This window comes from Coptis chinensis, chromosome 8 (genome assembly GCF_015680905.1).
Source record: "Coptis chinensis isolate HL-2020 chromosome 8, ASM1568090v1, whole genome shotgun sequence".
Classification (NCBI taxonomy): domain Eukaryota; kingdom Viridiplantae; phylum Streptophyta; class Magnoliopsida; order Ranunculales; family Ranunculaceae; genus Coptis; species Coptis chinensis.
In genome coordinates this window covers 28966469-29038557 of record NC_141463.1, presented here as the reverse complement: position 1 = coordinate 29038557, position 72089 = coordinate 28966469, and the positions used below count along the sequence as shown (strand labels likewise).

General features: G+C 39.4%; 1 protein-coding gene, 1 long non-coding RNA gene and 2 pseudogenes across 8 annotated transcripts; all 4 read left to right on the top strand.

Annotated features, from left to right (window-relative positions):
* The first annotated feature begins 17208 nt into the window (after positions 1 to 17208).
* Positions 17209 to 18712, top strand: LOC147480968 (protein WHAT'S THIS FACTOR 9, mitochondrial pseudogene; annotated as a pseudogene). The gene is made up of 3 exons (XR_015205452.1): positions 17209 to 17355; positions 17759 to 18523; positions 18643 to 18712. The product of XR_015205452.1 is annotated as a protein WHAT'S THIS FACTOR 9, mitochondrial pseudogene (transcript).
* A 336-nt stretch (positions 18713 to 19048) lies between these two features.
* Positions 19049 to 26464, top strand: LOC147480967 (uncharacterized). Of its 6 annotated transcripts, none has more exons than XR_015206664.1 (9): positions 19049 to 19997; positions 20511 to 20644; positions 21012 to 21125; positions 22045 to 22075; positions 23501 to 23684; positions 23775 to 23872; positions 24218 to 24323; positions 24463 to 24543; positions 26214 to 26464. It is a non-coding gene; the product is annotated as an uncharacterized LOC147480967 (long non-coding RNA). The 6 variants fall into 6 exon arrangements; XR_015206665.1 differs by lacking the exon at positions 26214 to 26464 and adding an exon at positions 24636 to 25269; XR_015206663.1 differs by lacking the exon at positions 26214 to 26464 and having other exon boundaries at positions 19050 to 19997; positions 24463 to 25269.
* A 15157-nt stretch (positions 26465 to 41621) lies between these two features.
* On the top strand, positions 41622 to 42068 carry LOC147480966 (uncharacterized). Its single transcript, XM_086578794.1, has one exon. It carries the CDS (start codon positions 41622 to 41624, stop codon positions 42066 to 42068), a length of 447 nt encoding a protein of 148 aa, XP_086434920.1.
* Positions 42069 to 57760: 15692 nt separating this feature from the next.
* Positions 57761 to 58429, top strand: LOC147480965 (general transcription and DNA repair factor IIH subunit TFB1-1 pseudogene; annotated as a pseudogene).
* Positions 58430 to 72089: the final 13660 nt, after the last annotated feature.

Below are 72089 nucleotides of genomic sequence, written 5' to 3'. Positions count from 1 at the left end.
TTGTATTGAGAATTAAAAATAAAAGAAATTGTATTGTGCAAAGACTACATTTCACTTGGCAAATTCATTTACGAACTGGGATAATGCAGTACAATTTGAAGTACCCTTTCAACCAGCTGTTGGTTCCTACATTGTTATGGGTAATTTAAATGGACTGTTATTGTTGAAATTAGCCAATGTAGACGACAATGTATACCTATGGAACCCTCTCACTAAGGACTACATTGATATCCCATGCCCACCTACTCCAACAATTTTTCCTGGCCGTGAGAAGGTTACCCGATTTGGGTTTGGTTTTCTTCAAACTAGTAATGAGTACGTATAAGGTGATAAGATTTGTTTGTGAATTTGAAATCAGCCCAAACTTTCTGTTTCAGTCTCGTGTCAGCGTGTTTACTCTAGGCAGAGATTTTTCATGGAGAACTCTAGAACAGGATATCCATTACAGTGCCTGTTTTATTATACTGCGCCACTTGTTAATGGAGCTCTACATTGGCTTGTATTTAAGTCTGGGACAGATATCTCCTTCTAGAGCAATAATTTCCTTTGATCTGACACGAGGTTTTTCATGAGATACCATCTCCGAAGGATGTCGACCCGATTCTTAGAGGTAAAGTTGGGTAATTTGGTGGATTACTGTGTATGTTCTGCGATCAATTGGATGTGGATATCCAGATTTGGATCATGGAAGAGTATGGTGTGATCGGTTCTTGGGTAAAACAATTTAAAATTGGACGACCTGAAGTGAGTGCGTGGGTCATTTGTGTCCTTGGATCCACTTGGCTTTGCAAACGGCGGAGAAATTATAGTAATGAAAATGCCTGAGGAAAGTCCTACAGGATTACTTCTGTATACCCCGAAAACCAACTCAGTCCGGAATCTTAACAAACTTGGGTATGAGTTATGAAGCACACACTTACGTAGGAAGCCTCGTCTCGCCTAAAGTTATCAGTGGAGTAGCTCTCGGCATGACATAGTGGAAGCTGGACGAAACAGCAAAGGTAATAACTAATTAGTACCTGCCATAATGTTCCACTTTTCATTTTTTTTTTTTTTTTCTCTATTTCATCAAGATTTGGAGTTTTGGACTCCTTTCCGTTCTCTTTCAGGATTGAAACCGTACAGATTTTCTAGACTCTAATTTACACCTCGTTTTAAGGAGGTTTTGGTTGTTCTCAGTTGACTCTTCTAGTAGCTTTATTACATATGGTCCAATCACTTGCAGGCTTTTTTTGCCATTAGGCCTGATGTGTGTGCTTTTTTGCTACAAATGTGAGCATGACATTATGGTTTTTAATGACATTTTAATCTTATTTGAATTCTGTAATGGCGATTGTATTGATACATGCTTAGGTTGTTTGTTGTATACTTTATAATTAAATTAATAACTTGACCATATCCCCATGATTGCGTGCTTTGGCCTTTTCCTTGTTGACACAACACAGAGAGTTGAATACTTGTCTTTCGTCGTTGGTTGCTTATTCTTGGAGAGAAGAAAATTAACAATCGTTAATGACGGGTGACCGAACAACCTTTCATGCCAAAATGAAGCACACTCACGCTCTCCGACAAGAGCTTGAGAAGTTGAGATGTTGCTTGTTTTTTTTTAATTGCTAAAACATAGAGTCCATTTTCAAGTGTGCCCAGCAGATGTATGCTCCTGGTTGCTGAACCCTTAACAAAACAAACATTAATTCAGGTGAAATTCAAACATAACATATCTCTTGTAAATTGAGTAACAGATAATGAGATTTTTGTGATGATATGCTGGACATGCCACATAGTTTTGAGAATCAAATTAGCTTTGGGAACTTGCATATATAAGCTTAAGATGTGCCAATGGATTTTATAGGCAAACCTGTTCCATGGGTGATCAGTCCCGTTTTACTCAGAATGGGTTTTGAGATTAGCCATCGAGAGATCAGCCATATCTGCATTCAAATGATGTGTCGCTCTACAGTCGAAATACCAGGTTGCATTAAAAGCAGATGAAGGAGATCGAATGAAAAGTGATTTTTGGAATAGATGTTTCAACCTTATAGGTGTTATGATAATGACAAAGGAGATACTAGCTGAATGACCACCAAAGTTTCATAGTTGACACGTAATATTGCATTGGAGCAGGCCCCTAGTGCGCCAAATTTAGCGGTGGGGGAGGGACCACGACGGTGCTCCCTTCCTTTGTAGCCTCTGTTGCGATTGTAGTTACTTTGTTGTTTGAACTTGCGCTACCCTCTTGTTGCAACATGAACTTCAGGTCAGCACCATTAGATGGAAGAGTTTTATTCTCATTTGAAGATAATCTTATCTTGTGAGTGAAATGGTTTATTCTAGTGAGAGAGGCTATGACATTCTCTCTCTAAAAGTGAGTGAAGTGACGTATTCTTATCTCTTTGGGCCTTTGTTAGTAAGCGCTTTCTAGGGCTTCAAGCTTTCTCAACCCTGGTTTACACTTTTCCTTTCTCTTTCTATAACAAAATTTGGAGAGAGCCACCATTTATGGTTTGGATTCTTCTAGACATGGCGAATGTTCCCTTTTGACTTGGTAAGGGTAGGCATCGAATCGTTTACTCGCGTCCAAACAATGGTGCAGAGACTATTCGATCGGCACAGTTGGGCTATTCAGAGACCTCTTAATGTCCCCTTCAAATTTAATGCTGCTTGGTTAGTGGTTACTACATAAAGATTTTTATGCAACAATGAGAATTAGTTGGATGCCGCCACCTATGGAGGGGTGCACCACCAATATTCAGATTTCAGCAAAAAGTTATAAAAACTGAAGTTGGTCCTTGAAGGTTGGAGTGAGGTGGTCTTTGGTGATTTGGAAAGAAATGTTAAGGTGGTTGAGCAAGAACTACTTGACTGGCAGCTCCTAGCTGAAGAAGATGTTGAACACACGCATTGGGTTGTAACACAAAAGCAAAAAGCTCTGAACCTCACACTGGAAGAAGAAGAGTGGTTCTAACTGGCCTAACAGTGGGCAAAGGAATACCAGTTACTTTATGTGGAATTCAAACTTTAAAGCAGTCAGAGAGTTATAGTGGAAATCAAGAACGAGATTATAACTGAAACAGAGGAGATCAAGCATTGTCTCCTACTTTCAAAACTAGTTTGTTTACCATTTCTGGCCAAGAATTGATTGAGGTGGCACCACAGCTTGTAGAAGAAGAAGAAGATAATATTATTCTTACTGTGATGCCCAAGGATGATGAGATTACAGCTGCAGTGACCTATATACAGATAGCTCACCAGGGCCTGATGGTTTCCATGGTGGCTTTTACCAGAAAAGTTGGTCAGTTATTAGAGTAGATGTTTGCCTAGCAGTGAAGGCCTTTGCTGATATTGTTTTGCCTAATGGGATTAATGCTAGCTAATTTCCTAGCACTGATAGGGTTAACGAGTATTACCCCCTAGATGAGCCAATTAGGATTTCTCCCCACTAGATGGGAAATTAGGGTCTCCCCCCACCGCACTAATACCTAAAGTAGACAGCTTAGTAATATTGGCCTATATACATGAGTAATTTTTTCCTTAAGAAAATCACTAAAGTATTCAAAGAGGTTGAATTTAGTTGCATCTAAGATTATTTCTAAGCAGCTGCCTTCATCAGTGGCAAGTCTACTCAAACTTGCATTGCCCATTGTGTTATGAAATGGTGAATGATTGAGGGTCAAGAGATATGGTGGAAATTTGGGAATGATAATTGATGTAAGACAAGCTAATGACACACTTTCATATATGTAAGTACCCTCCACTCTCAACCACTCATGGCAGACCACGTGTTCAGATTCCAATCACAGGTCGGCACCACGACCTACAAGCACTACGCTCTCAGGTCAGGTCGTCCAGACGACCTAGGAAATGTAACCGCTGCGTGCCACAGTCAACAACAGCATTAATGAGATACTTTACTCTGTAACGGTCTCCAAGTCTTTACTTCATAACAGACGCATCTAGAAAGGGAGGAGACAGCTTGACACCTATAAAAAGGAAGCTCCATCTTCTCCACAGGGGCTCAATCCTCAATCTCTAAGGAACTACGATTGGCTTTATTCGAGTCTAACCAAAGACTCAATATATAGGCAACTCTTCTCCAAAGGAAGAGTGCAGCCACTTCTCCATCAAACCCGATCTCAGGTTGAAGGTATAATTCCATACCTAAACAATATATGAAATTTTTTACTTAAAGTCTATGTTACATGGACACGTGTCAGATATGTATCCATGTGTCTGTGTCGAACACAACACGGACAAGTATTGTATGTGATCTCAATTGCCATGTCAGACACTTTGTATCTTTTTCCAATACTGACACACATATTGGTGTCAATGTTACATAGCTTAAAGTCCTTAAGAAATTTGGTTTTAATGACAAATTTTGTACATGGGTTATGACTTATATTAGTAGTGCAAACATTTTAATTAGTGATGAATAATGGGGTTCCATGTGGATACTTCAAACTTGGTTGTATGTACTACTATATTCGTACCCCTACAAACATAATTCGGCGGGTACCACTATAGAGATACTCACTAGTGTGGCCTACTTGTGTGCCCAGGCCACTAGTGTGGCATATGGTTTGCCCATTAGTATGGCACATGTGTTGCCACTAGTCTACCACATGCTTTACTCATTAGTATGGCACATGCACTGCCCACTAGTCTGGCACATGTGTTGCCCACTAAAATGACATCCAGTTATATATAGCATATTCTGACTATTAAGGAAAATATATTCCTTAGGCAATAAGGAATTATTCACATATAAATATCTTTTCACTCATCTCAACAAAGAACTACGCACATGAAGACTTGATTCCATAAAATACTCTGGATATGTAGGCAACCATCGACATGGTTCAATCTCTCCTCTACCACAATCAACACCCCTTACGATTTCATTAGTGTGTTTAGGTGAATCATTGCCCAAACATAATTGGCGCCATCTGTGGTTCTTCTCAACGAGCCATCTTCCACGTTTTTTCTTCAAGTTCCATTAATGGCGACAACTACAAGATCACAAGTAAACAACTAGGCAAGAACACAACAGTCCGATGAAAATAACTTAGCAATTCTTGAAGATCCAATCAATCAAGTTCCACCATACTAAAAGGTTTCACATTTGCAGCTTCAAATACCACTAAAGCCCATATCTAAACTTCCACAGTCTCACTAGCTAGTATATTCTCCTCATAATGACACAATTTCGCGAGATGCAAATCTAGAAAATATGGAGACATATAATGAAAACCTGACCCGAGAAGTGCTGCATCAAAGTCTTGATAAAAACAAATAAACTTAATGACAAACAACTTACAATAAAAGCAACTAAACAAAGGGAAGCTAGTACAACTATCAACAATGGTGAAAACGCAAGAGAATTTTCACAAGTGCACCAAGATGTCATCAGATCTCACACCCTTATAAAGAAGAACACCGAAGTCAACTATCACGGAGAGTGGAATGAAGAAGTTAAACAAGTATTCAAATTTCAACTATCAACCGAAATATATCTACTACTTTTAAGTTCCATCAACGGTTATTACTCGATATCAGACAAGCAGAAAAACACAAGTTCATCAATCTAACACAACAACTTGCTGGATCAAGAGAATATATAAGCCAAAAGGCTCAAATTTGCATCCTCTATTGCCTTCATTAATGACCACCACAATGCAAATCTAGACTTTTACACTCTAAAGTTTCAATTTTTTTTCTTTTCACTTTTCTTCGTTTTATTTTTTGTTACTATTTATTTTTGTTCCTTAGGCTTCAATGATGGAAAACATAACTGCACACAAGACAATACCATCGTTACAAAAGAGACACTACAATATTGTCAGCGTAAAGCAAAAGGAAACAATCACAAGATAGACAATGACAATTGTCGGGGCAAAAAGTTAACCCGACGTTCCTGTTGTAATGGTGCTTCTGAAAGCTTAAAATAGATGGGATTAGGTATTTTGGAAGAAGAGAGACTGCACCAACGTTCTGGTTGCCTACGTACCCAGTAAGGAATCTGGGATCAAGTCTCTTCAAAACGTAGTTCTAGAGGCTGCAGAAGCCTCCGTATATATAGCAATCTCCTACCTTGGCGGCCAAGAAAGTGATTCTCGGAGATTGCCTTCCTTCATGAATCCTAATATACTCCTATCTAAAATAAGATAATTCCCCAGGATTTCATTCTATCCTTGTGCAAGATCTTATCGGATTGCACTAGGATTTCTTGCCTCTGCGGATCGGGATAGGATCATTCCCCAAGATTTCATTCTATCATTATACAAGATCTTATCGGATTGCACTAGGATTCCTCACCTCTGCGGATCGGGTTACTGGATCAGACTCATCCGGATGGACTGGATCCATAAACTTAGGTCACCCGGATGGGCCCTGGACCTATTGTGAACTTTGACAGATTAGAGGACCGGATGATCCAAAAGTGTTTATTTGACAACCACCCGACTAATCCTTCGCTGGTCCAACTCCCGGTCCATGGTCCGAGTATGTTCTAGACCAAAAATATAATGTAGGGTATACACATTGCCCCCTCTTCAACAGAGGAGCAAACGAAGATGAAGGTGGTATGTTGAAGAATTAAGGAAACATGAAAAAGGGATTTAAGTGAAAAAGTGCGACAATGAGGGACCAAGTTAAAAATATAAAAATAAAAAGAGTTGGTGGAGTGGTGAAAAATGTGTAATAATTTGGTAGGGACGAGTGATATGGTCATGGAAGGGTTTACCCGGCGTAAAAATTTTGGACCCGGTAAGAAAACATGCTAAACTGGTGATAAAAATGCTGACCCGGTGAGTTAACTGCTGACCCGGCAAGAACAAACTGCTGACCGGACCTGAAAACCGCATGGAAAAGCTGGCCAACGCCTAAACAGGCATGAAAACCACCTGAACCGGTTGGAAATAACTGGGACCGGATAGAAGCCGCCTAAACCGTGTGCCTGAACCGGCCAAAAAAAATGCTTGAACCAGTTGAAAAAATGCTGAACCAGCTAAAAATGTCGGTGATGGTGCCGGTGGTGGAGGGTCAACATAAGACCTGATGGGCCTCTTGGATGGGCCGCTTGGTTTTTTTTTTTTCAACCGGCTAGAATGAAAATTGGACCAAGTACTTGCGCTGTACCAGCGCATGGGCTTTGTGGGCTATCGCAGGAGGTGCTTTTGTTTGGTTGTTTTTTTTTTTTTTTTCTTTTTTTCAAACAAAATATGATACCAAACTCGGATTTCCATAATATGATATCGATACTCTGACAGTTCGGATGGGCCACATTTTCAGTATATGTCGACACTTAGAGTGATACCAAAATATTTTCGTATCCACACCTGGAACTAAAAATTGGTCGATTCATAGAACTTTCAAAGATATTGGCATAGAACCTTCGAAAGCGTACGTAACACGAATAGGATATGTGTAATATCTAACTATCCTTAGAAATTGTTAGACGGTGGTCTACCATTGTCGCGACTATGTCAATGCAACTAAGTCACTTGAAGAGCAAGCGTAGTTCCATTGCGAAGATTCTCCACAGACGATCCTTGTGGAGACCAAAAGACAACCAAGAAGTGCCTCATTAGTTGGGTTTAAATCTGAGTGTAGTTCAGACTCCGCCACCAAGGGTATACGCTTGATGTAATCTAAACAATAGCACCCAGACCAAAAACGATACAATATCGTTCTTGAGTTTGCATTGTTGAATCATGATACCAATCATAGGCCCACTGCACTACGCAAGCCAAAACTGAAGTGCAGGATGTCCTTTGCCACCCAGGTTTAATAAGTGTAAAAATGAGTGACCTATTTGAAATTAAAACGCAACGTAAATGGAAATGAATTTTATTGATGAAAAATGGAAGGAAAGTACAATGTATGTGAAACTTATTGGTGGAACTAATGATAAGTATATTACTTGTGAAATAAACGCAAATGATACGCGTTCCAGGGTTTGGTTAGGACATCGCCTATCAAGTTCTTGAAGAAATAAGAACCTTTGGATGTGAGCTTTTCAATGATAAAAGGGCCCTCCCAGTTCTCACCGAGTTTCCCGCTGTTGGGTTCTTCGTTGCTCCTTTGCCTTATACGTAAGACCCAATCGCCTGGTTTGAAAGCTAGTGCGCACAACTTCTTATCATAACTGCGCTTCATAGAGTCCTAGTAAGTCACGAGATTCTGCAGGGTTTCATCTCTAAGCTCCTCCACCATGGATTTGTCACAAGCCAAGATGTCAGCATTAATCTCTGTGGAGATGGCCTGTGTTCGTGCTGTTGGAGCAATTATTTCAGTTGGGAGTACTGCTTCCATTCCATATGCCAATGAAAAGGGTGACATTCCTGTTGAACGACGGGGGGTTGTCCTGTAAACCCAAAGCACCCCTGGTAATTGTTTTGATCAGTTTCCTTTGGCTGATTCAAGCTTTTTCTTCAACGTGTCAAGAATGACACGGATTGTTGCTTCCACCTGTCCATTACCCTGGGGATAGTAGGGTGCAGAGAAGTTATGACGTATCTTTAGGGATTTGCAGAAGATGTGGATCTTAGTAGAATCAAACTGTCGTCCATTGTCAGATACCATTTCAGCTGGGCCGCCGAATCGGCACACAATATCGTGCCAGATGAACCATTTGACATCTGAAGACTGAATCTGACTCAAAGATACGGCTTCAACCAACTTCGTGAAGTAATCAGTTGTAACCAAGAGAAACCTTACGTTACCACGCCTTAGGTAAAGGACCCACAATGTCAAGTCCCTACTTAGCAAATGGCCAAGGGCTAAGTATGGGATGAAGCTCATTCGCAGGAAGCTTAATGATCCGAGCATGTTTCTGGCATGGTACACAGATCTGGACAAACCGTTTGGCATCCTTCTGCATATATGGCCACCAATAGCCTTGGGTGAGGGCTTTGTGAGCGAGACTCCGACCACCCGAATGATTTCCACAGATGCCTTCATGAATTTCTTTTAAAATCTGTTGTCCCTGTTCAGGAGTAAAGCACCAGAGGAGTGGGCTCGAACCCATGGGTTTTCTGTAAAGGCAGGATCTCTCCTCTGAGGTAGGTAACAACATAAACTACCACGCATCCCGTTTGACTTTGTCCAATAAAGCCTTGTCTACAGGAAGTTCTCTAGTATGTAAGAATTCAACCAGATTCCAACGCCAATCGGGAAGTAGAAGGTCCATTGACTCAATGTCGAAAAACTGATCGTCTGGTATTTCAGGAGTATTGTCAACAAGATCTGTTCTGGAATCAGCTGTAGAGTCTTCCTCCTGTACAACCTCAATTTCCGCCACTGCCGAGTTAGTATCCATCGTGGGGGAGATGTCAGTGTCCTGCTCATGGCTGCGAGGAGAATCCTGAATGGGAAGCTCTTGGTGCTCGTCCCGCATTTTGCTGCGCGTCATGACTGCGTGAATGCCTTGCATTCGGCAGCATAGACGTCAGCCATATCTGGCAATGGGAGGTCGATGCTAGGCCTTAACTGGACTTCTACCCTGATATTTTGCAGTTCAATTGAATCAACTGCTGCAGAAAGATAGGCTAATGCATCAGCGTGCCGAACATCATTCCTTGGTCTTTACAAAATTGAGATGCACTCAAACTTTCCAGCGAGATCGCGTATAACATCTAAATAAGCCGCCATTCATTCATCTCGTGCTTGATATGACCCTCCAAACTGACAAGCAACTAGCTTAGAATCCGTTACCATATTGATTTTCTTAGCCCCCATGTCGAGCGCCGCTCTCATTCCAAATATTGCGGCTTCATATTCGGCTTCATTGTTGGAAGTAGGAAAGCAAAGTTAGACGGACCGTTCGATTCAGCTACCGTTTGGGTTGACTATCACACAACCGATCCCAGACCCCTTCCTATTACTAGAACCATTGGTATACACAACCCATGCCTCACCTCCGGTGACATTCTCTTCAACGGAGTCAGGTTGGTGGTTGGGAAAATCTTGTATCTGTTCTTCCTCGAATAACTCGGGAGAAACCGTGATATCTTCTACTGGGAAATCCACCATCAGAGAAGCTAATGCATGACATTTTTCTGCAGTGCGAGGCTCATATAAGATGTGGTAAGCACTTAGATAACTAGACCAATCAGCGAGGCGGCCAGACTCTTCTGCTCATCCGAGTGCCTTGTGAAGGGGATATTCTGTATATACTTTAACAATACGTCCCTGAAAATATGGCTTTAGCCTGCGTGCTGCATGCACTAGGGCAAGCGCCATTTTCTCAATTTTAGAATATCTACTCTCGGATCTAGTTAACATTTTGCTAATGAAGTATATTGGGCGCTCCTCCAGGTTTTCCACGAATAATATTGTGCTTACTGCGATCTCAAAAGCTGCCAAATAAATTCCAATGTCTTGGCTAGTTTGCGGACTGACCAGGACAGGGGGTGATACCAAGTAAGCTTTAATTTCTTTAAAGGCCCTATCACAGTCCTCGTTCCAAACTAAGGCACCTTTCAATGTTTGAAAGAATGGCTTGCATCAATCAAAATACTTTGATATGAATCTATTCAGGGCTGCCAAATTACCAGCGAGCCGTTAAATTTCTTTTTTATTCAATGGTCCTAATCTGTTCAGGGTTTGCCTCGATACCCTGTCGAGTCATCAGAAATCCTAAGAACTTTCCAGACGTTAACCCAAAGGAACATTTCCAAGGGTTCAACTTCAGTTTGTATCTTACGAGCTTATCGAAAACCTCTTGTAAATGCTTAAGGTGGTCGGGTGTTTCTTTGGATTTGACTACCATGTCATCTATGTAAACTTCCATGATACGCCCAATCAGGTCGGCAAACATTGTATTCATCATCCTCTGATAGGTGGCGCCTGCATTTTTCAAACCAAATGGCATGACTGTAAATCAATACAAGCATTGGTCCGTGATGAATGTCGTGTGCTCCTGGTCTTTCTCAAGCAAAGGTATCTGGTTATAACCAGACGAGAGTCCATGAATGACAGATGCTCAAATCCCGAGGTTGCATTGACTAGATCTAAGATGCGAGGTAATGGGTATGGATGCATGGGGCAAGCTTTGTTTAGGTTGATAAAGTCGATGCAAACCCTGAGCTTCCCATTTTTCTTTGGAACCGTGACGATATTGGATACCCATGTAGGGTATTCGATGGGGTTAATGAACCCTGCTCCAAGTAGTTTACCAATCTCGTCATTGACATTCAGTTTTCGTTCTGGAGCCATCCTCCTTGGTCTTTGTCGAACTGGTTTGAATCTCGGGTCAATATCAAGCCTATGGCAAGCAACATCTGTGTCAATTCTGGGCATTTGGTTGATATTCCAGGCAAATATTTCTTGATAATCCCATAATAGGTGAATTAGAGCTCATTTTTAGGCTGGGGGTAAACCGGCAGTGATGAAAGTAGTTTCGTGGCTCTTGCCCCCTATCTGAATTTCTTCCAACTTATCGATTGAAGGACCTTCTACAGAGCGTCGGGCATTTCGTACCTAATAAGCCCAACGTTTCTATAATTGCTATTTGGCATGATCAACCTGGAAGATCATGTTGCCCCGACTTCGGATTTCCTAGTATCTTCCAGTGCCAAATTGTGACACTGATGTGACATCATCTGGTCGCTGCGGATTTTACAGACTCCCATTGGCGTCAGGAATTTCAATGCCTGGTGGAAGGTGGATACAACAACCTGATTGGCATGGATCCAATTCCTACCGAAAATTGCATTATAACAAGAACCACAATCCACCAGAAGAAAATATATCCCGATAGATTGATGCCTAACTGTGACAGGGAGATGAACATTTTCAATAGCATGGGCTGGTTCTCCGTTGAACCCAATGATTGGATTACGGTCTTCTATGATCAGGTCCTCTGACAGTTTCATCCTAGAGTAAGCCCTTGTGAATAACACGCTAGCTGAGCTTCCTGTGTCGATAAGAACCTTCTGCACCCTAAAGATTCCTATCCATGCAGTAATGACAACAACGTCATTGTGAGGGTAATCAACCCCCTTTTCGTCGCTCTCAGTGAACTTCAATTCATGCCCTTCATAGATCTCAGTATTGATACTTTGGTCAAAATTGAAACTGTTGACCTGGTAATGATCTTGTATATGACGAAGTTTCAAGCGTGTTTCTATCTTTCACTGATGGGGGGAGATGCTATCGACACGTGCGTGGCATACATCGATAACGTTGTGTTCAGCCAAGTTGATATGGGCTGACCGAGTTTTGTTTTGAAAAAACTCAGTAAGTTGTCCATCGTCAATAAGGCATTGAACTTCTTTCTTTAAAGCTCTGCAGTAATCTATTTCATGCCTAATACCATTGTGATATCTGCATTTTTGATTTTTATCCCGCCTACCTGTAGGATCTTCTGGTAGCGGCCGAGCTAGCAGTAACATTTTCTTAGTTCTGATTTTTTTCGTACAGGTTTGCAAGGCCAAGAGTCAATGGGGTGAATACCTTTTCATCTAGATCTGGGGACTTTGTATTATTCTGAGTACTCCTCTTGTTACCTTGATTGGTAAGCTTATCCTTTTTGGAGTCCTTGGAAGCGGGATCTGCGCCATCTTTTCTCTGCCGAGACTTTTGATCATCTTCCACTCGAACGTACCCTTCCACTCGGGTTAATAAATCAGAGAGGGTGGTAGGCGGCTTTCAAGTAAGAGAGTTGTAAAGTCCATCTCTGTCGAAATGCAACGCTTGATGGAATGCTTGTATTGCGAAAGCATCACTCACATCCTGAACTTCGACATGAAGCTTCCTGAACCGTCGTACCAAACTTTTAATTGTTTCACCTTTCTCCATAGCGAGATTGAACAGTGTGCTCGGACTCTTCTCTTGATCCGAACACCTCCATGGATGCTGCCGTTTCTGAACTGGAACTTCACTGCAGTTGCTGGCGTTCTAGATTGTTGTGACTGGTGTGTCCGAGGATTTGTGCCCAAACAATCCCAGACATTGTTTGACTGTGAATGAGTGAGGACAGCACGATAGGGTGGATTGTTCAGCTTTGGCTTGGATCTCTAACGCGACCATTATTGTGAATAAGGTTTTGGCCATTGTTAGGATCTTCGCGCTGTCCAGGTTCGGCCCTTTGCCTTTGCCTACGTTCAGACAAAAGGGACTCGACCGATTGGTGCTCTTCAGGGTCTCTGGGCTGTTTGCCTAGTTGATTTCTCAAACTCTCATTTTTCGCAAATATTCTTGTCAAAAGAGAGATAAGAGCTGGATCCGATTGGTATTGTGGGTTCCTGATGGAGGTGCGTGGGTTACCATGTTGGCCTCCCTGACCCCTTCCAGGACGTCGCGCAGTAGCATTGCGTGTGGGTTTAGCAGAACCATCCCTGACGTGTATTCTGGCAGCTCTTGTGCTCCACACAACGTTGCAGCGAGGGACACGAGGATTAGATTCCCGAGTTCCTAGTGGCTCCAGAGTGTGTGGAACTGCTTTAGACAGTATATTTCCTCCATTCTGAGAGAAAGATCTACGATGGCTCGACTGCCCACCTCTGTGGTGGACACTGGAACAGTCTCCATGTTCTGCCGAGTCGCTACATGCCGATTGGCAGCTTCTGTGTTACTCATCTCAATTTGTTCAACCATGGTAATAAGGACGTATGAAAAATAAGGCCGAGGATATCACGTTTCAATGGAAGACCACGTAGACGTGGGTTTTGTCTCCACAGACGGCGCCAAAAAATGTCGGGGCAAAAAGTTAACCCGACGTTCCTGTTGTAATGGTGCTTCCGAAAGCTTGAAAGAGATGGGATTAGATATTTTAGAAGAAGAGAGACTGCACCAACGTTCTGGTTGCCTACGTACCCAGTAAGGAATCCAGGATCAAGTCTCTTCAAAACGTAGTTCTGGAGGCTGCAGAAGCCTCCGTATATATAGCAATCTCCTGCCTTGGCGGCCAAGAAAGTGATTCTCAGAGATTGCCTTCCTTCATAAATCCTAGTATAATCCTATCTAAAATAGGATAATTCCCTAGGATTTCATTCTATCCTTGTGCAAGATCTTATCGGATTGCACTAGGATTTCTCGCCTCTATGGATCGGGATAGGATCATTCCTCAAGATTTCATTCTATCCTTGTGCAAGATCTTATCGGATTGCACTAGGATTCCTCGCCTCTGCGGATTGGGTTACTGGATTAGACTCATCCGGACGGACTGGATCCATGAACTTGGGTCACCCAGATGGGCCCTGGACCTGTTCTGAACTTTGACAGATTAGAGGACCGGATGATCCAAAAGTGTTTATTTGATAGCCACCCGACTAATCCGCCGCTGGTCCCACTCCCTGTCCATGGTCCGAGTACGTTCTAGACCAAAAAATATAATGTAAGGTACACACAACAACAACGTTGTCACTTCCACAACACAATCAAATGTAATGTAAAGATGAATGGAGGAAGACGACACCATCTCGTAGGCACTAATAAAAGTGGGCAGGCACTAGCGAGCAACACTTCTGGTTCTGACCAAAAGTGGGAAGCACTAGTGAGCAATACTTTTGGGCACCAAAAGTGGGTAGCACTAGTAAGCAACAGAAGTGGGGAAACACTAGTAAATAGCATCAGAAGGGAAATCAAGGACACCTTCTACGCCCTATGCTAACATGGAGTAAGAATGCAAGAACACGACAAGAAGAAGAAAACAACTTACCAAATCCTAAAGTTCTGATTAATCAGACCGCGATGGATTAACTAGCCGCACTCGTATATGACCATATCGTACTTATGCAGTGCACCAATAAGGCAATAACAACATCCAAAATATCTGGCTCCCAATTTTAGTTTTAAAGTACTATAAGATTTTTTTATTATATGTTGTCACATAAGAATATACGTTAAAAATAAGAATATTCTTTATTTGATTGCAAAAGAAAATTCAAATGTATCAAATCAATTATTCAGAAAGTCCAAACAGTAGTATTAACTACATAAAAAATATATCACAACTTCACGAAAATTGTAAGATAAAAGAAACATTACCTTTCTAAATAAACCTATAAATAACATGCTGCGAATACTGAATTTTCTTAATTTGACGTCAAAAGAAAAGTCATACGTGTCTAATTAGCTATTCGGAAAGACCACAGAGAACTCTTATCTATATCTAAGAACATCCCCCCTCCCCCCTGTAAGATCCAAAGAAAATTTGTCGTCACAAAATTTCAAAATATAGTAATATACAAAAGCAGTAAAACACTTTGGAACTTCAAAAAAACTAGACTTTAAGTAAGGGAACTAACAAAAGCCTAATATATATCATGAGCTAAAAGGCTTTAGAGCAAGTCCAATGGAGGGCTGCTAAAAGGTGCCACATAGGCCTTTTAGCTGGCCCAGCCAAATTTGGCAACCCAAACTCCAAAAACCATTCCAATCACACTTTTTAACAGCTTGTTAAGTTCGGGAGACGGACGGTTGAAACTCTGTCGTCCGTATGTTAAGTTGTAATGCACGGCATAAACTCTGTTGTCTGTCTAGTTCAGACATCCCAACGGCTAGAAACAACTAATTTTTCTGAAATTGCAAATTTATAGCAACTACTTCACACAACTCTCTCACCATTTGCTCCCAATTCTCATAAAATTTCTATCTACTCCAACTACAACAATCATTACTCCAAGTACAACAATGGATCAAAATGAACATGCAACCACATCAAAAGGAAATAAATCTACAAGGTCTGCCAATTTTTCAATTCAAGAAGACGAGACTCTTTGTAAAGCGTGGATATATTAATGAAGATCCAATTGTTGGTGCGGGGCAATGAGTCACACACTATTAGGAGAGAATATTAGAGAAATTTCAAGAGAGAGAGTTGGCAAAAATAACAAGATAAGCAAGGATTTTGTGTCCACTCGATTTGGACACATCCAATGAGCTTGCAACCGGTGGGCGGGAATTATCTCCTCTTCGGAGAGGACCGCAAGAAGTGGTGCAACGATCCAAAATCGGTTGGTCGAGGCAAAAACAACATATATGTTGGCTCATAATACACATTTTCAACCACCTTTTGCACCACAACCATATGCATGCAACCACCTTTTGCATACCCGTCAAACATGGCTTTCCAATGCCATCAACCTTGTATGTGAAGTATTTGTCATGGTCAGAGATGGCTTTCAAGATTTGGAGGAAGAGATGGCGTTGCATCCAAAACCTCCTACGGAAGACATCAAGGGGACACTTTGGGTTTTGCATGAGGTAATCCCTCATAATCCTATTGTGAGCGTCGATTCAATCACGATAAATGTACTTTCTACTGGGGACCGAGCCTCGATGATCACTAGTATCTTCGTGCATGTCTTGCAACAATGAGAAAATAGGTATGAACATATTCTCATCGTCATTCACCATGTTCTCATCTTCAAATGAGGAGTTTGATTCAACATAGCGAGAAGAAGAAGCCATTTTGAATGTGAGAAGAAAAGTTGCAAGAAATGGAGTTAGAACAATAGATGGTTATGATTGAAATGGTATAAATGAAGTTGGTTGAGGAGTTGATGGTTGAGGCTTTGATGACAAGTAAATGTATGTGAGTGAAAAATTGGTTGAATTTGGCTAAGTCAAAATCGTGTTGAGTGTCTGGAAGGTACAGACGGCACAATATCTGCCGTCCATCCATTTAATTAAAATGGGAGACAAACGGCATAGTTTTTGCTGTCTGTCTACAAATTACCAACATACAGCAGAAACTATGTCGTCCGTCTCCTGACAACTTATTATGGCAGCTGCTAGCGAAGGTGTTAACTTTGGCTTGGTTTTTTACTCCTTCCAAATTTAAGACCCTTTCCCATTGGAATGACATTTTTGTGGTTAGGGTGTTATATGACCCTTTAGTAGCCCATATAGCCCCCCATTGGACTTGCTTTTACATGTTACAAACCATGACTACTTTACATGTTACAAACCAAGACTTTATATGTCAGGAGCTAGCCTTTACATGTTACAAACCAAGACTTCACATGTCAGGAGCTAGGTTATGTTGTTTGTTTTAGTTTTGGAAGTACAAAAACTAGAAAATGAATGAACGGTGGGGATCTAATCAAGTGGACAGTGGAGATTTATTAGTCTATAAGTACATATTTTTGAAATAAATCGGCAATAATATCAGAAATTTCGGATCGACTATATATCGAAACTTTTGGAACGGATTGGTTTTTAGAGTTATATCCGAATCCGATCCAATTTTTTTCCAATCAAAGACAAAGTAAAATCAAAATGAAGATCCCTCCACTCCTCTTCAGGCACTTTTCTAATCTATTGGAATCAATCAAAATCATTTTGGGTTAAAGGGAAGTAGGTTGCCACACTTGCTAGACCGGCTGAAAGATGTATGAACGAGTCAAGGTCAGTTTCCTAAAACCAACCCTTTACATTTCTAATCTCAAACCATGTTCATAACTAAACCCAATCTTAAATCACAAAAAAATTTAATACGAACCCAATTATCCCAACAACTTATTATTCCCAACTACACACAGAAAGCAACTTATGTAGATGTGAAAATGAAATGGAAGAAAGATTCATTTTATGATAACATTGAAACTATTTATAAATCCCAAGAATTAAAACCAATCATTGCTTTAAAAACTGCATTGTTCAAGAATCAGATAAATGTATACCCATTTCTACCGTTTCGAAACGAGGGCTAGAGTTAGATGTACTTATAAAAGTGGCCAAGTTTTTAAGACAATACCCTTCGATTTTTCGAAGAGTTTGTAGGACGTGAGTATAATTTGCCTTGGTTTAGATTGACTAAAGAAGTTGTTAAGCTTCATAATGAGGAGGAACTTGTTTATAGAGAGCGGAGAGAGGATATAGTTGATGGACTGAAGAGGTTGATATTGATGTCTGAAGGGAGGAAGCTTCCTTTGAAGATTGTTAAAGGAATGCAATGGTATTTAGGATTACCAGATGAATATTTGAAAGACCCGGAAGAGTATTTGGACTCGTCTTTTAGTTTAGTTGATATGGGAGACGGGTTAAGAGGATTGAGTGTTGATAGTTGTGAGAAGGTGTTGTCTACATTGCAGAGAAATGTTGTGAAGAGAGGAGTGTGTTTGGATGATTTGTTGATGCCACTTGTGTTTCTTCTTTATCCATCAAAGGGGTTGAGATTGAAAGTGAAGATTTCAAACTGGTTAGATGAGTTTCAAAAGCTTCCTTATGTATCGCCGTATGAAGACTGTTTGAATTTGAATCGAAGTTGTGATGTTTTTGAGAAACGGGTTTTAGGCGTTCTTCATGAATTGCTTGGTCTCTTCGTTGATCATTCTGCAGAGAGGAAGAAAATTTTGTGTCTTCGTACTTATTTGGATTTGCCTCAGAAGTTCTACAAGGCATTTGATCGCCACCCACACATATTTTATCTTTCATTGAGGAACAAGACCTGCACTACAATTCTTAAAGAAGCATATGATCATGATTCAGCAATTGAAGCCCATCCGGTTTTGAATGAGAGGGAAAAGTACATTAGATTGATGAAGAAATCAGATGCTTTACTTCTGAGAACAAGGCAAGAAAAGAATTCCTGTCGGTTTGAACTTGGTAAATTAAATACGATGAGATATGGATATGGTGTCTTTGAAAAAGCGAAGGTGAAGCTCTTATATTTGCTTTGTAATTATAACACAGATATGAAATTATTTTTGCCGTTTCTCATCAAGTTGGAACATACCGTAGTGCAATTCTTCGTATTCTATAACATCTAATGAAACTGTTGAACTCATCGCTAAACTTTAGCAACTTCTAGTACTATGTACTTGTTTAATCTATTGTGAGATCTTGTTTAACAATAAGAACAATCTTAAGGTTAGGACAGATGAGTGTATGAGGCATAACTGATATTTTTCCTTTTTTTTTTTTGTTTATTAATACGTTTATATCATTTTCAGAATTGTTTCTATCAAAGACCATTAATACTGAGTAGTTGAGAATACTCCCAAGAAGCCACCTCATCCCCTTTTTTCTCTCATCCCCTTTTTTCTCTAAGGTGGACACATCAGCTTTTTGCAATCAATGCAAAACAAAAGAAAAAACACGCCATTTTCTCCTATTTTCAATTGTTCGCCCAGTTGAATACTTAAATGCCAAGAGTCCAAAAAAACAAGGAAGCCGAGAAAAACCATCGTCACCCTCTCTCTAACCTAGCTAAAAACAATAAAACATACAACCAAAACCAAAAGAGAAAAAAAGCTTTGCGCCGAAAAGCTAAACTTAGGTGATGTTTTAGTTCCTTACTACTTTCGTTATATCATCTGTAACCCTTTAACCAAGGAATGGATGTATTTACCCGAACCAGCTCACTCGCATTCCATTAGACAAATTGTTTTGTATTGTTACGACGTTGAAACAGAGTTTCGTTTCAGAAGAATCAAGTTTAAGGTGTTTTGTTTCATTACATGGGAAGTAAATGAATTAGTAGTGGATATATATTGTTCAAAATTAGTACAATGGAAGAAGTCTGCAATGGCTCATTGTCTAAATGGGTCCTGTCCGCAAAATCGTAAAACTTTGTTAAATGGATCTGTCTACCTCTGGAACCAGTCGCATTTGTGCCGTTGTGATTTGGAAACAGAAGACATACATGTTATGGAACTGCCCCCAATTTCCGGTTATTGGCGGAGTGGATGCATAGGAGTATCATCTGGAGCACCGTGTTTTTTTGAAACAAATCGGACTCAATTCAGAATATGGATCCTTAGCGACAAAGTTGGTTGGTCTTTGAAGCATTTTATTGATGATGAAATCTTGAGAAAAGAGTTTCCAGGGATATTAAAATGTGGAGATTTGTTTCGTGCACTGGCTTTTCATCCACAAAATGACGAGTTTGCTATGGGGATTATAGGAGGTGTCAAGGTTTTCATCTATCGAATGAACTCAAGAAGGGTAGAACTCCTAAATTAATCTATATCCAATAAGGAGCAATTATCTTCCCCTTTCATCCCTTATTCTCTTCCAGCATGGCTTCCTTGCTTAAAGATCACTTAGTAAGTTGTATTTATACCCTTTACATTTTTTATTACCGTTTATTCTAGGACACGCATCGTGTATGCTATGGATCTTCATTACACCGTGTTACATTTATAATTTCCCCATTTATTCTAGGACATCTCTTATGCTATACTTTATCACCGTCATGTTTTGCTTTACGCGTTGGGTGCAACATCTGCTTTGTAATTATATTTTTTGCTCTAGCATGAGACAAGGTTTCTTTTTTTTTGAATGATGTCTTTGTGGTTTCTTTAAGTCTTCTATTGCCTAGATCTTAATGTTGCAAAACTCGCGGCCTGAAGTCCATTGAATCCTCAATCTCCAATAAATCCACTCTTCATCACCATACCACTTCTTATTCTCCACCATTACCACCACACTTGGTACACATTAGCCTCAAGCCATGGCCATCACCACAGCGGCTGCAACTTCGCTTTTCTTGGGCACCCATTTACAAGAAGCCACTATCTGAAACTCTGGTAGGAATTGAAGTGTATTCTTTATGGCAGTAACGAGTTCCAAAAGCATGCGCGCAACTGACTAATGAATTTTTCAAGGAGAATACACACCTGTTGCGCCTTTTAATCGTTTTCCTTCCAAATCTGAAATTGGCATTGACAGTGGCGTTGCTTATCCTATTAAGGTACTTTCCTCAAAGTCCAGATCTCTATTGTAGATTTTTTTTTTTTTTTTTTTTTAATAGGGTGAGCTTTTGTTTTTGAATCATTGAAACGAGTGGGATTTGTGTGATTTACAATAACACCATAAATTAGTTGTTAAGTTGTGCTTCAGTAAGTGATTGCTGCATAACTCTATGTTTCTGTAGCACCGTTTTGTGTGTCCTCACCCTGCGTCTATCTTTGTGACTATTGCTTTTTTTAATCTGACCTCGGGCTTTGCATATCAAACTTCACAAGTAGCATGTCCCGTGTATCCATTGTTGTATTTTCATCCTATTTTTGGATTGATCTATTATGTGATATTGACTCTGATAATGATATTTTGTTCAGGTTGATGCAGGGAAAGACGAATTTTTAACAATTGGAGAACTTCTGAACCCCTCCAATTTCCCATTTTTATTTGTTGCTTTCATTTCCTCTATTCTCACTCCTTCCTCAGCAACGGTAAATTTTTCTCTTCCTTTTTTTCTTTTTCTCATTATAAATTTTCTTGGAGGGATTCTGTCAATTAGAATTATAGCAACTTAAGATCGCTGTTTGAGGTCAGTTCAATAACTTGATTTCTCTCTCTGTTCGAACTTTATCGATTTTCAGTGTTGCTCTATTTTGTTTTGTTCAAATGGTATTGTATATGTCTTGATTTGGAGTTTTGGGGAGCTTTAACTTCTTATTTAGCGTCCTTTGCTTCTGTTATGTTTTGCATGCGTGTGTAATGACTAATGAGAGTAAATGAGTAGTGGTACACTACTTAGTAGTTTGAAACAAGATTCAAATGATATTGCGTAGGAATTTTGAACTAGCAGGATTTGAGTCAATTAATAACTATTTATGGTATTTGTGTTAATGGACAAATGTGTTTTTTTTTTTGTTCGATAATTAGCATTTCCATTTTTATCAGGTATTTGATGATTTTGAAAAACCAATAATTCTCAAGTTTGGCATGGAACTAGCTTGGTGTTTGATACTGTTGAGAGCGGTAGATTCAGTCAGTCTTTGTATTGTAGAAATATAACAGGCACGTTAAATATTTGTTTCCAAAAGATTTTGATTGGCTTTTATTACTCATTTTGCTCTTGATTGGATTCTATTTACTGATTGGGTTTTATGTTTTATTTTTTAGTTTTGAATATTGAATCCAATAACAGGCAAATCATTGTGAAGCTTCTGTGGTAGTGTTTACAAATGTTTACAACATATTTCCTTCTTTTACAAAACATATTAGTTGCCCAACAATCAAGCTTTGAATCTGTTCACTTCACTCCTCTGATTAAATTCGAGTCAGTTTAACATACTTTCATGATTATTTTTTTTCTTCTCAATTCTTTTTTATGCACTAAATTGGTATCTTCTCCACTAATTGCAGGATTTGAGGATGAATTCTTTGTCCATAATAGGTATTGCTTTTGTTTACACAAATCGTCAAAATACTCCTTTCCTTGAAGATCGTTATTGGAGAATTTTTTTTCATTCTTAACAACTTGATCAGGTCTTTTCTATTTGATGAAATGTTTCACTACTCTAATATCTTTTTTCCGTTAGAACTTTATTGTACGACCAAAAATTATTTTCAAAAACTATTGGTGTAAGTTTTAATTACTACTCATCATTTTTACCTCTAAAAAAGCATATTTTCTCTCATTTTGGCAAATTGCAACACTTATGTAACAGTTTCTTTGGTTTCTCATGTTGTTACTAATGAATTCATTGGGCTGTAAGATTAGAATGGTTTCATTAATTTTTTTTTTGTGATACAGTAGTTGTGAAAACATTCATAGTTTTTTTTTTTTTTTTCATCTTTCTTTCACTTTCACTCCAAGTTGTACATATTGATGTCTTCCCATACTTAATCTTTCCTTAACAATAGTTTCTTCGAATTCCACCAACAAATTATTCAAATTTAATAAATGGTGAAAAGAATAAATTTTAGCATTGGGAATGTCTTATTAAATAGTTTTCTTTGTTCTATGTTAGATGTGGATGTCTTAACCGTTGAAGACTTGAAGTAGATGTAAAAGTGCACATGAACACGAGTTAATGGGATTTACGTATTCGAATTCCCCTTCTTTTGCTTATTGCAGTAATTTTAATTGAGAGGTTAAAGAATCTCTCATGTCTATGTCTTTTAAACTGACTTCTGTTTCAGGTCCTGATGTCAAAGTTGGAACTATAACGAAAAAATAAGTTGAAAAGGTTTATCAAACACTCCTTAGACAGCCTTGGAATTTCGTGTTCAGAAGTTATTATGTTTCAAATTACATACAAAAGATTATCTTCCTTAATGTTATGACAATCGGATAGTCACTCACTAGGCACATTTGAATTTATATATGATAGAAAATATTTTGCTACCTCCTTTACCTATTTTAAAATCATGGGTCAAGGTATAGTGTTTGTAAGTTTATGGAATCCATGTTGTAAACCAGAAGAACTGCCCAAATTGACTTGACTATCTATTAGAATAATTAATTTTGTTTTCTATCATATATCTTTTCATGACCAAATAATTTCCCTGTTCAATTTACTATCAGATGTCACCAGTCTTGTTGTTCTGATATTTGGCCAAATTTACTCTTCATGTTTAATGAAAATCACAACTCATGTTCAATAGGCAAGTCTTCTAGAACCACTATGTTGACCTGCCACTCCCTCCCCCCCCTCTTTATTCGTTTAATACATTCTTTTATATTTGGGTTTTTATTAATTTAGATTATTACTTTACTATTATATATTGTTTTATATGGGATAGCATATAATAGGTTTTTTACATCTCAACAATTTCCTTGAACTATCAATCTTTTTCTCAAGGTGTTTGTAAACAGGTGTGAATGTTCGAGACATGTCGAGGGATTTGTCTTGAATTTGGAAAAAGAGTATTGGCAATGGAAATATCCTCTCCTTTCTTTTCCACTCAAGTGACTAGCTCTCCAAACTATGGGAATGATCGGTTCAAAAGCATTCTACACTGGCCATGCATGGATCCATGCCCCTATGGTGGAAAGCAAGGTACCACTTATTTTCATCCCCAGACTTGACATATACTAAAGTCATCAGCCCAAAAAATGTCTCTGATATTTTTCCATCTTTTGTTTGCAGGGAAGAAAAAAATATGTTTGTACTGAGTCCATAGTCAGATGATTTGTTTGCTGATGTTGTAGATTGAGCAAACAATCTCCACTTCCAAAGAACACAAGGTTACATATCTATCTCTTCGCTCAATTTTTTTTCTTTAAGATGCAGTTATTATATCATCCTTATCAATGTTTAAGTCATTATATTTAGTGATTGCATATTATTGTCAATTGGTTGATAGATCTTCTACAGTACCTTAATTCTCAATCAATTTCTTAGTCATTGCGTAGTAAAAGATCAATTAGTGAGTGTATAAGTTACTACACTGTCGTTTCTTCATTTCAGTTTTGGTTATTGATTGTTGTCATTTGTTAAATGATGTACTATCACCAGTGATGACTAGAGACCTTGAATATGTTCCTTACATGAAATGGTCTCTTACATATATCACTTTCTTAATATTTCAGACAGTTACCTTTATGGTCAGAGGTGATGGGAAATTTGGCAAGGGACCTTTTTATGAATTCAAAAGATGCCATTTCAATGAAGATGAAATTAAGTTGGAGACTTTAGGTGATATGCTCAATTTTATTAAGCGGTGTTATATATATTTGGTTATACCTCCAGTCCTCGATCAATTGCTACTTGGATTACGTTAATGTAAAAGTGTTTTTGATTTTAAATCTAAGTTACGTTGTTGGTTTCTACACAGAGTATCACATGGGTTATGGAACCTTATGGTGTTGATGTAAGTTAGCATGAATGACCGAAGAAAGTCTAGGTGCTTTGAAAGGTAACTGAGTTTACAATCATATTATGTATGTGTTGTATTACAATATTTAGTGAAAGGTTTAATTGAAACTTGGAACCACTCTACTATTTCAGTGGTTGAATCATAATTCATCACTTGGAAATGGAAACCAGCTTAGGAAGTGTTTGATGAATTCCAAGTTGGTATTCTCTTATTCGAATGTACACATTGGTAAAAGTAATAAGATGTCATTGGTAGCTGTAGGCCTGTAGCTTATTGGTCACTCATCATCTTGCTTGATTATTATTTATTACCAAGAAGGCTTAATTTGTTTTATACTTTTGACAGTGGCAGGCTACTAATAGGTCCTGCAAGTGATTCTCACATCTCCTTATCAATTTTCTAGGTGTACAGGGAGGATAAATTGAAATTTTAAAAATTATAAAAACCAAATAATTCCGAAATTCATTGAGATCATATACTGCGTTGATTTTCAATATGCCTCCTCTGCATGTTCATCTAGCTTAGCATATCTATAACACTGAAGTTATTCCTTGAGTCTGTCCTTGGTTAGCTTTATTTATTTTTTAAACGAATGAGAGATTGGTGGCAAACCAATGGGTTCTTTTGCCAGTGAATCTGCCCAATTTGAAGTTGTGGAGGAATTGTAGGTCTAATTCATATGGAGACCTTTCCTTGGTTGAATTTTCATGAGATATAAATTATTATAGTTAAACCTTATAGCCTTTTCCCAATCTAACTAACACATTCACATTCACATTCACATTCATATATATATATATATATATATATATATATATTTGGAAGGAATGACAAGTATTATGCTTAATTATTGTAATGATCATTGTATAGGTATTGTTATTAGTTAACTTAGAGAAGTTCCTTTTAATGATTGTGTTGATTTCTTTGTCAAAACTCATCGTATTGTCATATATGAAGTAATTTGTGATTGAACGATTCCAATAATGAGGAGTATTTTTAACTGGGGTGATGGCTTCACTTTCCTTTATCCATTCCTTTTTCGAAAGACAAAATTCTCAATGGGTTGTTGAAAATGCATGAGTGTATTGTTGTTGCAAACGAACTCAAATTAGTGATTTAATTTGTGGTATAATGTAGTATTCTCAAAAATGACCTAGGCTCGGCGCTAGGCAATGCCTAGACGACTTGCCTAGGCCTAAGACATGGTTCAAAAAACGGTGGCTGGTTATTCAGCTTCTAGGTGGACTAATCTTTCTCCCTTCTTATCGCAATTTGTTTACCAATTAGTTGATTGCAACCCCTTTGCGTTTTGCATCAATCCTCTCCAACGTTGTATGTTGGAGAGAACATACGTGATTGTAATCTTTGTAAAACAGGTCGTCCCAAAAAAAATTATTTCTTTGTGAAAATGTTTTCTCTTTGTATGTTGGAGAAAACCTACGTGATTGCAAGTATCAATTAGTAGTTCTACTTATTATTATTTTCTATTGAAAATTTATACTATTGCAAGGAATTGGTTGGTGGGTATTTTTCAAAATGGGAAAAAAGTTGAAATGAAAGCATTGTAGGTATGTACAATGATTTTGATCTTCTTCTTTTAATTTCCTTTTAATTTGTGGTGAACTTCTTATATTTTCTTCGTTTCAAGTGGCAAAATATAGTTCAATTTAGCAATTTTGATAGATGGTTATTCATTTTTTTTGGGACAGAAAACAAAAAGACTATACCGGTGACTCTTTCACATATGAACTACATGGTTGCGGGAAACATCAATCTCTGCGAATTCACTCTCAATTTGTGGGACGACAATGTTGAATCTAAAACCATTGTTAGTTTTTATCTTCAGACTATATTATTTTTCATTTTTTAGGTTTAAATATCAAGATTACAGGCGACTTAGTTTCCATTAAGTTTATTTATCTTTAAGCCGATATAGGATATGTATGTTGAGTTATGGTTATTTATTGCTTGAATGGGTGACTTACAAAATCAGGATATAACACAAAACAACTTTCGTTTGCATGTCACAGTTGGTACTTACTTTGTGGGAGAGTGGGCAACTTTGGTAAGTAGACTTGAACTTAATTGCCAAACTACTATTTTTCTTTCAATTCTATACATTACTAATAAACATTAGATTTTGATTGCGAGATATTAATACTTGTAAAATACGGGTACAAGGCAAGCCAATCCAATTTTTCCTACAACTTTAGCATGTTAGTAGATGGTAGCTCCTTGATATTGAATTATGAATGGACTCAATAAGGACAAAAGCGGAAACCTAATTAAATGGAAATTCCTTTCATCCTTTTTCCAATATCTTTTTCTCTTTTTTCTTAACAATTATTTACTCTTTCACATACCATGTGTAGAACAGGGTTTAAAGCTTTTACATTCGTGTATGGAATCAAATATGTTACTACAATTTCTATGAATATCATGATTACCAAAGAGGATATGCTTTTTTGATCTGGACTTGCTAAAGTGATTACTGTAGTGGGAGAGTCTGCGACATCATGGGCCAAGGGTAGAATGGGGCCGAGTCCGGCCAACCGCGATAGTAGGAACCAGGAGTAGCAGATCCCCTTGAAGGAATGGCCCGGAGCAAGATAAGCAACAAACGCAGGAGTATACTATTGGATCGCGGCATGTAGGTGTATGGAGGCAACCCTACACGTGGAAGGCAAAGAAGCGATGGATGAAGGGACAGGTGGACGAGTGCGATGGAGGAGAAAGGGGTATTGATAAAATAAAATGAATAGCTTTACCTACGAAATAAAGCGATGAACTCTAAACGCAAGTAAAACTAAACTTTTCCTATCAGTCTATATTTATCAAAGATTCTACTCTCAAGTCTATGAGATATAGTGGAGTAGAGTGATTCGTTCCACTCCTAGTCCTTCCGCATGCTATGTTCTCACGTGTTTGTACTCTCTACTTAAAGTCTAATGAGAGATTTACGAAAAAGGCAACTAGACTACGATGCAACTACCCACGAAATGCAACTAGTCGACGATGGGAATAACTAAGGGAATGCTACGTTGATTCGATGATAAGGAGTTAGAGGGAATTGATTCCACCTTTAACTTCGGCTTAATCCTATTAACTACAAATCGTCGTAATCCCGAATAACTTTACGAGAACAATTGGTTCTTCCTAATCCCTAATTACACATGGCATTTCTACCAATTAATAACTAGCATGTGAACGATTAAACCCATTCTCATGGTGAACTAAACGTTTCTAGAGTGGAAAGGAAATTACGACGAATCTACGTTAATCGGAATCAAGCTTTCATCAAGGCTTCTCAACCCCCTCTAATGGAAGTTTAGTCGAGAATCATTACGCAATCATTTCCGATTAAAGTTAAACTAAACATGATATAAAGAATTGAAATTTACTTAATTAAACAATAATAAAATCTAATTTAATGACTCAAATGAAATAAGGACAGGAATTGAAATTAGATCTAGAAATGGAAATGACAAAATTGAAATTGATAAAAATACTACTTTATTGATCTAATCAAAATGAAGAACAAGATTCAAAGGTTTAATCTAATACAATAATTGAAATGGAACTAAACTTAATTAATCTACATGAAAAACTAGATTTAGAATTCATTAATGGAGGCTACTAATCTAATCTATTTCTAGGTCTAACTATCTACCATTAACTATCTACCATTAACTATCTACCCTTAACAAAGAATTAAACTTTTGTTTTTATACTTTCAGATCCAAAAATCGTGCATGGGCTTGGAGCTATGTTTTGGGCCTGAGAATCAGGCCCAAAACCCAATTCTTTCAGTCCAAAAAGGCCTCTTCAGCTGCAGTTGGCTTTAATAGACTTTTCATCCACTTCTGCTCCTCTGATTGGGTCAAGGCTTAGACCATTGGAAAGCTCTTTCCGAGCCGGTCGTTTTGACATAAGGTAGGCCCCATTCCGAGGTCTGAGTCCAAAGATATCTCCTTCGGAAGTTCTCACGACTTTGTGTCTTTGTTTTACGCCGTCGACTTTTCAGCTTTTGATCGGGCTTTAGAAAGGCTTTGTCTTCTCGAAACTTGGCCTCTAATCACGGAACTCCTTAGTAACTGACCTTTGCTCATTTATCTCGCTAAAGTGGCACATTTATGCACATAATGGACTTTGAAGCCTGAAATGCATAAAAACACGTGATCAGTGTTAACTCTTAATTATTACTCACATAATTGGTCTAAAAGTATGATCATAAAAGGGTTAAAACTACAGTTTTGGGCTCTTTTCAAACCACCCCAAACAGCATTTTGCTTGTCCTCAAGCAAAGATGAGAAATTAACATAAGTGACCAAAATGGAGTTATATCTACTTTCGTTTAAATTGAGTCGGATTGCATTGACCATATCGCAACAAGGCCTTAAACCACTAGGAATTCCCTAGTGGACGAGTTATAGCCTTCGTGAGAGTTTTCGATGAAGGCACTCACAAACTTCATATATACTACAACGACTAAGAAATAAAACTATTGTTTCCTTATTCATGCTCCAAACTATCTATACATCTCACTAGCTATGAACAAGAATAACCAAGTCAAAACCTAAACTAATATATGCATAATAATCAATCATCTATAATAAATATATATACAATGAGTAATACTATGAAATGTCTAGCGGTCCGTTTCTCAAACTTCGAATAAGCGTCCCTAAGTAGGTTCTCACAATAATAGTCAAGATACAACACTCGATTTTTCCACTCAAGTTTAAAGCTACTCTAGTCTTGCTTGATGGGCACACTTTACCTTACAATCTCAATGACAACAAGGAAGCCGAGTCGATCAAACACATCTGCCACTTACTATCACACTAACCTAATCCTAATTGAGCTAGAGGTCTTTATTAGGTGTTGCGCAGGATTAGGAGATAGTTTAAGAAGGAAGGAAATGGATATTCAAAAGGACAAGTCCGAGATAATAGAGTCTTCATATTATGTAACTAGAGAAAACCTTGTTATTTACTTTTGCTTCTACACTTTGTTTCCATCCTTAGCCATATTTTTTTCTTTTTTTCTTTTTTTTTTTTTTTTTTTTTTTTTTTTTTTTTTTTTTTTTTTTTTTTTTTCTTTGGCTTTTGACTCCCTTTTATTCTATTTTTGGAGTTTTTTTTTATTTCTATTTTTATTTTTCTTTTCCTTGGATGGAAACTTCTTTTCTTTATTTTTTCTCAAGCAATTAACTAACTTTTTGTTTACAGGTTTTTCTCTTCTTCTTTCATCCTCATTCTATTCTCGGACTTATTCTAAATTGGGTGGGTTGAATTTTTTTTATTTTGTTTTGTTTTTTTATAACAGGGTAAAGGATTTGTGGTTTATGGAAGGCTAAAGAAAGGCTCGAGGGGCTTACTAGCGGAAAAATAATTCATAGGTTTGAATTTCGGCTATATCGATCCAAAAAGGCCTAAATTCTCGCTTAGGATATGGCATAGTGATCAAGCAAGTGGACATGTGATTTCTCTATCCGGATTTTACTTCTCCCTTGTGTCATTTCTCAAATGTTTAGGCTTCATATAAGGCTTTAGGCTATATTCTCACAAGATTTGTAGAATAAGTACTCTAGCCTAGATTTCATAAACTTACTGCTAACAATCATAGATACTCATGTAATATATTTATAGATAGATGCAAAGATTATTACCTACATATTAACCTAAGTTTCTAACAATTATTCTAATACAAAAGCTACGTGAGACTTCTAGATTGTTAAGAGCATAGAGAAGGAAAACAATACCAATATTCCTAAGTGTATAGCATGAACTTATTTATTTATATTTTTGAATTTTTTTAAAATTTTAACTAGAAAACAAATGCATATTAACTCTATCTATATCCTAACAGATGCCTTAATTACACGTGTTTCTATGCCCCCAAACAAAAGCATGCTTTGTCCTCAAAGCAATTAAATAAAGAGGGTAGGAAAAATACCATTGAAGCGTGTGAAATTCGGGAACATCGTAAAAACAAGGTTAGAACGTACTAATATAGGAAATAAAAGCGACACAACTCTATACGAAGTTCTACCCATTATGGGGTTAACAAGAATGAAATTGCTTGGGACATAAGCGGACACTAACTAGAATGAAACTTACCTTATCCCCTCGTTACTTTCGTCATCTTCCTCATTCTCTTCTTCCATAAAGAAGTGAGGTTCCTTCGGCGTCTGCCATGCCATGATAATTTGCCGGGCTTCCCGCCATTTATCATCTATTATTGCTAACCTATTAAGAGCCACTTGGTCTGACGGGGTGTAGGGTGCAACCAAATGAGGTTGTATCCTCCACCCTTGCCAAGTCATTGCACGGAAAGATCGAATAATACTATTGGTGGGTCGTACAGTGTCGACAGTAATCTAATCCGTGAAGCGTGTACAAAAAATAGGAAAGAAACATAGCATAATACGAGAAACTAGAACGGGCATAAGAAGGTACTTATGCCTCATGCTATGGGATCGAGCTAAACTAGACATCAAGGTTCGGGAAGGTCATGACACATACGTCCCCATGGTTAGAGCAAGGAAGACGCCGCAAAGTGGCATCATTCACGTAAGAAAACGCCATTCCCCTAAAATGTTTAGCATGATCCAAAACATAACAGTTCCTATGTTCATGGACAGGGCTACCAAAGCGACGTTATATTCCCTTTGGTCCTCGATCACGGAAAATGCCCGCCATACGACTCATGCAAAACTTCGTAAAGTGTAGACATACATATTGTCTACCCAATAGCACCATGGGTCTTGTATTTCAGCGGGCATAGCAAGTCCAAGAACAAATGCTAGCAAGAACACGGTAATTTCCATTGATTCAGAACAATTTGTTCTCCATTCTCCATCCGTCTTTTCAAAGAAAATGCAGTTATTGTAAAAATAAGATGCTAGTGTTGGAGAATAAAGTGCATCCGGTCTTACCATAAGCGGCTCCCACCAACGAATGTGATAAACCCGAAAACCAAACACCATAAGTAGTGCTTTGGAACAAATCTTCAAAGATTGTTCCGGTATCAATGTTGGAGATGTCATCTCAAAATTACGCCTGGAATAGCTGCGAATGATCCGGATACTATCGCGAAAAACTGGAAATTTCACGGTCCACGAAGTCGTAGCGCCGAGCGCTCGATAGAAGCGGTCGGCTCTGAAGAAATTGAAATTTCCGGTGTTTGGCGCAGTCGCTCGCTTCAGCTTGAAGCCGAAAGCCTTCGACAAAAACTCAGAAAAATATATCAGAGCGAAAGTCGCGCTGTGAAAGCGCGAAAGTCTTTCGGAGTTCTGTAAACTTCGGAAAATGAGTCGAAAAGAGGGAATCGCGGGAGTGAAAGGTGAGTGATGGAGTTTAGGTGTAGTGTGAGTTGTGAGGATAGATTGTATCAAGTTTATATAGGTTTAAAGTTGCTAAAATGGATCGAAAGTTGCCAAAACTAATTACGGCAGTTTCCTAAATCCTAAAATTTCCAAACCCGCGGAAACAACTCATTTTCTTGATTCTAATTCAAACCCGTTATCTTTTAGGTTGATTTTATGATAGAATGTACCTATTTAATCTAGATTTCATCCTACCATGATACTTATTCATATATATGCCTAAACAGCCATATTTTCACCTTGACTCCATAATAAATTCTAACACGAGGGTTATATAAAAATCATCTTTGAATAGATAAAACCACCCCCAAACAAGTTGGGAAGGTGGGGTCAATATTAAACAACCACGATAATGAAAATAACCCATTATATTAAAAATAATTCATCGGAGTACATTTCACTACAAAATTCAACTTACGGAAATAAACTTACATAAAAATAAATGACAAATAATGAAACTACAAATAAAACATAAAACATCAAACTATACTATCCCTAGCTACTCGGAATCGGGTGGCGGAAGGCACACGCCTCGAGATCGCTGCCCCGAAGCTCTGATGGACCAGCACCATTAGATCTTTTCGGCGACGGCCAGGTGTCTCGAGGGGGTATCCTCGAAGGAGAGTCCCCGCGGCGTGGGAATCGTGTCGACATCTCGCCCCTCGAATCGGGCGGCCGAAGCTTCTAGCTCGACCATCATCTGTTCCCACCTCTCGCCCCTCTCTCGGGTACGAGCTCGAAGTTATGATGCATCGTTGCTGTCGAGTCCGGAGGTCTTCACAGATAGTGTTGAGCGAGCGCGTACGATGGATCCACGCCATGCGTTACAGATCGACCAAAGACCTCTCCAAGGCATCCGCGTCAAAACACGTCAAGTCCTCCTCATCCTCCGAGGCATCCTAATTTCCCCCAGCCTCCTCTTCATTCTCAGCTCCACCATCCTCTTCTTCTTCTTCTCTATCCTCAGCCAATCTCCAAACCCGTTGGACACACTCCTTATAGATCGCGAGGGTTACGGTGGAGGTGATGTATGTCCGATCGATCGCTGAGTCGCTTCTCAACTTCAAAGATGATCTTTGTTCTCAACACGGGGAGAGGGCAATAGACCTCCCTACTCCCCTAATCATGCTCAGAAAAACTCTAAGAAAGTCATACTTCTCTAAGATCCATAAGATGTAGAGGCATTCTTCGATGTCTTCCCTTCCCCGACATTCCGACCAATCCACCGGGTCAGAGCCCGACTAGTTGGTCCTAAGGAAGTTCAATTAACACAATCGCGATCTCGCATTGTAGTAAATCTCCAATAACATCCACGTGCATCAATGGCTCTACCCCATTATGTTGGGACTCCTGCGGGTGACATCGGATGGATTCTAGGCGAATGCCTAGAATCTTAGCCAACAACCCGTCGTCACTTCCTTCCGCCTCTTACGCCCTGAACTACAAAAATCCTCGTCCCTTCCAACTCCCTCGTATCGTAGAACCATCGGACTAAGTCCTCGTGGTAATAGGCTTCAGTCGAGTACCACAAGCTACTCCAGTCTCAACTGATCATCTGGTCACCGTAAAATGGCGCGAAGTGGTCGGCAGTAAAAGCTTGCTCCGGTAAAATTCGGCGTTGTTGAGCCATTGGAAGTTTGGAATGTAGTGGGGGTTTAAATGTGATGTGGTGGTGGGATTTTAATAGACCGGTTGAAGCAAACAGTGGTGGTGGTGGAGTAGTGGCGCGGCAGCACCAAAATTTGTTATTTTGGTGGATTTTTGGTGATGTAATTTGGTGGTAGTGGTGGTCGGTGGTGTTTGGAGTCGATTTGGGTTGGGTTTTGATTTTGGACGTGGGTTAATTTTCGTTTTCTTTTTATTTTGATTTTGTTTTTTAGGTTTTTGGAGCTTGGGCGTTAATGGCGGATGGAGAAGAAGATCGAACTGTTGGTTAAGGTAAGGGCGCGGTCACGCTGTCGGTGGGCGCGGGTTAGGCCCAAGCCCAAAATCGAAATTTGTGATTTTTTTCCGATTTTTTGCGAAACTTCAAATCAAAATTGCCGCTTCGTTACCGGTCCGATTTTTGTGAATGAGATATGGAAATGATCAGGAGAGAATTTCCAATCCAATGATCCATAAAACACTCTATTCCGACCGTGGATGACATATAAGATAGTGGAAAATGCCTCGAAGTGCGTGCATGACGTACGTTATGCGAACAATTGAACTCTAAATTCATGGATTATGTCAACCCAAATCGTAATACAATAAAATGTCCTAAGAAACTCTAATGGGACATAAATATTTAGTATGCGAAACACGAACACCCCCCCCAAACAAATTTTACAACGAAGCTTAGAAAATTTGTTTTAGCGATGGGGTCTTTTAAAGTCGATTCCCAAGACTTCCTAGGTTACTATGCTTATTCTTTAATATATATATATATATATATATATTTATTTATTTTATATTTTAAAAAAGAAAACAATAAACAAGAAGGACATAATTCACCCCATAGAGAAACATGACTCAAAATCCGAGAAAACATGCAAGAGTGGAAAACGTGAATTATGTTTAAACGTGGACTTAGGTTCCGGTACTTACAGCCACACACTCCATAGAGAGGGCCCGGTTATCTTAATGGTGCACTCACCAATATATGGAAATGAAAGGAAATGCACCAAACACAAAAAGTTGAGTCATTTATAGTCGATACTTTCGAGACTTTATCTAGGCGTATGTATGAACATGCAGTTTATCATATATCAACAACCAAAATAATTGTGGATTATTCCATAAATAAATATCACAGAAAACATATCCAAACAGAATCAAGCACCAAGATTTCCTATGACTCAACCTAGTGAAATGAAAGCGAAGTCGGATAACCCTATTATGTAACCTATCATGCACCTTATTTTTCATTTTTGAATGAGTGGGTGTTCTAGTAAATAAGTGTGGAAAAGTGAATGGTTGTGGAGAATATGGTGGATATGGATAAGTTGTAGAAAGACAGCCTGTAAACAATGAGGATGTGGTTTTAGCACAAAACTCATTCATTGTGTGTGTAGGGATTGTCTCAATTCTGAAAATGAAGGTGTCAAATGGTTTGTCCTTCTGAAGTAGTTGCTTACTAGGTGGATTTAAAAAATTATGGAGCACGGGAGAAACAAAAGGGTCGAGTGCAAACTCGGGATTCCTTTGAAAGGGTGGGAGGAGGGGAATCGAGGTGGATGTTGTGCAAAGTAGTTCTTGATAGGGTGATTCATCACCTGCTCGAAGAAACTCATCGAATTGCTCATCTATATTGGTCATATCCTCGTTACTATGATAGTCCTCTACATCTTTGAGAAAGTCATCTATCTCATCCTCATCCGTAATATGTGTATCGACTAGTGTAGGGATGGAAATGTTGGAGTCTGAACTTCCAAAGGAAAGAAATTTGGGCATATGATTATCGTGGAACGTGTTGTTGAAATAATCTCGAAAGCAACGCCTCGATCATGCTAACCTCTCCATCCATAGGCGAATCGGGTAACGTGGTCTTTGTTTTAAAAACATTGACTTTAACGTAAAAGATGGCCAAAAGACATGGACATTGAACCATCACGGCAATTAATGAGCGTTGGCGGTTGCCGTAAAAGGGCGCCCTAAGATGCTCGACGGAGTCGTTAATCGACTTCGCGGTCGAGGATGACAAAATCGGCCGGATAGTAAAAAATCCTGAATTTTTACGAGAACATTTTCGATGACACCCTTAGAATACTTAATAGACCGATCAGCTAATTGCAACGTCATTCTAGTGGGTTGCATCTCATCTAGACCTATTTGTCTATACAAATAAAACGGGAGTAAGTTTACACTAGCCCCCAAGTCTAATAACGCGGTCGTCGTATAGGAATCTCCTAAGGTGCATTGTACAGTAGGACGACCAGGGTCCTTGTACTTAACAATTCCATTATGTTCGGAATAGAGTTGGGAATTGTTCGTTAAAAGGCGTCTTTTGGTATATTAGTCTTACGCCTAGTAGTACACAATTCCTTAAGAAACTTAGCATGGTGTGGTAGCTTTTTTGTAGCTTCGAGGAAGGTTTATAGTTAGATTCTTAAAAACATCCCTAATCTCCTCGTAATTTGTATCCCTAGTTAACATGGCTAATTTTTGTGGAAACGGTGGTTTCTGTCTATATTTAGCAATGGTATTACTTGGGTGTTTAACCGTGGCTTCCTGTTTCTTAGGTTGTGTTGTAACTGGTACCTCTACAGTGGTAGGCTCTTCAGTTTCTATTTCGGTATCTAGTAATATAGCAGGTGTAGGGGCTACTGGTGGGGTAACTATAGGCATAGTTACTTTGTTATCAACCACTCTACCAGAACGGAGAGTGGTGATGGCCTTTAGCTCACCTATATTTTCATACTCGTTACTAGTATTATTGGTTACCTCAAAGGCTGTATTTGTTGTTTTAGGATTAGGTATTTCGTGACCTGGCAACACACCTTTGGGTTGGGCTTTATCTTGAGCCAACTGTTTGGTTAAATTATTAACTGATTGTAGAAGCTGTTGGTTAGATTGAGCCATGGTTTGGAAAAGTTTTGGCTCACTTGTATGAAGGTGTCAAGACGATCCGGTTGTGTGGGTGTAGTAGTCACGGGTGGTGTGGACCGGAACTAGTTCACGGAATTATTTATGGGTGGATTTTGATAGTTATTATTTACCTAACGATACCTCTATTAGCATTATAATTATTATAACTACCTTGACTTTGTGCTTGACATTGTCGAGGTTGCACTTGGTTGTTATAATTATTAAAATTCCCCGAACCGCCCTTGTCGTAGTGTGGGGCTTGGTTAAAGCCGTATGTAGGCCTAACATATTGATTATTGTACCCTTGAGGTGTGACGTTTGGGTTATTTCTCCAACCGAAGTTAGGATTTTGTCTCCAAGGGGCTTAGGTTCACTATTAATGGAACAAGTCGTTCATAAGCTATAGGGACGCTGGGAGTCGGGATGCTTTCGGGCTCCAAATGAAAACTACATGGATTTGAATTTACATTCATGACGGGAATAGGATTTTGTTGAACCGAAATGGCCTCTACCTTTTAGTGAGTGATTCGATTAGAGTTTTTAGTTCGGGATCGTGTTTAATTTCAAACATACCGCGCCTTAATCGTATTAGAAGAACTAGCGGAGCGTGGATATCGTCACTACCCCGGTTGTTATTTCGCTTAGTTTGGTCCTCTAAAAATTTATAAGCCTCCAAAGCTCCTTTGCTTAAGAAACTACCCCCATTCATTATGTCAAGGACTTCTTTATGGTGGTGTAGAAGTCCTTTGAAAAAGGCATGAACTAACGTGTCTTTCGCTAAGTTATGATGTGGACACTCTATAAGGAGATCGGTGAAACGATTCCAAGCCTCTGAAAATGATTCATGAGGATTTTGTCGAAAGAAATGGATCTTGGAAAGCATCTCATCCGTCTTTAGGGGTAGGTAAAAATGTTCTATAAATAGCTGAACAAGTTTAGCCCACGAGTCCACGTAATTAGGCCAAGGGCAGTTAACCAAGACGCAAGCCTTTATCGGCTAAGGTGAAAGGGAATACCCTTAATTTAATTTGTTCCGCACTCCAACCGTAGGATGGTGGAATGTTGTTAGGACTTGTTCAATCCTACGCGTAATGCCGATAAGATTTTTCATGGTCTAATCCATGAAAAACGGGTAACAAATTAAAAATATTTGGAGGGATTCGAAATCCCCACCGGTCCGCTAGAACGATGCAAGATTTGGGGCTATCGCTCAAGGCTTTGTAGAAGTTAGAGAGGCCTCTTCTTCGTCGGGCATTGTGTCGGTGATGTGTGTGAAATAGTAGCTAGAGGTGTAGTGGGTGGTATACTAGATAGACTTGTTTGTTGGCGTTGTTTTGTAATTACGTTCGGTGTTTTGTTCGCCGGACCTTAATCTCATACAAGGCTAAAACCAAACTTAGCTAAACACATCAACACTCCAAACAATTCTGATATACTAGTATAAACCTCTAACAGAGAGCGAGGTGTGGAAGAAAGGAATACCTGATTGGCCCCTTGCTTCTTTATGAATAAGCGTCTTGTTTACGCTTGTTCGGTGTATATAACGAGTTAGAACACCGAAAAATATGAAAGATCAAAGTTCGAATCAAAACCGCCGAAATCCGACAAAATTTGCTAAGCAGGCGTCGCTCTAATAGAAGCCGTCGCTCGCCGGTGTATCTTAAATTCCAGAGTTTAAGGGCTGGTCGCTCGAGGTCCGATGAAGTTAGGGCGGTCGCTCAAAAGCGTAGCGTCTTCTTCCGTGTAATTTCGCCCGAATTTTTCAACTCAAATGGACAACCACAAGATGAATCAAACATGGGTGGGTGGGTGAAATGGGACTTTAAGAACAGTACTAACACTACGAAAACAATACGAAAGTGAAACTAAGATGGCAGCGGCACCATTTGATAGAATAAAATGAATAGCTTTACCTACGAAATAAAGCGATGAACTCTAAACGCAAGTAAAACTAAACTTTTCTTATCAGTCTATATTTATCAAAGATTCTACTCTCAAGTCTATGAGATATAGTGGAGTAGAGTGATTCGTTCCACTCCTAGTCCTTCCGCATGCTATGTTCTCACGTGTTTGTACTCTCTACTTAAAGTCTAATGAGAGATTTATGAAAAAGGCAACTAGACTACGATGCAACTACCCACGAAATGCAACTAGTCGACGATGGGAATAACTAAGGGAATGCTACGTTGATTCGATGATAAGGAGTTAAAGGGGAATTGATTCCACCTTAACTCGACTTAATCCTATTAACTACAAATCGTCGTAATCCGAATAACTTTACGCAAACAATTGGTTCTTCCTAATCCCTAATTACACATGGCATTTCTACCAATTAATAACTAGCATGTGAACGATTAAACCCATTCTCATGGTGAACTAAACGTTTCTAGAGTGGAAAGGAAATTACGACGAATCTACGTTAATCGGAATCAAGCTTTCATCAAGGCTTCTCAACCCCCTCTAATGGAAGTTTAGTCGAGAATCATTACGCAATCATTTCCGATTAAAGTTAAACTAAACATGATATAAAGAATTGAAATTTACTTAATTAAACAATAATGAAATCTAATTTAATGACTCAAATGAAATAAGGACAGGAATTGAAATTAGATCTAGAAATGGAAATGACAAAATCGAAATTGATAAAAATACTACTTTATTGATCTAATCAAAATGAAGAACAAGATTCAAAGGTTTAATCTAATACAATAATTGAAATGGAACTAAACTTAATTAATCTACATGAAAAACTAGATCTAGAATTCATTAATGGAGACTACTAATCTAATCTATTTCTAGGTCTAACTATCTACCATTAACTATTTACCATTAACTATCTACCCTTAACAAAGAATTAAGCTTTTGTTTTTATACTTTCAGATCCAAAAATCGTGCATGGGCTTGGAGCCATGTTTTGGGCCAGAGAATCAGGCCCAAAACCCAATTCTTTCAGTCCAAAAAGGCCTCTTCAGCTACAGTTGGCTTCAACAAACTTTTCGTCCACTTCTGTTCCTCTGATTTGGTCAAGGCTTAGACCATTGGAAAGCTCTTTCCGAGCCGGTCGTTTTGACATAAGGTATGCCCCATTCCGAGGTCTGAGTCCAAAGATATCTCCTTCGGAAGTTCTGCTGACTTTGTGTGTTGTTTCTGCCCGCGTCGACTTTTCAGCTTTTGACCGGGCTTTAGAAAGGCTTTGTCTTCTCGAAACTTGGCCTTTAATCACGGAACTCCTTAGTAACCGACCTTTGCTCCTTTATCTCACTAAAGTGGCACATTTCTGCACATAATGGACTTTGAAGCTTGAAATGCATAAAAACACGTGATCAGTGTTAACTCTTAATTATTACTCACATAATTGGTCTAAAAGTATGACTGTTAAAGGGTTAAAACTACAGTTTTGGGCTCTTATCAGGTATAAAAAGAACAGTGAGAGAGAGAGAAAGGGGAGGAAAGATCATTCAAAGGGGCGAGACCTAGAAAAGAAGAGACAGGAGAGTGTAATAGTAAAGTAGCTACAACATTTGGCGCCGTCTGTGGGGACCGAGATCTGAACAACTTGAGAAATGGCAGTAAGAGTGAAGAGAGGGGTAGAAAGGCCAAGGAAAGTGGCGGCGGTAGAGGAGGAGGTGGAATCTGTGAGGAATGAGGGGGGAGAACAAGCAGGAGAGGAGACCGCCGCGTCGGGGTCGGAGGAAGCGCGAATGTTACACGAGGAAATAGCGAGGTTGAAGGAAGAAAACGAAAGGCTACTGAGGGAGAAAGAAACCATAGAATAATCAGAGGGAGAGGCGCCTGAGTCGGAGAGAGAGGAAGAAAGGGAGACCCAACTTGGAGGCCGATGTGTTACCGGGGATCACCAGGGAGCAAGTGAAGGAAATGATAGCCAACGACCTGAGAGAGAACCTGGGGCAAGCTAAAGGTGCAAGTGGAGCGGCAAGCCAGGTGGTGGCGGGGTTGAACTGTAACCCCTTGGCTGACGCAATTTGGAAGTTAGAAGTCCCAAAGTGGTTTAACCAACCCAGATTTGAGAGGTATGACGGGAAGGGAGATCCCGCAGATCATATTCATCACTTCCGACAGCAGATGCTGTTGTGGCAAGAACCTAGGTATGATGGACTGCGGTGTATGATGTTCCCCGCGAGCTTAAAGGGGGAGCTTTCGACTGGTATTACCGGCTGCCATCGAAGAGCACAAACAATTTCCAAGAGCTAGAGAGAGCGTTCGTGGACCACTTCATACATCAGAAGAAGCGGGTAGTTGATATCACGGCTCTTTCAATGTGAGGCAGAGATCTGCAGAATCGGTGAGAGACTTCTTATGTAGGTTCAAGGCAAAAACACTGATGGTTGAAAACTTGGATGAGAGAACCGCGGTGATCGCTTTCAAAAGAGGGTTGCGCCCGGGGACTAGAGTACATGAGTCCGTGGCAAAGAATGAGATCGCGACGTTACAAGATTTGTATCCCAGGGTGGAGAAATATATACGGTATGAGGATACAATGCAAAAAGAAGCAAAGAGGCTGGGAAAGGCCGTGTTGTCATTAGAAAAAGGGGAGGATCGCGGAAGATACAAAGCAACGGATAGAGGGGGCAGTGGATATCGAGGATACCCTTCGCGTCCCGAGAGGGGGAGGAGCGAAGTTAGTAAAGAGTATAGGGAGAGGAAGCCTTATCGGGAGACGGAAAAGACATCGCTGAACCGTCTGTTAAGCGAGATATTACCGCTGATTCAGAGGATGCAGGGTTTTGAGGGGTCGCGGAACAAACTAGAGGAGATACCAGGTAAGCCGTATTGTGTTTATCATCAGATACAGAACCACGAGATGAATGAATTTTATGCGCTTAAATGGTTAGTGTAGAGGATGATAGGGAAGGGGTTACTGAAGGAGTTCACTATAGAGAAAAGGAAAAATGAGTAGGTACCCGATCAGGGGAGGATACTGGGGACGATCAACGTCATTTTTAGTAGAGAGATATTGAGTCATAACGCCCACCGCGATAGGATCAGGCGGACAGCAAGCATCCAGCAAGTTCATGAAACATCCGGACAGTCGCAACCAGCTCCATGGTCTGCAGCAAAAAGGGGGAGCATAGTGTTCACTGAGGCGGACCTGAAAGCGGTGGACTCTCCGCATGAGGACGCGTTGGTGATCATTATGGTAATGGGTAATTACATGGTCAAAAGGGTGCTAGTGGATTGTGGCAGGGCTGTGGATTTGCTATTCAGGGGGACAATGGAAGAAATGAGGATTGACAGAAAGCAGTTGAGACCATCGCAAACTAATTTGTATGGATTCAATGGGAGCATGACTGAGCCTTTGGGAGAACTCTTGCTCCCGGTGACAACCGAACCGGTGATGGTATTCTCTCAGTTCAAGGTGGTGGACGCTAATTCGCAGTACAACGCCATATTAGGAAGGCGGTGGATCCATGATATGAGGGCGGTACCATCCACTTACTACCAGGTGATTCGATTTCCCACATCAACGGGAATGTACAAGGTTCGCGGTGATCAAGTGGTAGCAAGGAATAGCCATCAAGGGACAGTAAAAAGACTGGTCCGAGGGGATGAAGGAGAGACCTCAAACCCCAGGAAGAGGCAGGCATAGCAATTACAGTGTGCCTCTGCGGAGGTAGGGTGGAGGCGACGGCAGCACCGAAAACTCTTGATGAGATCGAGATAGTGAATTTGGGAGTCGGGGAAGAAGGGAAGTTTACTTCGGTGGGAACCAGTTTACCTGAGGAATGGAAAAACAAGTTGGTACAGTTCCTTTCTGACAACAAGGAAGTTTTTATGTGGACCATAGAGGATGTCACAAGTTTGGATCCAAATTTTGCGTGTCATCGGTTGCACATAAGGGAAGATGCGAAGCCGGTAAAACAGAGATTACGAGGAGTGAGACCGAAGTATGCGGAGGGGATCCACGAAGAGGTAGCAAGATTGAAAGAAGCAGGGATAATACGGGAAGTGGAGTTCACGGATTGGTTGTCTAACATAGTCGCAGTACCAAAAAAGAATGGCAAGGTACGCATGTGCGTCGATTTCACAGATGTCAACTCAGAGTGCCCCAATGACTGCTATCCTATGCCGCGAGTGGACGAGCTAGTGGACCGAACGGCGGGATGTAAAATATTCTCATTCATGGATGCGTCGATGGGGTACAATCAAGTCGCGATGTATGGGCCGGACCAGGAGAAGACAACATTTATAGTGGAAGGGGGTACGTATTGTTTCACCAGAATGCCATTTGGATTGAAAAATACGGGGGCCACTTTCCAGAGATTGGGAGAGAAAATGTTCAAGAGCAAAATTAGGAAGGGAATCGAAATATATATTGATGACATGGTGGAGAAGAGTATGTCGGAGGAAGAGAATTTGGAAGGCCTTAGGGAGACATTTGATATACTGCGAACGCACAATTTGAAGCTTAATCCAGATAAGTGTGCATTCGGGGTAACCACCGGGAAGTTTCTGGGGTACATAGTGAACCATCGGGGAATAGAAGCTAATCCTAAATAGATACGAGCGTTGGTAGAGATGCCTTCGCCGCAGAACGTCAAGAAAGTACAATGGCTAGCTGGTAGAGTCGCAACATTGAACCGGTTCATCTCTAAGTCATCCGATAAGTGTAGACTGCTATACCGACTGTTGAGGAGTACACCGGACTTCGTCTGGACCGCCGAATGTGAGAAAGTGTTTCAAGAGCTGAAGGAATATATGGGCAAGGCACCTTTGCTGTCAAGGCCAGAGTCGGGAGAGAAGTTATACTTGTACTTGGGGGTTACAAAGTACGCGGTAAGCTCAGTGCTGGTTCGAGTGGTAGATAAAGTTGAAAAACTGGTGTACTTCCAGAGTAAAACCTTGTTGGATGCGGAGACCCGGTATATTAGGGTGGAAAAGTATGCGCTGGCGTTGGTGTTCTCGGCATTGAAATTGAAACCATACTTTGACGCGCATACGGTAGTGGTGGTGACGAACCTGCCTCTCAAACAGGCGCTGAGAACATAAAAGTTTGAAAGAATGCTAAAATGGGCAATGATGTTGAGCTCTTATGAAGTTCAGTATCAAATAAGGACTGCAGAAAAGGCGCAAGCAGTGGCTGAGTTTTTGGCAGAATTCCCAGCTGAGGACCCTACGTGGGGGGAGGAGATGGTTATGGAGCCTGAATGTGAGGGGAGCTAGACTTGTTGGATCCGTGGGATAAACGGAATGGATGGAGAGTGTTTGTGGATGGTTCGGCCACGGACACGTGCAATAGAATAGGCGTAGTGGTGGTCACACCCGATAACGACAGGATTGAGTTGTCAATGAAGCTGGGATTCGTGGCAACCAATAATGAAACAGAATACAAGGCGATGATAGCAGGATTAGAAACTGTAGAGGATTTAGGGGTGCACGAACTGATAGTATATTTGGATTCGAATTTGGTGGTTTGCCAAGTAAATGGGGGGTTTGTGGCGAGATGTGCGCGAATGTCAAGATATTTGGAGGTTGTACATAGCAGAGCCGTGAAGTTTTAAAAAATCAGATTCGTTCATTTGGGACGCGGAGAAAACAGACACGGTGATGCCCTGGCTTATGTGACGGCTGCAATACCAGGGTCCGAAGAGAGAACCATACGGGTAAGGAGGCTGGATAAGTCAAGTATAGAGAAGAGGGAGAATGTTTGCAATACCGCGGAAGAGGTGGAGGGATGGATGAAGCCAATCAAACATTTTCTATCCGGGGGCGAGGTGACTGATAAAAAGGAGAGAAGGAAACTGGAACAGACTTTGCAGAGATACATTCTGGTGGAAGGAGAGATGTACCATAAGAATTTTGATGGACCGCTGTTGAGGTGCCTGGGGCCGAGCTTGTCGCAGGAGGTGTTAGCAGAGTTACATGCCGGAGACTGTGAAAGCCATTCGAGAACAACGGCCCACCGACTGTTTACGCAGGGTTATTTCTGGCCTCACATGAAAAGAGACGCGGTGGAGTTTGCCAAGAGATGCGGAAAATACTAAAGGTTTGCTCAGTTAATATTTGCACCCACATAGTCGCTGCATAATGTATCCAGTCTGTAGCCGTTCGCCATGTGGGCCATGGATATTGTAGGTCCACTGCTGATGGCCAGCGGTAAGAGGAGATTCATGTTGGCCGCTACCTATTATTTTACCAAGTGGATAAAGGCCATGGCTCTGCAGCAAGTAAAGGCGGGACATGTGGTTAAGTTTTTGTGGGAAAACATTATATGTAGGTTTGGATTACAACACACCATTATAGCGGACAATAGAACACAGTTCACGGGGTCGAAGGTGAAAGAGTTCTTGCAGGCGTATAATGTGAAGCAGGGATTTTCCGCTCCTTACAACCCAGAGGGCAATGGGCAGGCCAAATCCTCTAACAAAACTATCATGAACAATCTCAAGAGAAAACTAGAGGATCAGAAAAGAGCATAGGCCGATGAATTGAGTCACATGCTCTGGGCTTACTGTACTACACCACGGACTTCCACTAAAGAGACACCTTTTTCGTTAGCATACGGTGTAGAGGCAGTGATCCCTTTAGAGATGGTGGCATCCACGACATGCACCCAGGCGGTCGAAGAGGGGTTAAACTGGGGCATACTGGCTAGAGACTTGAAATTGGTCGAGGAGAGGAGGGACACCGCGTGTATCCGACTGGAAGAATACCACAGACGCCTGCAAAGACAGTATAACAAGTGGTTAAGACCGTGACAATTCCAAGTGGGAGATTTCGTGTTTCGAAGAGTGACTCCAAGCACCAAGAAAGTAGAGGATGGAAAACTGGGGCCAAATTGGGAAGGGCCCTACAAGGTGGAGGATGTGGAGGGGCCGGCACATACAAGTTGCGACCTATGGAGGGAAAACTGATAGAGAGACCGTGGAATGTAAGGATGTTGAAAAGCTTTTATGTTTGAATGTATTACCAATCCGGGGCAAAGGACGTGGCTTATTGCACATACATAATACAATGGCACTTTTGGGAAATGAGTATATTGAATTAGCCCGACAAATCAGACAGAAGGGCAAAGAGACTTGTCCCTACAGGCTTGTCAGCCTTGGGGAGACAGCGGGGGGATGAACCCTTCGCGGACACCATGTCCGAATCAAACTTAGAGGCAAGGGGTTGCCGCTAACAGGCTCGATAGCCTCAGAGGGATAGCAGGGGGGATGAGCCCTTAGCCGACATCATGTCCGAATCAAACGTAGAGGCAAGGGATTAGCCACTAGTAGGGTCAACACCCTCAGAGAGACAGTAGGGGGGATGAGCCTTTCACGGACCTCAGGTCCGAATCAAAACTTGGGGCAAAGAGACTTGCCCCCATAGGCTTGTCAGCATCAGAGAGACAGCGGGGGGATGAGCCCTCGCGGACAGCATGTCCAAATCAAACTCAGGGGCACGGTAAATGGCCCCCCCAGTCAATTCTTTGTCTAAGAAGGTTGGCCAAGAGGACATTCTGGGCAAGGGAGGATTAGTGGAAAAGCAAGAGAGAAAAGTGAAGGAGAACACCATTTACACTTGATTGTATAGAGCAAGAGCTAACAGATTGCAAACAGAGTACAATGCAAATACACAGAAGCTGAGATGATAAAGGAGATAACATAAACTTAAAAGATGGAAGAAAATATCCATAGCATCAAGTGCCCCACCAGGGATAACACGTACAAAACATCAAAAAAGAAACTTCACCAGCAAAGATAAAAACTAGTGTTTAAACAGCGTAAAGAGACAAATATTTTCAAAGTTGAAGGCCATAGCAAGATCAGAGGGCGTCGGAGGGTATTTCCAGAGAGGGGCTATCCACGGCCTATGTGTCTGCGGTTGTGATCGGGGCTTCAACATTACTATCCACCGCTGCACTTTCAATGTGCTCCTTCGTTGCGGTCAGCTCTTCACCTCTAGGGGCATCTTCGGGGAGGTCTGCGGCCGGAGTGGGTGGGTTTTCAGGAAGGAGGCGACCCTCTTTAAGAAGTCGAGCGTGCTTCTCCAAGATCTTCTTGGCCACCCACTTATCGGCTAGGGCCCTAAAATGAAGTTGAAGGGCGGCCATGTCCGTCATATGTTGAGACGCAAGGGCTGTTGCGCTTTCTTGATGTTGCTAGAGGAGGGTAGTGCGCTGCTGACTCAGACGATCATTGACGGTGTCCATATACTTTCCATGGTTTGCTTCCGCAATCCTTAATTCATCCTGGGCCCGATCTTTCTCTAGATTCGGCCTCGAGCTCTGATTGGAGGCGGACACAGAGGGCTTTAAGCCATCAGGACCGTCGCATTCCTTTTCCAAAGCCTCCACCTTGGTCCGGGCACTGAATAGACCGCGAATCATATACGACATGTCCAAACTCACCTGAAAGGAAGAGAGGCAGCAAATCATAAAGGAAATGTGAGAGAGAAAGAGTAGAGGACATAATCAAATACCTTCTCCCAGTTCATATATAAGGAGGTTCGGTGCTGCTCAAAGGTTCTGCCATCAGTGTAGGCCATGTCTTTCGGCAGATGGGAGCCATAGAAGAGAGAGGAAGCTACCGCAGGATTCTCAAGGGCAGAGTCCGCGACAGTAACCCTGCAACTGCGCACCGTGAAGGTCGGGGCAAATGCTGCAGGGGCGGCAAGATGGCCAGAGGAGAGGGCTGTCTCTTTTCATGGCCGACGGGTGGGCTCAGCAGGAGCCTCCGGTTCAGCGGCCCGGGTATTAAGAGTTGATTCCTCGGCGGCAGTGGTTCTTGGCCGCTTGCTGGGTGGCCCATCAGAGGGGACAACGACCGCAACAGGAGAGACCTCCATCACGTCATCTTCATCATCACTGTCAAATAGCTTTACCTTATAGAGATCCATGTCTACGGAGGGAGAGAGCGGAGGAGTGTATTGATCTTCCTAGGAAGTAATGGATTTGTAAGAGGGGAGGGGTTCGCAGTCGACGACGGAGGAGTGGGTCGCTGTGTACAAGGGCAGTTGAGGAGGTGGAGTCTCAGGTAGTGTGGCAACAAGAGCGCTTCTTGGGAGGAGGCGAGGCCCTAGGTTTCCTTTCCTTTGGAGGAGGGGGACGATAAAAGGGCGCAACGAAGCTTGAAAAGTTGTGGAGTGTGGGCACTTCTAGCAAGGGGGTACCGGACGACGGGTAAAGATTTAGATAAGCGGCTTCGGCGGATCCAAGACCGCGGAGCCTTTCGAAGACGGGAGAGATGACACCAAAGTATATGTGGGATTTGGAGTCGGGCCGCCAACCTGCACAAGACAAAATCAGCAAAACCATTAGCAATGGGGGATTCATTGTAAAAATAGAAAGGGGGGTGGTGTTCTGATCGGACTCACCACTAGATTGGAAGGCTAGGTGATTAAGGGTCAGTCCTGCGAGAAGGTCAGCAGATAAAAATTCCTTGAGACATACAACGGGTAATGATGCCACGATTTGTCAGACGAAGTGATACGAAGGACGAAGGATTTCTTTTTAGGGCAGACGCAGAAAGATTGGTACCCCACACTGACATCTTTTGTGCTGGTTTTTATGAAATAATTGGAGACTATATCGTGGCAAGAGATTTTGGGGTCCCCGGACCTATTATAGTAGTTCGCCGCTTACATCACCCTCCAAAAATTCCCAATGCCCTGGCAGTGAGGGATATTGAAGTGGTTGCACACTTTGACATCTAATAGGGAGAGTGGGAGCCGCATCCCAGCAACTATTTGACCAACAGTGACGATAAGGGACCCCGAACGGGGGGGAACCAAATGAGGATAATGGGTGACAGATGACACGTGTTCTATAAATATGTCAGCAGGGACCCCATAGGCAGCCCTAATCACTTTCAAATTAGATATGCGACTTCGAGGAGGGGACGGCAGAGGCTGTATAAATCGGCCAGAAGTAGATGGGACCACAATAGCAGTCACCGGAGGTGGGGAGGCCACCTCCGTGGATCGGGAAGAGGAGGAGGCTTTAGGGTCGGAGGCCGACATCGGAAGAGGAAGAGGAATCGTTTTAGAAGGAAAAGCAAAAGGAGAAGTTTTGAACAATTACTAGGGGAAGAGTCAAAGAAATGCTAAGACAAACAACAAAACTAAAGAAGAAAAATAGAGTAACGAACCTGAACCGAGATACCGGAAATATGAAGCTGGCCGGAGGGTGCACCGAGGGTTGAGCCAAACGGAATGCGTGGATGGGAAGGGGAGTTGTTAACGAGAAAGAGGAGAGGAGTCAGGAGAAAGAGCTAAAATGAAGAAAATGAGGGAGAAGAGAGGAACGGGACTTTAAATAGAGTGAGGGCAAAACCGTAACTACCAAGGTGCGGAAACCGAAGGTACGGCAGATGAACCGGCAGAAGAGGGTCACGTGGAGGTTTATAACCCGAGGAGGGGCGGAATCGACACGCGTGATGAGTGACCTACAACACGCGGGAATACCGATGAAAAGTCAAAAGATATGTCCAGATCATAAAGAATAGTGGGTTCTCGACCCCAGACCTATTAATAAAGGCCGCAGAGTCGAGAAGGGGCATCTGTAGTGGGAGAGTCTGCTACATCATGGGCCAAAGGTAGAATGGGCCCGAGTCCAACCGCGATAGTAGGAACCAGGAGCAGCAAATCCCCTTGAAGGAATAGCTTGGAGCAAGATAAGCAATAGATGCAAGAGTATACTATCGGATCGCGGCATGTAGGTGTATGGAGGCAACCCTACTAGTGGAAGGCAGAGAAGCGATGGATGAAGGGACAGGTGGACAACTGCGATGGAGGAGATAGAGGTATAAAAAGAACAGTGAGAGAGAGAGAAAGGGGAGGAAAGATCATTCAAAGGGAGTGAGACCTAGAAAAGAAGAGAGAGGAGAGTGTAATAGTAAAGTAGCTACAACAATTACCAAGTAAGTTTTTAAGTTTCTATTTTTCATTCTTATAAAATAATAAAATTTCCAGCAACTCCATGACAACTGATTGATCTTCTCTCTAAAATATCTTTACTCCATTAATTAGCATGAGTGCACAACCTTAGTTCTTTGGTGGTGCAGAAACATTTGACTTCCTTATCATGAGGTCTAAAATTGCAATTGGAGTTCTAATTAGAAGTTTCGAATTGGAGTTTCTTCTGCCCATATTTTATGGTTGTGTGACAACTAACAAGTATCACAATCAAATTAGTTGATATAGAATAGTTGAGAATGCTCCCAGTAATCCACGTCAGCCCCCTTTTTTTTCTGAGGTGGACACCTCAGTTTTTTATAAAAGTTCGGCATAAAAACAGGCTCACGCCCAATTTTGGGAACTATTCGCGTTAACAACCTTAATAAAAAATAAAAAAAAACCTTTGTCAAAACTCAAAACCCCACCCCGACTTTTACCAAAAAATAATAATAATAATAATAATCCAAAATTGTTCGCTAACCCAAAAAAATAAAAATCTCTATGAGCAAAACCTCCCAAAAAAAAAAAAAAAAAAAAAGACTTAAAAAATAGGTATCACTGTGTAGAGCTTAACCGTTGGCAACCAAAATGTAGAGTGAGTGCGAGAACGAAAGCGACAAAGCGTTGAAACATCAAATTTGTTAATATTCAAAGTGTGTCAATATGTAGTCTATGGAAGGCTGGAAGCACAAGTCAGCAAGGCACACTGTCAATATCTTTCAAAGAGGCATGCGGTATAGATGTCATCCAATTAGGCACTTTTTTGTGTCGTGTGGTATAATATGCTTATTGACTACACATTTAATATTAATTCTTTGGAATAGAGGATTGTACTTCCCCATTGAAGGAATGTTCGGAATTTTCCATTGTTGTTTTCTCTGAGTGATAAATTGTATGTTTTTAATTTTCATGGTTGTTCTCTTGCTTTGCTGAAGTAAAAAAATCACCCTTAAACCATCTGACTGATCCTAACTAACCGGTAAATTTTGGGGCAAGAAATCGTCCATATGGGCAGATGTATCATGGACTTTTAAAGAAATCAATTACAGGCATCACTGGGTAATTGCAGATGGTTCTCATAATAGACCTTTGGAGGGATTACTGGGGAGGTCATCAAGTCTCTTGACAACAAGGACCCCACCTGATCTCAATTCAAACAGAAGGATGCAGATGAAGAAGCCGTGTTTCGTCACTGCCGGTATTTATTTTATCTTTTCCCTCCTTTAGTAACAAGTAACCAACCACTTTATGAGCATTTTAACACCCTATCTTTGCACCTTACTATTTTTTAAGAAAAACTGCGTATGTCTTTGACTATTGAAACTATTTTAATCATAGATTGATTAGTAAAAATGAGGACTCTCAAAGTAGACGATGCAATTGTTATTGTTATTGATGACACAATATAGAGAACGGAAAAAACGAATTTGGAGCAAGCGATGGATAACCAAGTCCAGGTTAGTTGATAGGATCTGTTGGACATATGGTTATCGCATGGTAGTAAAACATTGTCACACACTTAAATAGTAGCTCTCATGTGATCACCCAATGTTACTAAAACTCCAGGTCGACCATTCCGTAAACCTGACAGTCAAATTCATGAAGATCAAGAGTTCATGTTTCCACATAACGCGATAGTAATCAATTTCAAATTTCGGCTCATGGGAAACACAAACATCTTCTGTTGCAACAGTAAAATGTCCACTCCAAAGACTGCGAATCAGGGGAAGAACAATAATTAAAAGGTGAGTGCATTAGAAACTGAATTCCTATAGCAGATGGGAATGAAGTAATATTTTTGTGGAGTTAGTGTTGGAATTTCTAAGTGTATTTCGAAATACTTGTGAGTGTGTGCAAAGTGGAGGAGATGAACCATATGTGTTCTCTCCACTTTAGTGCATAGTAGATAGTCCCACATTGGTTATCCACCACATCGGGTGGTTCAGGCCCGCTTTGGGCTTCTTGTTGTGGGTAGTGGTTTGACCAATAAAATTTAAACTTGTTTTGCCTTTTTCTCGCAAAGCAAAGAAGTTTCAAATTGTTCTATTAGGAGTTGGTCTCTTCCTCCTAACCTCTATAAATAGGACTTTGGAGTCCATAGAGTGAATAGACTTGATTAGAAACTCAACTCGCAGAAAACGTAAAAAACTCAAACCAAATTTTTTCTTCTTTCTTCCCCGGCCACCGCCAGAGAGAGTTATATTGTCATTGCTTCTAGAGGGTAGTCCGTTCTAAAGTGCAAAGTCAAAGTCAGCCGCTTAACCATTGAATCCTCGTGAGGAAGACGCCATCGCTGCCTTTCTCGCACCATTGGAAGGGGCTTAAATCTTTCCTTAAGGACGCCTTAATCCGCTACTTGGTTATTCCCGATTCCATCGCCGTCCTTGTTTCTTTATTGCTATTGTTCCTTCGCTCTACTTTAGTTGCCGTGTTCATACAACTATTCTAACAATCTTAAGGAAAGAGTTTTGTAGTAGAACAAAGGAGAGTGCTTTAATACGACAATCAAAAGATAAGTCTTTTACTTTGAGTTATTGTTTGTGTTATTGGGTTATGACTTTAGAAATTTTATAATAATTTCATTTTTGGTAGGGAAACCAATTAAAGATTGAATATTTATTGATCTTTTGTGGTTTATCAAACCCTATATGGTTGTAGACCTTTCTCCTACGTTTGTGGTAGTCAAATATGAGATTTCTATCAAGAAAAACGTCAAAGTTCGTCTTTTGACAGCTGCGTCACTCGCTACGAAACTGCTATAACTTTCAGCTCAGAGCTCGGTTTTGCAATCCGCTTCTTGTGTTGGATAGCTGATTCAAAGAGCTTTCCAGTGGTATAAGGCTTGATACCCAATTCGTCCTGAGCTGGTTCAGAATTACAGTTCTTTTGAACTGTTTTTTTCTAGAAGGAGGAAAATATGGTAATCCGATTTTTCAATCGGTTAGGTATCGTATTCTTTCACTCTTTGCAATTCTTTTGGTTTGATTATATGGTGATATTCTTGCCTTGAGTTGCATGCTAGTTTTCTTAGGAGGGAAATCCTAAGCTTAAACTTTTTAATAATCTAGTCAACAAATTATAATGTTTTATCAATCGAGGAATTAATTGGTGTGACTAGAAGTAGTTTGATATTAATTTTCTTTGTACATATGTAGATGTATGTAGATGGTCTAAGAGAGACCTTAAGATAGTTAATATCAACCACACTCAAATCTTGGATAGTAATTATAATGTATTCAATGCATAATTGCTTACCTTTATTGAGTGAACGTGTTGTTAGACGATGGTTATAATTGTACTATTGTGAAAATACATGTTAGATGAAGTAACTTGTAGCTTATATCCAATAAATCATATGTTAAAGTTGTGTAGCATGCTAGTTTTGGATATTAATCATCGTGGATTTGCTTTGAACTTGATGATAGTTTATTGGTAAATTTTTCTAGTTGAAGACATTAATGGGTTGAGCCATTAGATGTTGTGGTAGTACTTGAGGGTATTCTATCTTACTTGAGCTCATGTAAAAAGAGGAGGTGGAGTCCCCTTGTTTTGCATATTCAAAGGGCTAGATTTGCTTAAATATCGTGATACTTTTTTTGTGAGGGGGTACAGCTTAAAGTTTACTTTTTCCTCAACCTATGATATGATATTAACCATGTTTGGCATGAATGCATTATTTAACATAGGCATGAAGTTTAACCATGTCATATATTATTAAGTAATGAGTATCGTTGTTTCACGAGAGGAAACAATATGGGAAACAATCATATCCTCCTAAACCTAATTTAGTCAAGGAGATGTAAGGTTATGGATTGTCTTCTTAGACAATATCCTCCATGACAATTTTAGACAAAAAGAGATGTAACGCCAGGATTGTCTTATTAGGCATTATCCTCCTATGACTATGGATAAATAGCTAAGGTGATGTACAAGTGTGTGGATTGTCTCCCTATGATAGTTGGAATGTTGAATGATGAAAAGAAGGATGATAATGATATTATCTCGGGTAAAACCCTTTTCATCTGATTCTTCTATTCTTTAAGATTCATTAGAATCTTTTGTGGATTTCCTTCATATAGATAACATGAACATAATATGACTATGTTTATATGATCCGTAATCATAGACTTGAGTAAAAGTATATTCTTGTCATAAGAGTGCATTTTATTGTTGTTGTTTCTTTTAGTGTTTGTAGCGGTATAATGTGTTTTGCATGTAAGTTTGATTAGGTTGAGTAACCATTGAACTGTGGGGGGTGGTGACCCATATGCATAATACTGTTTTACCATAGTTCATCTCACAAGATAATTGGAAAGACACTGAACTACAAAGTATGGAAAGGTCTTGGGCCTATCCAAAAATGGTTCAAAATGTGGGGGGTGTCTTGCCAAGGCTATTGTGAATGAATCTAAAAGAAGTCTTTTTGAGACCTAGAATTATCTAGTAGATATTCATTGGTGAAACTCATAATAGTGATGTTTGTTTTCAGTTGTCATGAGTGATAACAATTTTGTAGATACCACACTATTATTGAATGTCTTATATGCTAATTTTATTTGAGGTTGTGCTTTCTCGAGAAATCGCATAGAGTGGTTGAATGTTCATAATGAACTGCATAAGATAATCCCATTATTTCTGCACAAGAAATTTGGAAGACTATCAATGAGTATTTCCACCATTCACGGTGATGATGTTTATATGTTTCTTGAGGAAGATTCATTAACCTATAAGGAAGTTGTCTGTCTATGAGAAGTGTCCTTTTTGAAGGATACAACTCCTCTAAACTGGACTCTTGATTTATTGGGGATCTATAGGTTGAATTGGATCTTCAAAAGAAAACTAAAACGTGATAGTTGTATTGCAACATACAATGCTAATAATAATAGCCAAGGGGTTTCAATCAGAAACAAGATTTATACTATTTTGAAACCTTGCTCATATAACTAGAATTTCTTCTACAGAATTCTAAAGACTCTAGTTGAGTAGTTGTGCGGAACTACAATACCAAGTAGTACCGTGATGAAATAAGGTATACAATTTAGTTAAATCTTTGTATGAGTTGATTCAAGCCTATAAATGGCATGAGCAATTCAACAACATATTAGTGTCATATGGATGTCAAAGCACCGTTGTTGATAAAAAAAAATGTGTACTTTCTTTAGAGCAAAGCAAGACATATATGTTAATCTCTCTTTGTTTAGATGATTTAATATCATGAGTGCTAGCATTGAGAATGTGTATGAGATGAGAGAAATTCTATTTGAAAAACATCATAAACCGCCATTGAAAATGATAGTTTATTATGTTGTTAAACTCATTTCTCAGAATTGCTATATTCAGTTGTCAAGATGTTGACGTTTGAATATGGTTGAAAGCACAAACGTACCTTAAACCGGACCGCCGGATGGTATAGGGAATTTCGGCACTTCTGAGAATTGAATGACTGGTGAATATAGGAATTAAAACTCATGTTGGTCTCATTATATTGTTATAACACTTAGTAGAAATATTTTCATTGAAAAGTATGGGTATTATGATAGTAAGCATGTGTTAACACCTTTTGTGGCAAATATCCATCTTATGAAAAATAATCTCCTCAGGTTTTCTCATACTAAATATGTCAATATCAATGGTAGCCAATTGTACTTGATGGATAATGTATGTGAGACATGACATTGCCTACATTAATGGCATACCGAGATGATAACCCATTGTGTCCTTATAAGGAACTTTGATGTATATTGTCGATTATCCAAGTACTATAGCAGAGCCATTGATTATGGGCGATATTTAGTAGATTTCCATCATTGTTAGAAGGTAATATGTTATAAACCGGATCCAAGAATGTTTATGTGTTTACCTTTGGTGGAAATTGAGTGTCTTGGATATCATCTAAGCTAATCGCCTTTAGAAAAGGCATGTGATGATCTTTGAGTTGGGTTAGCAACCTCTTGGCAAATCTTCCCATTGGCTCTAAAACAACCTCTGATGTGTATATGCTTTGCAAAACCGCCTCATTGCAATAGCTAAGACATGTTATCTTATGTGCAATGGGAAAAGAATACATGTAAGTTGAGATATAACTTAATCGCCACCGCTAGAGATTATGTTAGGTTGGACTTAGTTTGGCCACATGTTTAACCGCACCACACTTCTTTGGAGGCAAGTGGTTATATCGTCGAGGGGGATGGGACTTTTGCCTTTAGATAGAGGGCTTACAATCGACGGCAACCCCACCTATGTGATTGGAGATCCCATGAATTAGGTTCAAAGGAAAAACAAGTCACCTCGCCGCCCCGGTATGCTATTGTCTTTCTTTGAGACGCCCCACCCTATGACTAGATAGCATTATTGTATACTTTGTATAACTTGAATAGCAATGAGAAAAGGATGAGTTATTTTACTCTTAATGGAATCCATAGTCCATTATTTTTATAAGATAGTGTATTTTAACCGCTATGTACACTTGATGGATATCCACCTACGTGAATGTAGAACCTGGTCGGTTCTTATGAGTATTCGTGCAAGTACTCTGTGAGCATTCACATAACACGCATGCAGCAAGGGGCCAAAAACGCAACACCGCTGGTAATCGTGCATATAAATGAAAGAGCAATGTGGGTGCATGTCCTCTATTTTACTACAAGGGAATGTTGGTTCAAAGATTTTTAATCCACCACTTTCACGTATTATAAGACATGTTACCCTATGACTTTCAAGCCCGAAAAGCACCAAGATCTTATGCATTGTTTTTCGATTCTCTCGCATTTCGTTAACCCTTTTCTTTTGTAATATCCTATTCCAAAATAGTGGGGACTATTAGTATTTTGAAATAGTGGGGGATTGTTGGAATTTCTAAGTGTATTTCAAATACTTGTGAGTGTGTGCAAAGTGGAGGAGATGAACCATATGTGTTCTCTCCACTTTAGTGCATAGTAGATAGTCCCACATTGGTTATCCACCACATCGGGTAGGTTCGGGCCCGGGCTTGGGCTTACATCATTGTGGGTAGTGGTTTGACCAATAGCCTAAACTTGTTTTGCCTTTTTCTTGGCAAACAAGTTTCAGTTGTTCTATTAGGAGTTGGTCTCTCTTCCTCCTAACCTCTATAAATAGGACTCCGCGGAGTCCATAGAGTGAATAGACTTGATTAGAAACTCAACTCGAGAAACGTAAAACTCAAACCAAATTTTCTTCTTCTTCTTCTTCACCGCCGCCGCCCGAGAGTTATATTGCCGTTCTAGAGGGTAGTCCGTTTCTAGTGCAAAGTCAGTCAAAACCATTGAATCCACGTGAGGAAGACGCCATCGCTGCCTTTTCTCGCACCATTGGAAGGGGGCTTAAATCTTTCCTTAAGACAGCCTTTAATCCGCTACTTTGGTTATTCCCGCCATCACCGTCCTTGTTTCTTTATTGCTATCGCTCTCCTTCGCTCTTCTTTTAGTTGTTTGTGTTCATACAACTATTCTAACACTTAGTACCTCAAAGTTCAAAAATATTGTTGTCGATATATTATAATAAATATTGAAACTGATGACCAAGGGTTGGCTATGCAGATCACTGAAACTGGCGAACTGGAAAGTAGTTGTCTTAGATAATTATAGTGACTGTGCATGAACCACCATTTACTGTGATGAATAATCTGTATGGACACAGTTAAATGTTGTTCTTGGCTCGAGTATATGTGATGTTAACTATAAAAAAAAAATCAGGAAAGTCAACTTTAATTGAAGATGTAGTGTTATTATTCCAAAGATCTAAGAAGACATTTGACATATCAGGAACACTTGACACGTTTGCCTCTCACCACCAATATTTTCACTAAAACCTAAGGTGACTAGCGACGTTTATTAGTTCCACACTTCCACCCTTGGGGAGACGATCTGCCCTCTACAAGTAATTCAACCCTTGCAGAGACGATTATTCAACATACCAAAAAAAAAATGAAACATATTATTTACAATGTGCTTGGGATTTAGTATTTTATTATGGGATCCAGAAGCTGGAAAACTATGACTAGAACGTAATGCTCAAACGTTTTTAATTGGGAAATGGGGTTCAACTAATTCATCAAAGGGTTAAGAACTTAATATCAAGAACTTACTTTGTACGGGCCAAAGAAGAAATCAACGTATTAATAGCAGAGTCTATATATTTGGTATTTTTGAGATAGACATGTCTATACTCAAGCTGATTAGCAAGGATAGTTTAAGAAAATACTGATCACTATATGACCGGAAAGAAAAGTTTATACTACATACAGGATACAAAATTTAGTTATTTTCATATCTGCCAGTTTCTTATGGTTGTACTTACCACTTACCGTGTTTTGCACTTTTATTTTCTTATTTCTATGTCTACGATAAGCAACTTTATCATGGACGCAAGTGATTCTCACATCTCCTGCTTCAAGAGGATAGTGACCTGTAGAAATTACATAAGCAATTTGTCATCAGTGGTGTGTTGACCGAAACTGAATTCTGGGCAACAAGAAAGGAGTTGCTTGCTGCTGATGTCAGAAAGGCTCCAAAACAACAAATGGGATTTGATTTAAAAGTGCTATGATTGCAGATGTCAGACCATTGACTGATGGTCAGAGCAACAAAGTCACATTTAACTTTACCCCAGAGACCATCCATCCGATTTTTGCTGAAAAACCAACGGTTCACAAGGCATATCTGAATTTTGTTCCTCGCAAGATGTCAGAAATGAACTTTTGGACCAAATATTGTCGCGCAGAATATCTGCTTAGGACAAGAAATGTTGTTGCAGCAGCAGCAGAAGCTGCTGAAGATTAGGAGCTTGCTGTTTTTCTTAAGCATGATGAAATATTGGCAAATGAAGCTCGCCGGAAGCTTAGACGAGTTGATCCAACCTTAGACATGGAAACTGATCAAGGTGATGATTACATGCATCTTCCGGATCATGGAATTCTTCATAATTTGTAAGTATCAACTGGATTGTACATTGGCAAAAATTCAGTTGTAGATCCTTTAAAGTGTTTGTTAAATATTGGTACCCTAGCAAACCAAACTACGTAATAATAGTGACAAAATGTCAGGATTGCTAATACTATGATGTACTTCATATATGCAGTCTTGCTCAGATCAATGAAACTTTCCAAATGAAGATGGTAGTATACATAAGAGTGAATCTCCTCTGACCACAGAGAGTTTAACTTGAACATACTGAGGTTAATAAGTTATGTGATTACAAGTCACATACTATAAAACCCGGTAACGTACAGTAGAAATTACATCAGAACAAAATAAATCTCCACATAGCAGAACCTTGAATATGATTTTAGTGTGAGTGTTACTGTGTTAGCAAGTTCGCTCAGAGATTTGTGCCGAGTTCCCCGTAAGGCCATAATGTCGCATAGATGCCTGAGCAACTAGAGCCAGATCCTGAAACCAATAGTGCCCTACTGCCTGGAGCAATGGACATCCATTCCATTCCAAACAGGAATGGACTTCAGTCAATATAATTAAGAGTCAAAATTAAGTCAATATAACTTAAAGATGTCTTTGCTAACACTGTTGTATATGAATTAAGAGTCACAGTGGCGAACTCATGATTCAGGTGGATTCTAAATTTTGTATGGAATTGCATATGAAATTCATTGAATTTGTGTCCGTTAAGATATTGATTTTCTTTATTTTTATTTTTATTTTTTCGCGTTGGTAGAAAAAGGCAAATTTTCTTATTATTGGTTCGTGAATAGCTAGAATGTGTTACCTAAAATTTGTACGTGTTTGGGTCATGCCCAGAATATGATAATGCCACTATTTCAACAATAATAAGATAAATCAGTGGAGTTCATCTCTGTGATAAGTAATTTTGTTCACTCTTTGTTAATTATCATATTTGTTTATATTACTCACAACACGTTATTGAATCATTATTTTATTAACTCATGAAACTGAGCTTGCAATTAGATAATGATGTTATGTGCGTGGTTCGTTTGTGGAAGTAAGAGCTTAGATATTTCCGAAATGCATTGCTCTAAGATTTATATATAACTGATAAAAATGATGTATCCAAGAAATCGATAGCTCATCAATCTACAATAATACACAACAAATTTTATATTGTACTAAGATGTTTAAAATCATTCGTTCTAGAAGAGCTCCAACAACTCGATTGCCAATGGATTTTGATTAGGCTTTTGATCTCTTTTTTTCAGTTCATTGGTTTGACAAAAGCATTTATTTCTAAGTTCATTATAATTTCTCTTGGTGGTTCATCTCTGCTGTGATTATCAAAGGTTTTGGTTCATTGTTTCATCATTTTATATACCACGGAATTTAAATTAGTGAGAATGTTTTGTGTTGTGATCAGTAATCCTCTACCAATTGAATTTGACAAGCAAGCTTTGGCATGGGTCTTCCTAATGTAGTAGTGCTTTCACTTCTTGAAGGTATGTGTTAGAAACTGGCATAAGAGCACTTCAACCCCATATTAAATTGCCTGGCACTCTAGATTGCATATGGATAATGAGAATTTCTTACACATGGATGATGGAGCTTGGTATGGTACTTTAAGAATTAACAATTTAAGTAGCAAGCATGTAAATTTGTATACTAGAATGTGATTAGTGACCACTTTACTTAAATATTTGTTTTCTTCATTGCATGAATTACTACTTAATAGAGATGCATTTGGAAGTAACTCTTAAGCAGTCTAAGATGCCATCTTATTTCCAATGAGTCTGTGTCCTACATGTCAAAGTTTTGTTACTTCTACTCTTTTTATTTCTAACAAGGTTTGTATATGCTCAATTTTTCTCTTTTCACGTTATTGTATATTTCATAAATGAGTTGGCTGGGTTTTGCATTATATCATGGAGATAGTCATAACTCTGATAATTTTCTTAGATGCAGCGGAAAAACTTTACCATAAAAAGAGGTTGTTGAATGTAGAACTAATCAAACAAAAGTGATGCAGAAACAATGATATCGAGCTTTTGAAGATGACATTTAAATCTTTAGTTGACGGCTATCTGGTAACGCTTTTGATCAAGCATTTGATTTTGATAAATTTGAATTTGTGTTCTCTGGTAATGGTGGACTAGATTCTTATGGCTGGGTGTTAGTTTTGGTATTCCTACTTTAGCAATGGGCAGTGCAGTGATTACATTTTTCTTTTTGGGTTCTCCATTATACTGGTTCTAAAAGCCAAGTACGGTGGCAATTTTTCCCTTCGAATCACCAGTAAGCCCGAGTTTTCTTCTTTTATATATAATTTGATTGATTACCCTCTACATAGTTTTTTCAATAATATATTTTCCTTTTTTTGTTTGTTTGTTTGTTTGTTTGTTTTTTTTTTTTTTTTTTTTTTTGCCAATTAGCAACCAACAGTTGTTATCTACTTAAGCAAAAATGAAAACCAATCATGAACAACATGTATATCATTATATGTGTTGCTGTATTTTATGACTTTCTGTTATACATTATCATGTTTATTTTTCGAAAAAACCTTTGGTTAGGATCAAGCTTGCTGTAGTTTATGCCTACAAGAAGTTTATTGAGAAGGGAAATTATTGGTCATAGACCTTTGAAACAAAGCATCGTAGACAGAGGGGATTATGGTGGCTTTTGCACTGTAAAATTATTTGGTGGTTGTTAGTTATTGTCTGATCGATAGCTCTTGAGGTTTGAAGTTAGTGACTAAGGTTAAAGGCCATAGAAAAGATTGCATCAGTGAAATATATTTCCCTATGCCACTACCTTATTAAGTAAAATATAATTCTCTCTATTCAGTATTTAATCTATGCTTCCCATGTAAATATTTTGAGTCTACTATGTTAATAAGGCTAGGATAAGGAAATATAATGGCCAAAATAGTGGCCAAAAATTGTTGGATCTTTACGTACTAAATTAAATCGAGGGGTTGGAAGAGACTTGGCAACTTTATTTGCATATTTGTTCAAGTATCAATTCTTCAATAAGGTAGGTCCTATCATGTCTTATTGCTTAGTAGGAATGATATAAGAGCTCGGGTACGTGTCACAGCCATCAGACTCCACTAAAGGCCGGTACAATGAATAATTTTGTTAGTGTATACCAAAACCAAGATATTTTATCAAAGAAGTTTTGGGGAGTCGCATATTGTCGAGTTGTTAAAAGCACAAACGAATCTAATCTTGCCCACCCAGGTTGAAGTGCAGAGAAGCTATAGTTTCAATAGAGTTGCCTTGCCAGTGTATACATTCTTCAGAAACAATAGTGCTTATTTATGAAATTTATGAAAAAGAGAAATAGGCGATTGGCAAACGTGATTAAGCAATGGCAGCGGAGGCTTTAGGAAGGACCTTGATAGAAGTGGCCTAAACTAAGGCCGAGTGTTTAGAAGCTTAATTGGATTGCTCGAACTCTTAACTGAAATGTCTCGATTTTTCTATGAATAGAAGAATAATATTATTTTCTTGTTTTTTCCTTGGTAAAGTGACATTGCATCACATCTTTAATAGTAATGACTACTTATTTCTCAATCAATTATGGTGTACGTATTGTTTAGAAAAATGTTACAATGAGAAAGAAAGAAGGCTTGGCTGATTATCGATGTTTTTCGGAACCAAACCTTCCAGAAGTAGATCTCACAAGATAATATATTTATAATATTAAGGTTTCTCTACTGGAGCTCCCGAAGTTGAAGCGGAGTAGATGAGAGAGTATGGGACTCAGGGACTCAGTATGCAAGATGTCCTTTTTCTTGCGAATGACATAAATGTAGGTCATTTTCCATTGTTTCCCAATGGTCGTTTCTCCACTAGATGGCATCTTAGTTTCTACAATCTATGACAGTTTCAGACTTCAATTAATGGATTTTTCAGGTTTGAAGGTTCTTTGACGCAACTGTTGCAAAAGGGGCCGATGTGAAGATGGCTGCAAATAAGATCATGGGTGATATTGCTACATGAGAAGCACCTTGATGTACTATGCTATGTAGGGTTGTTTAGTCGCAGCTAATGCGTAGTTCGATATTGAGTTCATGATCAATTTGTTTGTACTTACTACTCCTTGAAAGAATCATTATACTTACTCCTCAAAAGAATTAGTACAAAGGAAAATTAATTTCATATGGCAAGCCCGCTATTAATTTTTTATACTACTCATGCATCAATTATATTTCAGTGGAGGAAAGTCAGTCAATACTCTACCAATGGTAGGTAATGCAACTAATTGCAGGTAGCGCTGGGGATTGATGTATGCCTGTATTGTAGTAAATAAAAGTAAAAACAGTTCATCGTGAACTATCAATGTAGCAGGCCCGGCCGCAAGCGGGCTAATTAGCTAGTATTTAAGAAAAGACTGCTTTTAATCCCTGCTTGTTTTGCGAAATTTGTGTAATTATCTTGAATGCGTAAATAGTAACTAGAAATTTGAGTAGTATTTCATTGGGAATAATTAGGGGAGGATTTCTATGGAATTCCTTGGCCTTGTCGAAGAATCTGAATGAGCAATCACGCCCAATATTCTTATCGGCATAAGCAATTAGGTAGGCTAGGCACCATTGACTTGGTTAGCCTCTGTTAGACACCAATGTAAAGCTTAGATATTGTATGATATGGCTGCTATTTTATATTGCTTATTAGCAGCATTTTAATATATATCTTATCTTTTCCTGAGAGCTTCAAAGGTCTTTCTACCTAGGGTTGCTCATCGAGCGAGTCGAGTCGAGCTTTAACGAGTTCGAGTCGAGCACATGTGTCTCTCGAGTTGAGCTCAAATTCTTTCGAGTTTTATCCGAGTAGCTCTCGAGTCTGGATCTTGATGGTTCGGAGCTATATGTTTGAATTCCATCACAAGTTTTCAATGTTGATTTGATTTGTTTTGTGCATAAGTTTAAATTCAAACATATTTTAGATACAAGTGAGCAAAAATAGATATATAGTACTTACTAAATATCAAAATAACATGCAGAGACAATCTCACGATATACGAGAGTGTAATTACAATTCACTAAAATAACAATGAACCTCTATCTAACAAGTATTATAAGGTGAACACACTATTGTTACAATCAATATGTGATAAGCTATTATAATTCAACCCACTATTATAATAATTATCCTATGTTTTAACAAAATTATGTAAAATACGAGTAGTTTCGAGTAGCTCGCGAGCTACTTGATTTTGAGCTCGAACTTTAAAACGTACTCATATTTTACTCATATTTTTAAATGAGCGAGCCCGAGCCGAGCACCGAGTTGCTCACGAGCATCGAGCCTGATGACCAACCCTATATCTACCAAGCTTTGATACAGAGGAGGGTGTCTTAATCAACATGTATGATATGGATGGTCATCGAGCTTGGGTTTGAAGTTCAGGTATGAATAATCCTCTTTACAACTATTGATGTATTGAGTGTGAGATGTTTCACCATCTATTAAATCCCGTGCGTAAATTTATAGGTTTGCATTCTTATACGTACCAATAGTATATTTGTATGTTAGTTCATTCATTGAAAATATACGCAAAGCCAAATTGAGATGCTTTATTGATGTATAATGTCAATTGAATGGTATTTGGAACTCATGCAATGGATATAATATCCAAAGACAAAGCCAAACGTGACAAGAAATTAAAGGCTAAAAGTACTTTGGCTCCACGAGATTATAGTTAAGGGAATTATACTTAGTGTTCATATCAATCTTTCATCCTGAGAATTATAATTTATGCTCCTCATCTTGGATGGCTAACGGAATAATAACCTCTAAGAACCATTAACCAGCTCACTACTAACTCAGTTACTTGCTCACCAAAACCCAATATCGTATATATCATAAATATCAAACCCATCAGGCATAGTGATAAAGATAAAATTGAATAGCTTACCTACGAAATGAACGTTGAATCTCAAAACGTAAGTAAACTAAAACTAATCTTATGAGTCTATATTTATCAAAGTTTCTACTCTCAATTCTATCGAAATAAAGTGGAGTCACAAATTCGTTCCACTCCTAGTGCTCTAGCATGGAATGTTTTCTAGTCTAATTGATCAGTCTTAAAGTCAATGAGAGATTTACGAAGGTGTGTTATACTATGATACCTATATGAAAGTGATTATGTTTAATCTAACTACGAATGCTATGGCAATATGATTGTTTTGAATCTAGATAAAGGATTATAGGGGAATTGAATCCACCTCGAATCCAACTTAATAGCCTAGCATAGATTCTTGTATCTCGATTCTTACGTTCTTACGGCAAGAAATTCGAGTTCTAATCCCTAGTGTTCATGGCATTTCTACCGAAAGTACTAACTAGCATGTGAGGTCGCCCACCCATTCTCATGGCTAATCACACGACCTTCTAGATTGGAATAGACTCTACAATGCTTCTACACTATACCACTAAGTTTTCATCAAGGCTTCATCAACCCCTCTAATGGAGGTTTTAGCCTTGAATCATTCCATAATCATTCCCATATGAATCTAAACTAAACATATTATCAAGATTCGAAATTTACTAATCTAATTAAACAATGATTAAATTCTAATTAACAACTAAGAAATGGTAACCAACAATAATTAAAACTAGATCTAATAGATTGAAATAACACAATTCGAAATTGATAAAATAACTATTTTATTTATCTAATCAATCAAGAACAATGATTCAAAAACTTAATCTAAAACAAGAATTGAAAATGGAACTAAAACTTAATTTAATTAATTAAACTAGATCTAGAATTATCTATATTATTTTAGGTCTAACTAGCTACCATTAACAAAGAGCTAAGCTTTGGTTTTTATATGTCCAGATCCAAAAATCGTGCATGGGCTTGGAGCCATGTTTTGGGCCAAAGAATCAGGCCCAAAACCCCATTCTTTTAGTCCAAAAAGGCCTCTTCAGCTGCAGTTGGCTTCAACAGACTTTTCATCCACTTCTGCTCCTCTGATTGGGTCAAGGCTTGGACCATTGGAAAGCTCTTTCCGAGTCGGCCGTTTTGACATAAGGTAGGCCCCATTCCGAGGTCTGAGTCCAAAGATACTGCCTTCGGAAGTTCTGCTGACTTGTGTGTCTTTGTTTGTTTTCAAATGTCGACTTTTTCAGCTTTTAACCGGGCTTTAGGAAGGCTTTGTCTTCTTGAATCTAGGCCTTTAATCATGGAACTCCTTAGTAACCGACCTTAGCTCCTTTATCTCGATAAAGTGGCACATTTCTGCACATAATGGACTTTGAAACCCGAAATGCATAAAACACGAATCGGTGTTAACTCTTAATTATTACTCACATAATCGGTCTAAAAGTATGATCAAGTATAGGGTTAAAACTACAGTTTTGGGCTCTTATCAAACCACCCCAAACAGCATTTTGCTTGTCCTCAAGCAAAGATGAGAAATTAGAATAAATGACCAAAAATGGAGTTCTATCTACTCTCGTTTAAGCTCAAATAAAGGCATTGCATTGACCATATGCAACAAGGCCTTAAACCACTAGGAATTCCTAGTGGACGAGTTATAGCCTCGTGAGAGTTTTCCAGTGAAGGTACTCACAAACTTCAACTATACTACAACGACTAAGAAATAAAACTATTGTTTCCTCATTCATGTCTCAAAAATTATCTATACATCTCACTAGCAATGAATACAGAATAATCATGTCGAAACCTAAGCTAATATATGCATAATAATCAATCATCTATAATACAAATATATATACTATGAGTAATACTATGAAATGCCTAGCAGGTTCGTTTCTGAAAACTCGAATAGCGTCCTTAAGTAGGTCCTCACATAAATGTCAAGACAAAAACCACTCTGATTTTTCCGCTCAAGTTTCGCTACTCCAGTGTGCAGTGGCACACTTTACCTTACAATCTCAATGACAACAAGGAAGACGGAGTCGATCAAACACATCTGCCACTTACTATCACACTAACCTATTCCTAATTGAGCTAGAGGTCTTTATTAGGTGTCATGGGATTAGGAGATGGTTTAAGAAGGAAGGAAATGGATATTCAAAAGAACAAGTCCGAGATAGTAGAGTCTTCATATTATGTAACTTAGAAAAACCTTATTATTTACTTTTGCTTCTATATACTTTGTTTCCATCCTTAGCCATATTTTTTTTTCTTTTTCTTTGGCTTTTGAGTCCTTTTATTCTATTTTTTTGGAGTTGTTATTTTATTTCTATTTTTATTTTTCTTTTCATTGGATGGGAACTTCTTTTCTTTATTTTCCAAGCAATTAACTAACTTTTGTTTACACCGGTTTTTCTCTTCTTCTTTCTTCCTCATTCTATTCTCAGACTTATTCTAGATTTGGTAGGTTGATTTTTTTTTTTTTTATTTTGTTTTTGTTTTTGTAATAGGTAAAGGATTTGTGGTTTATGAAAGGCTAAAGAAAGACTCGAGGGGGGGACTAGCGAAAATAATTCATAGGTTTGAATTTCCTCGCTATATCGATCCAAAGAGGGCCTAAATTCTCGCTTAGGATATGGTTTAGTGATCAAGCAAGTGGACGGTGATTTCTCTATCCGATTTTACTTCTCCCTTGTGTCATTTCTCAAATGTTTCGCTCATATAAGGCTTTAGGCTATATTCTCACAGGATTTGTAGAATAAGTACTCTAGCCTAGATTTCAGAAACTTACTGCTAACAATCATAGATACTCATGTAATATATTTATAGATAGATGCAAAGATTATTACCTACATATTAACCCAAGTTTCTAACAATTATTCTGATGCAAAAACTACGTGAGACTTCTAGATTGTTAAGAGCATAGAGAAAGAAAACAATACCAATATTCCTAAGTGTATAGCATAACTTATTTATTTATATTTTTGAAAATTTTTGAAACTTTAACTAGAAAACAAATGCATATTCTACATATCTATATCCTAACAGATGTCTTAATTACCCGTGTTTCTATGCCCCCCAAACAAGAATCATGTTTTGTCCTCAAAGTATTGTAAATAAAGAGGGTAGGAAAAATACCATTGAAACGTGTGAAATTCAGGAACATCTGCAAAACAAAGTTAGAACGTACTAATATAGGAAATAAAAGCTGACGCAACTCTATAAGAGTTCCACCCATTATGGGGTTAACCGAATTAAATTGCTTGGGACATAAGCGCATTAACTAACAAAACTAAAACTTACCTTATCTCCCCGCTTTAAGCATCCTCTTCCTCGTTAAATGAGACGAGGGTTCCTTCGCGATCCCGCCAAATCCATTGTAATTTGCCAAGTTTGCCGCCGGTTATCATCTACTAATGCTAACCTGTTAAGTGTTATCATGTCCGATGGGATGTACGGGCAACCAAATGAGGCTGCACCTGCCATCCCGCCAAGTCATTATTCGCGAACGAAGCTTAACCACCCGATTGGTGGGTCTCATGACTTCAATCCTTTTCCAATCTGTGAATTGTGCACGTAATCACGTAAACAACTACGCATGATGCGGCTTACTAAAACAGGCATAAGAAGATACTTACGCCTCATGGTTTGGGCTCTCTTAAGACTAGCGACTAATACTCGAATGTCATATCAGCGACGCCCCTCGGCTAGAGCGCGGGAAAATGTCACCAAGAAGATCGCTTTTGCGAAATGAACCGCCATTCCCCAAAATATTCATCGATGAATAACATGGTGGTGCCTACGCTTAGGGAAAGGCTACCAAGGGCAATGCTATATCGCCTCGGTCCATTACTCGAAATACCCTCCCCATAATACTCATGGAAATATGTATAATCATAAAGATATGCATTATCGGGTCATATACGCCCATGTGTGAACAGGATCGCATTAGTAATCCCAAACTAGAGCGACCACATTTTTATCGAATTGATGTGTCGTGTCTTCGACTACGACAGAGAGAATTCTTGTTCTCCATCCCGATTACAATAGAATTTAACATGGTCGTAGAAATAAGCGAGAAGTCGTGGTGAATATGAATCGCCATCACTTACCAAGATGACGCCATCCTAATCAAGTAGGATTCTTTGTCGGAACCAATGTCCATAGGTCTCGGTGCCTAACACATCTTTGAAGGACTGTTCAGGTATGACTATAGGAGATGTCATCACAATAACTCTTTGAATAGCTCCAGAAAAATCCTGGAATGACCGTCTGAAAATTGGAATTTTCCGCGTTAACAGAAGGCAGGGCACGGGTGCGCTCACATAGGGCGCGGTCGCGCTCGTGTGTTAATGCTTTTACAGTGTTTTGGGCGCGGGTCGCGCTCAAGGAAGGCGCGGGTCGCGCTCTGACAAAAATTTTCGAAAATGTAAAGGGCGCAGGCGCGCTCGTAAGTGCTGAACCCGGAGTTTAGAGCAAAAAGAAAGAAAAACTTGGAGTGGAAGGTGCGGGATGATGGTGGGATGTAGTGTGGTTTGTTAGTGTAGAAAGAAAGGAGTTTAAATAGGTTCTGAGCTACCAAAACGAATCGGGAAGTTCCCAAATTTGTTTGAAGGCAATTTCCGGAAATAGGAAAATTCCAAAATCGAAAACGGAAACAAACCATTTCCATGATTTTCTAAAAATCCTGGTATCTTTCATACTGGATTTAGAATAGTAACTTCTAAGCTCTCCTAGATTTCATGCTAGCACCAAACAAATCATAGATATGCCGATATCGGCCAAATTATCAACCTTTCCTCCAAGACAACTTAACAGCAGATGATCATATAACGAGTTATGCTCGGTATAAATATTACCACCCCCAAACAAACAAGAAGGTGGGATTAATGATAAAACAAGCAAGACTTTCGAAAATAACCAATTATATTAAAAATAAAATTTAAATGCAAACAACGTAAAATAAACACATTACTATTTAAATTTAACTACTGAATTAAAATCCAACTAATAAAATGAAATTAGGAAATAACAGCGAACTCCAACTGGGGTGAACACCTAGTTTTGTGATGATGATGGGCCCCGGGATGGAGATTGGCTTGAACCATCTGTCCTTTGGCGACGACGCTCATGCCTGTCGGACTCGGCTGAAACAGAGTCCTCCACGGGTGGCATGCGTCGTAGCATCTCTATTCGAACAAGCTACTGGGTTTCCATCTCATCATCGAAAATCGCATCTAATCGGTTTGTTGATTATGGTGGATAGTCTCCATGTTAGACAAGATATCGCCCGTAACCCCTTTGAGCATTTCAAATCTCCTCCGAAGGTTCCCTTTGCTTCTTTTGAACTACACTCGCCTATCTTGGATATTTTCACAAATACCATAAACGCACCGCAAGGTAGTTTGCAACACTTGCATGCGTTCTAAATTAGAATTACAATTATCTAATGCATCTTCATCCGCACATGTCATATCCTCCCTTTCATCCTCCGACTCAACCATTTTTCTTCGACAACGCCAAGTCTCTTGGATGCAATCCAGATAGATACTTGCATTAGAATGCAATTTGATCTTAATAGGAGCAGATCTTGCGACGGCTCTAAAGGAGAGCATGATCTTAGTGATCAATACGGCCGGAAGAGGCCAAACTCTTCCCCCACTCCTCGAATCACATTAAACATTAAATTGAGGATGCAGAAATTATACTTCTTTGTTTGCAAAATCCGAGAACGTCACGTGCATATTGCGGGCCGATATCACTAACTTTGTCTTTCCCCGAGGGCGTTCCTACCAATCCACCGAAGCTACTGACCCGGTTGATTGGTTCTCGTGGTGGTCCGGTGGACGCAATAGGATGTCGGATTGTATTCACCCTCCACGACAAGATCCTTCATCAAAGCAGAACTCCAAAGATAATCGATTCCTGAATTGTCGCTACTAGGTTGCTTTCAAGCATAATTCCTAACAGCTTCAAATAACAACCGCCTCTCAGCGTTATTCTCTCCCTCGTTCCTCCTAACTTTATGAAAATCCTATCCCTTCCAATTCTCGCTTCTTATAAAATTGTTCTACCAAATCATGGTGATAGAACTCCTCACCGAAAGTACCACACATCCGCTTCAATGCCTCTTAATCATCTCCGCGTCGTAAAATGGCGCGAAACTGTCGTAAACAAACGCGTGTTCCGGCAAAATTCTACGTCATAGCGCCATTGAAGTTTTGTTAGACAACTAATGGTTTTGTAGACTGTGGGGGAGGCAAGTTTGAAGAAAACAACTAAAAACAACGTAGGTGGCGGTGGTGGCGGTGGTGGAGACTTTAATTGGTGGCTGTTTTTCGGAGTTGGGTTGGTTGTGGTGATGTTTTAGAGAAGATTTTAGGTGGATTTGATTTTCTTGGTGTAGGTTCAGTTAGGTTTTCTTCTCTCTCTCTATTTTTTTTTATTTTGGTTTTCCAGGTTTGATTTAAAATAGGTAACCAGCGGTATTGAACTGGAAAGAAAGAAATCGTGTGTTTTTTCTGGGAAGGAAGAGAGACGCGATGTAATGCGGTTGGTTGGGCCCAATTTGAATTCGAAATTTCCGCTTTTTCGCGCAATTTCAAATTCAATTTGCCGCCTCGTTATCGGGCCCGATTTTGGCGAATGAGTTATGGAAATGATCAGTAGAAATTTCCAATCCAATGATCCATAAAACACTCAATTCCAACCATGGGTGACGTATAAGAGGGTGGAAGAACGCCTCGAAGTGCGTGTGTGACGTAAGTTATGTGAACGAAGGAATTCTAGGTTTAGATTACGTCAACCCAATTGAACTACAAATAATGGGCCTAAGCAAAACCAATGGATAGTTCGAGCAATCCAGATGGAAAGATCGACTGCCCACCCCCAAACAAATTTTTAAACACAAAATTTGTTTACAACGTGGGTCGTTTAAAATCAGATTCCCAAGACTTGTTGGATTGCTATTTCTATGATTTTAAGAATTTTAATTTTAATTTTATTTTATTTTATTTTTTATTAGTATATTATAAGAAAAAACGAAAAACAATAAATACATAATTCACCCCATAGAGGAACATGACTCAAAACCGAAAAAAACATGCAAAAGTGGAAAACGGAATTATGTGAAGCATGGAAGTTAGGATCCGTACTTACAACCACACACTCCATAATGGAGGGCCTTAAAGACCTGAATGGTGCACTTATCACTATATGGAAGTGAAAGGAAGTACACCAATGACAAAGGTCAATCCTCATAGACAAGGTCCTGTAAAAGGACTTCCTCTACATCGTGGGGCCAAGTTCGTGAAAATATTTTAACCGTTGACCATTAACTTGAAAGGTACTTTTGTCATTTGGATTTACCAAGGTGATTGCCCCATAAGGGGTGACTTCAAGAACTTAAAGGGACCGCACCAACGGGTTTTAGTTTCCACGGGAAAATATGTAGACGGGGAGTTGTAAAGCAAGACCTTTTAACCGACCACAAACTCTTTGCTAAGATTTGCTTATCATGAACACGTTTCATGTTAGCTTTATAATCCTTCAGCGAGATCGTAAGAATCGCCACGGATTTTCTTCAAGCTCATTCAATTGCAACTTCGCTTGACACCTGCCTCATCAATATTGAAGTTAAGGCTTTTATAGCCCGCAGAGCATGGTGCTCTAATTCAACGGGCAAATGACATGGTTTCCCAAATACAAGTCTAAAGGGAGACATACCTATAGGAGTTTTGAAAGCAGTTCTATACTTCCATAAGGCATCCGATAGACGCTTTGACCGATCTTTCCTATCGGGGTTTACAGCTTGTTTCTAAAATCTTTTTGATTTCCTATTAGAAACTTCTACTTGTCCGCTAGTTTGTGGATGATAAGGAGTTGCTACTTTGTGTGTAACTCCATACTTTTTTCACTAGGGA

Bases quoted from the DNA above. Each gene is read 5' to 3' on its own strand.
- LOC147480966 (XM_086578794.1), top strand. From the start codon at position 41,622: ATGGGTAATTACATGGTCAAAAGGGTGCTAGTGGATTGTGGCAGGGCT.